The sequence below is a fragment of the Sarcophilus harrisii genome, chromosome 3 (assembly GCF_902635505.1).
Source record: "Sarcophilus harrisii chromosome 3, mSarHar1.11, whole genome shotgun sequence".
Lineage (NCBI taxonomy): Eukaryota > Metazoa > Chordata > Mammalia > Dasyuromorphia > Dasyuridae > Sarcophilus > Sarcophilus harrisii.
The window spans coordinates 554975762-555042653 of NC_045428.1; the positions used below are offsets into that span (position 1 = coordinate 554975762).

At 55.8% G+C, this 66892-nt stretch overlaps 1 protein-coding gene across 1 annotated transcript; it reads left to right on the forward strand.

Annotated features, from left to right (window-relative positions):
- Positions 1-27297: 27297 nt before the first annotated feature.
- Positions 27298-52573, forward strand: AHDC1 (AT-hook DNA binding motif containing 1). The gene is given in 13 exon segments (XM_031961524.1): positions 27298-28370; positions 28372-28628; positions 28631-29252; positions 29254-29341; positions 29584-29722; positions 29778-30166; positions 30168-30240; positions 30243-30287; positions 30290-30361; positions 30364-30576; positions 30579-31083; positions 31196-31485; positions 52093-52573. Coding segments are annotated over 12 exon segments (3705 nt in total). The 5' UTR covers positions 27298-27315; the 3' UTR covers positions 31443-31485; positions 52093-52573.
- Positions 52574-66892: the final 14319 nt, after the last annotated feature.

Genomic DNA, 66892 nt, shown 5'->3' on the forward strand with positions numbered 1-66892 from the left:
TGTGAAAGTGGGCAGCAGAGGTCTGCTGAGAGATGATGTGGTGGGTTCCATGAGAATGACAACCCCTTGTGTTTGTATCAGCAGGGCCCGGTACAGAGGTGTTTAATAAATGGTTGTTATTGGATTGATTGATTGACCCTAAAGTCAAGCAAAGAGCCTTTGGCTAGAGAGAGCACCAGACCCAGACGGTATGGCCAGACCCTCAGCTTTGTGAGACTGGGTCATGAGAAAAGGCAATCTTGATCGTATTCCATCTTGTCTCCCTGTGCTTAAAGTATTTGAAGGGTTCCACTCACAACAACCCTCTAAGGTGAATTTGAAAGGGATCATTTAAAGAGATGAATTTGATTAAAGTAGGATGAGATGCAATGTGGAGAGTGCTTAGCCCATAGTCGGGGTTTAAGAAATGCTTATTTCCACCCACTGTTTTACAGAAACTGAGGTCCAGAGACAGCAGTTGACCAGTAGACAGCTAGTAAGTGGCAGAATGGGACCCAGGTTCTACTCTTTGAACTCCATCTAGGGCTCTGTCCCCCACTGTTTGAGGCAGAGACCCCTTATTTGGGCACAATCACGGGGCCACCTGATGATGGAGACCCAGAAGGAAGGACTGGCGCGAGGAAGTGCATTTCCAAATGATGGCACGGACGGGGACCCCAGGAGACTGGCCATTAGTCCTGGGTATGAGAGCTGCTGGTAAGAAGGTTGGACAAGGTTAGGTGGGACCAGTCGGAAGTTCAGACTTGATTTACTAGGCAGTAGGGAGCCACTGAAAGTGTGATAAACGAGAAGCAGGAGAAACGACTGCCCCTAAGTTCAGGGTGGCTCAGAGCAGGGATAGAAGAGCCTAGGCAAGAGGTCTGGCCTAGGACGGGAACTGTGGCAGGGGAGAGAAGGGAGCAGAGATGACAGTGAAGGGTGAGGGAGAGTGGATGGCCCCGGAGGGAGAGTGAAGGGAGCAGGTCCTGAGGAAGGCGGGGGGTTGGAGCCTGGGGGACTGGGTGCTTGGGGCTGAGAGATGGGGAGCCTCAGAAAGGGAGCTGAGATTAGTTGAGTTGATGGGGAAAATGATCTTTCTCTTTGGGAGTAGGTTGGAAATGATGCTGAATAGTCCAAGGGAGATGGTAGGGGGAGGGAGTGGCTAGAAACATGGGATGAGAGCTTGGTGGAGAGGTCAGGGCTGTTGTCGGAGAGATATCTCCCTCGGCACTTCCTGTCGTGGGGGCCTTGGCCCCCCAAAGGACTCGCCGTTCCACGTGATCTCCCTGGCTCCCCTTCCCTTGCACTGTCCTTGTTTCTGGAGGTCAGGGGTGGGGGAGCCTGCGGGAGGAGGGCGAGACACCCTCCGATTCTTCTCGGCCGAGTGTGTTGGGGGGAGAGGGGCGGGGACTGAGCTTACCGGGACCCCTGGTCCCCGTCTCTGCTATCTGCTCACCTTCCCTTGGGCTCTGGGGTGGGGGCGGGGAAAGGGGGAACTTGCTCTTCCTAGGAGACTGAACTGGGCCTCCAGGCTTCTGGCTCAGGCTTGTGCTCTGGGACAGGAGCTGACAGGAAACTCCCACCCTGGCTTGTCCCTTTCATTCCTGTGGGGGATGGGGAGGGGGGGCATGGAATGAGGTTCCTCCGGAGGCCTTGGAAACCTGGGGAAGGGCAGTGGGAGGAGATGGGGCTCTTTCTCCTCGCCTCCGAAACCTGGGTGGGGGTCGCGGACCCGCCCTGGCCGCCGCACCTGAGCAGCGACAGGCAGTGCCCCGTGCCTGGTCAGTGGGATCGGCCCGGAGGGGTGGGGGCCCCTTGCCCAGGGTGAGTAGTGGGTGCTGTTGGAAGGGGCAGGGGCAGGTCACCAGAGGGGTTTAGGGCTCTCTCGGCAAGGCTCTTAGAAGCGGAGCAAGAGCCATCCTTCAGGCCCCCCCGGCTGCACTCCCTCCCTCCCCCTCCCATCCCATCCAATTGCTTCCTGACAACTTCTGGCTGTGGCACTACCAGGCAGGCGGCAGCTGGACCCTCCAGGGAGAGGGGGGGTCCCAGCCCCCCCCCCCCCCCAGCTGCTGCCAGCCTTCCCGGCCTGGTCTCTGCCGAGACAGAAATAAAACGCTGGGCCCGGGCCGGGGGCGGCGGCCGAGCCGGGGTTAGCCCTGCCCCTCCTCCCAAGGCCGGGCCCAGCCCCCGGCCCCGGGCCCTTGCTGCCGGCCGAGTGCTGGGGAAGCGGGAACCCAGGGGGAGGGGGCGCGCTGCTTTGTGGGCGGGAAGAGGAGCCGTGGCCTTGGGGCTCCCAGCACTTTGGGCGGGGGGGGGGGTGTCTGCTGCGCCCCAGAAGAAGGCTCCGCCCTGAAGCTGTGTCCTTAGCGGTGGGGCGGGGGGCGGCCGGGTATAGACTCCCCCTGTTTTAAACTGTCTTCCCTTGTGGCCGGAGAGAGTTGTGAGTTCCCTCCCGCCTCCCCCCTCCCCCGTTAGACAGAGGAGGAGACAGAGGCCCAAGCAGGACCGCGCGAGCCGGGCAGCGAAAGGAGGGGGACTGGAACCCAGGGCCCGGCCTCCCGGTGCGGGGCTTTCTTCCCGCCCCTCCTCCCTCCTGCCCGTCCCCGAGGGCGGGGCCCAGAGCCTCGCCGGAGCCAGCCGGGCCCCGCCCCCGGGCCCACGTGACCACAACACAGCGGGCCGCCTCGGGTCCGGGGAGGCCGCGTCCGGGCCGGGAGAGAGGCCGAAAGCCCCGACTCTGCCCGGATCCCCCCAAAACCACGCGCTGGGCCCCCGGCAGGGGCGGCCGCGGGAGAGGGCGGGGGTCGGGGAGCCGGGCCCCTTCCCCCCCGGCCGCGCGCCCAGGCGAGGGGCGGGGCGGGCCCTTAGCGCCCGGCATGTGGCTCTCCTTTAGGGGAGACTTGGCAGGGGCCGGCGCTGGGAGCAGCCTGGATGATGGAGAACATTAGGAATTTCCTGCAGCTGGAGCGCGCGGCCCGGGGAGCGGGCGGCCGGCGCGGGGGGGCCGGGAGGGTACTGCGGGGGAGAGGGGGCGCCCGGAGGGGGGGGGGGGGGGGGGGGGGGGGGGGGGGGGGAGGGGCAGGGGGGCAGAAGGGCCCAGAACAGCGGAGAGGAGGGCAGGGGCCAGGGGCCCGAGGCCAGAGCTGGGCAGGCGGGGTAAGGGGGGCGGGGGGCGGGGCCGGGCTCGGGAGCCAGGTTACTTTCCGCCTTCCCCCAGAAGTCCGGAGAAGGTTTGGGAGGGGGCGGATCCCTGCCCTCCGGGTCACCGGAGCCTTCTCCTCCGCAGCCCCTCCCCAGGCGCGGCCTGGCCGCCCAGCCCCGAGGGGGCGTTCCCCCGGAGACGGGGGCGTTCCCCCGGAGACGGGGGCGTTCCCTCGGGGGCGGGGGCGTTCCCCCGGAGGCGGGGGCGTTCCCCCGGAGACGGGGGCGTTCCCTCGGAGGCGGGGGCGTTCCCTCGGAGACGGGGGCGTTCCCCCGGAGACGGGGGCGTTCCCTCGGAGGCGGGGGCGTTCCCTCGGAGACGGGGGCGTTCCCTCGGAGACGGGGGCGGGGCGGTTCCCGAGGTCTGCGCCGGCCCCAGCCCTGTCTCGCCCCTCCCGCCGAGGGCTTTTTCGGGTTTGGCAGGTGTCCAGCCCTCCTCCTCCACGCTGCCCCCCCGGCCCTGGGCTGGGCCGAGAAGAGAGGGGGCCAGGTGCAGGCGGCCCCTCCCCCCAGTCAGATGCTCGGAGCCCTCCCCGGGGAGCGGGGGTGGGGGTGGGGAGGGGGGCAGGGATCAGGGGCAGCGCCGGGCTGCCAGGTAGCCGGAGAGCAGCGGCGAGAAAACCTGGGAGCGGACTTCTCCTCAGGCCCGGGGCTGGGCCTCTGCGGGCCCCGGTCCGGACCCCGTCAGCCGGCTCGGGAAGCTGGCGCCCCAGGTGTGAGTGTGCCAGGGGCCGGTGGGAGGGGCGCCGCCTCCCCGCGCGCGCCTCTTCGGCCTGGGCCAGGCCCTAATCTCCCCCCCCCCCCGCCCCCGGCGGTGGGCGCGGGGGAGACGGAGCCTTCACTCCCGAGCCCGGGCCCCCGGGCCAGAAGCGGGGCGGGGGAGCCCCAGATTAGCCGGAGGGGCTCGGGGAGGGTGGGCGAGTGGGGAGCCAGAGGAAGGGAGGGAGCCGGGAATCTGCCGTTTCCCCCTCCTCCCTAATTGAGGACCGAGGCACCCAGCAAACTGACTTGACAATTTGGCTAAGTGATAGCTAAGGGATCCGTCTGCTGCCCGTGGCCCCCACTGAATCCTGTCACTCTTTTTCTAAGCCTTTCTCCAAGCATCCTCCGTCCTGGGAAGAAACAGGGCTGGGGGTGGGGCAACTAGTATGTGAGCCTCTTCCTGGGAGCCCAGCGCCTCCATCCCGGGAGGGAGGGAGCTCTCTCTGGGAGACACTCCTCCACCCTAGACAGGCAGCCCTTTCCCGGTGCTGGGGGCAAGGGAGGGAGGAACCTGAAGGGACTGGGTCCCAGTGACCAGCGCCAAGCAACGGAGGTCAGAGCCCCCCCCCCCCCAGTCCCAGGGTGGCCTCTGAGACCTGCCCCTCCCTCAGGACCACGGCAGAAAAGGGACCCTTCACACCCAGTCTCGCAACTTCTCTGTGTGCTAAGTCTGGGATAATGGGCAAGGAGAACACACTCTACAGATTGGCTGATCTCAGAGAAGAGCTGGGTGGGATTCAGCAGTGGGAAAGGCAAGGGAGGAAAGATAACCACTGGGGACCCAACGTCCGCGGTTGGACAGTAAAATGCAGAATCCTCCACCTAAGGAGGAAAGACCTTGGAAATGAGAAAGCACCGGATGGGCCAGAGAGCCTTGCATTTTAGCTGGAGGATCTGGGTTCAGTGGTTTTGTCCCTGTTAGTCTGCAGAAATGACAAACCCCTTCTGGGTCTTAATGTTCCTTTCTGTAGAGTGAGATAGTGATATTTGTTCTGTCTCCTTCCCAGGGTTGTGAGGAGGATGCTTTGTAAATCTAAAGCATTGTAGAAGTGTGAACTGTTTTTATAACAGAATATCAGAGCTGGGAGGGCCCTTAGAACATGAACTGTTAGAGGTGGGAGGGGCCTTACAACCCAGAATGTCAGAGCTAAGAGGGGGTCTTAGAAACCAGAATGTCAGAACTGGGAGGGGCCTTAGGACAGAATGTCAGAGCTAGGAGGGGGCTTTAGAACATAGTGCAATATGGGAGGGCTCTTCAAGGTGAAATAGGTTTCTTTGAGAGATAGTCCACAAATGAGTCAAGAAGTATTGTTTCATGTTTCCTATGTGCAGATTAACCCCTCTCCCTCACTAAAGGGCTTCCAGCAGAGCCTGGTAAGGGTGTTGTCTGGGATAATGGGGCTCATATAGGGGTCAGCCTAGATGGCTATTGAGGTCTAATTCTGAATTTTTCTGATTATCTCTTTACTGAATGTTTATCCCTTTGTTAGTGGCTGAGGAAGGGAAACCTGTCTCCTTTTCTGGTTTCTTAGTGTCACTATTTAGAATTGTGTTTTAGGGAGAGATGGAGACACAATGACTTCCTGGGTTCTCTCAGTGCCCCCAAGACCCTGTGTTGAAGGAGAACTGAAAAGGAGGGAAGAGAGGTGGAGGCCCCTGTTCTCTTCCTGTGGCCTTCACTTGGTTTACTGTTAATTTTAAGTTGCTGGCTAGATTGTATATAGCCTTTTGTATCCCTAAGATTAAACACTCCCCCAGTCATATTTCTTCCCCCCCTTCATCTTTCACCCCTGGTCACCATCTTTCCCTGGATCAATCCTGAAAGGATCTTTGAAACTGACTAAACCTCAGGTAGATAGTTTAGGGCTAAGGAGACAAATTAAAAGTTCTCTTATTCAGCAGGTGTTTGGAGTAATTGTTTTCTCTGTGATTTACCCTTGTTGAGCCTCAGTTTCCTTGTTTGTAAAATAAGGGGGCTAAACTAGATGATTTCTAAGATTCCTTTCAGCTTTAATAACAACAATAGCTGTTGACATTTAGAGAGTGTTTGGGGGTTTACAAAACATTATTTCATGTGCTCCTTATCATACCCCTTTGGGGTAGACAGTACAAATGATATCACAGTCAGCTGGCAAAACCTGAGTTCAAATCCAGTCTCACATACTAGCAATGGGATCTTAGAACTGTGACTTCTGTTTGCCTCAGTTTCCTCAACTGTACAATGGGACTAGTAATAACACTCACCTTTAAGGTAGTTGAGGATAAAACAAGATAATGTTTGCTAAAACAAAACATTTACCACAATGATCAGGTATATAATGGGTGCTATATAAATGCATCTTCCCTTCACCTCCATTCTACAGATGAGTAAACTGAAGCTCAGAAAACTTGTCTGTGGCTTGGGGCGGGGTGGGGTGTGGGATTGAAGCCTCCTCCCTCTCTGTGGCACACTTTTAAGGTGGGCCAGGAACTTTTTTATAGTCTGGGGAAGAGTAGGTACTACTGATGCTATTTGACTTGACTAATGATGCTTGTTGACTTAATTTTTTTCTAAGGGGCTCTGGGAATGGAATAGTAAAGGCAAATCTCTCTTTCCTGCCCTTCTCTATGTAACTCCCCACACCCAGATCAGGGGCTTCCTAGGAAGTAGTCCTTGTGTCTTTGCTCTAGGCTCTGGGAACCCCAGGGTTCCCAACTCTGCCTACAGAGGGTGCTCCATGTGGTGCCTTCTGGAGCCCTGGCTAAGCCCACCAAAGACCAAGTGCTAGGTAGGTGCCACATGAGCTGGTGTGCTTCAGCCATGGAGCACAGTCATTATTGTAGTAAATGTCACAGTCATTACTGTATTATCCTTCACCCTACCACACCCCCTTCTTTGAGCAATAAACCCTTTCATTCTCCCCCCCCCCCCAGGTTCCTCCCTTTAGAAGCTATGAGATTTCTGGGGAGGCAGGGTTAAGGACAATAAATACAGCTCAGGAATCACAGGAAGCCTTGAAGATCACCTAGAGGCCATTTCCCCCCCCCCCAATATTTACAGATGAGTCAACTGAGGCTCAGCGAGATGAAGCTCAGGTTCAAGCAAGAATTAAATACAAGAGACAAGATTTGATTCCAGGTCCCCTGACTTGCAATTTAATGCCCTTTTCATGACACCATTGCGGGAAACTGTCAAGGCATGTGTTTGTGAAGGAGAGAGAGGGAGGAGAAGAGAGAAAGGGGAGACAGAAAGAGACAGGGAGAGAGATTGAGACAGAGACAGAGGGAAGGAGAGAGACAGGAAGAGAGACAAAGATGTGGAGAGAGGGAGACGGGAGAGAAGGAGGGAGAGACAAAGAGAGACAGAGACAAAGACATGGAGAGAGATAGAGACAAAGAGAGACACCCAGAGAGACCGTGTGACAGACTTTGTCAGAGGGAGACAGGCGCCTGTGAGACTGTAGCGGGTGTCTCTGGGAGGGTGTATTTGTGTGACAGACTGAGGGAGGGATGGGGGGGGGGATTTGAGTTGAATTGTATGTGTCAGAAGAGTGGCAAATAGTGGTGAGGTTGTCTGTGTGACAGAGGAAGCGATGGGGGGGGGGGGCGCGGGGCAGATGTTTGTGGAACGGAACAGAAGAAGGCTCTGGGAGGTATCAGGCTGTATCGGCGGCTGTGGGGAAGGGTGTCGGGCTGAGTGGGAGGGTGTCGGGCAGGAGGAGGAGGAGATCGGGCTCAGAGGGGGTGGTCCGAACGCGGGAGAGGGCCAGGATGTTTCTGCCTTGGGGGGGGGGGGGGGGGGGGGGGGGGGGGGGGTGTTGGCGGGCTGTAGAGGAGCGGCTAGGGTCGGACCTGTGGAATTAGCCCGGGAGGCACCGGGACTGTGGCCGGTTCACTCTCCTCGGGTCTGTCGACGGCGATGTCTCTGCCCCCAGCCCAGCCCCTCACCCCCCTCCCCAACCAGGTACACCCTGAAAGAAAGAACCAGCCAGCCCGGTTATTTTTATCCGTCCTCAGGCCCTGCCGCAGCCCCAGTAATTTCACCACGGTGCCTAAGTCAGGAACAGGAGTGAATTGACCTCTTAACCCTTTCCCTGCTGGGGATTAGACTCAGTTTCCTGTTCCTCCCCAGAACCGGTTCCATCCTGCTTTTGTGGGGGGGGGGGGCACTCTGGAGGAGGTGACCAGAGCCCCTCTCTCCTGGTGGGGGGATCTGGGGGAAGGGGCTTGGCAGGCAGGCGAGAGCCAGGCAGGGAGTGATAAATATTGAAGAGGAGGGATTTCGTCGCAGGCTTGGAACAGCTGTGGATGTCACACTATCTCTCCACAGGTTTACTGACCCATTTCCATTCTCGCGGCTGCCGGTCTCCTAGCAACGGCAACAGTCCCCCCAGAACAGGCGGAGAGTGAGTGTCTGCCATTAGCCATTGCCGCATCTGTGTCAAGGTTACCCCGCTCCCTGCAAACCCGGCTCGGCTTGTTTTCAGCTGGAGCCCAGCACACCCTGTTCCCCCTGCCCCCTTCCTGGCCCTGACCAGGGAAACTGAGGGGGAGGGCGGAGGCTCTGAGGAGGGAAACAGCTGGAAGGGGGAGCCAGCGGCGCCCCTCTGCTCTTCCCCCGCCCCATTCCGTTCCCTAGCTGGGGGGGCGGGGGAGCACAAAACCGTTCCTCTTGTTTGCTCGCCTAGATTCCCCCGACCTGAGTCCTGGCCCCACCTCCTCCAGGAAGCTGGCCCTGACTAACCCCACCCAGCTGCTGTCACTCAGTGACTTGGCACTCCCTGGTTCTGGGAGCCTTGGGTCTCCTGCAGGCTTCTCCCTTCCCTGGCCCCCACCTCCAGGCTCCCCGAGGGCGCACCCACATATCTTGCAGGCTCTGGGCTCTAGAGGGGACCTAAAGAGACCATCTGGTCTGGTCCCCTGGTCTTACCGACCAGGAAGAGGAGGTTCAGGGCAGTTAAGTGGGCTGCCCAAGGTCACACAGCCACCGCGTTGGCAGAGGTGGGCCCGGTTTCAGATCAGTGCCCTTCCTTTCATGCCCGGCTGCCTCAGGCTGGGGCTGTGACTTCTCGTGCCAGGGGCTCCTTGAGGGCGGGGAGGGGAGTCTAAGCCCTCCCTGGGTCTGTCTGGGAGCCTCTGAGCCTGAGGGGGTGCTTCCAGGGCCCTGCGGTGGAGTTGGAGGCCATGGGAGCGGGGCACCCTGGTAGCCAGTGATAGGCTTGGTGGGGACTGAATCTCACTTCTGGCCTAGCTCCCTTTGGGCTGCTCTGAAAGCACAACCACCCACCGCCTTCCCACTGCTCTGTCCTTCCCCTTCTCTGGGAGGTCCTAAAGCCTGGGCTCAAAAGAGTTAAGGGCGCCCCTTGGCTCAGTCCATTCTCTGCCTCCTGCCCCTCCTCCCCATGGTATGTGAGTCCCCTTGGGGGGAGGGCTTCAATGGCCTGGTAGCCATCATGTGGTCAGCCTAGACCTGACCAGTCACATTCCTGCCCAGGGGGCGGGCCCAGGGCCAGAGGGGATTGGGACTTGGTGGGGGCCAAGTTATGGAAGGGTCTGAAGCTGGAAGGAGTCAGGGCAGGAGGATCCTTGAGAAGGGATGTGGTCCTTAAGTTGGAAAACCCGGGGCGGCTCTGCTACTTCTCTCTTGTGCCTCAGTCTCCTCATTCTTCCTTTTTACCCCCACTCCCTTATTTCCCCCCTCAGTCTCAATGAATATAGCAGCAAAACAGAGAATCCCCTCGTCTTCCGTTCCCACCCCTCAGAGAACATGAGAATCGGGCCCCAAAGACAGGGAAATCGAGGCAGGGATAACTGTCTGGGGGAGCTGCATGGGAGGCAGAGGGGAGGTTTTGTCTCGGTCTGATTTTCATTAAGCCTGATACCCGATTTCTTTTTGGTGAGCGTGAAAACTATTGAGGAGCAGCTTGGTTCTTTGGAGAGGAAATAGCAGTGGTGGCAGAGGGGTCTTGTCCTGCTTTGCTCAGTCGCTGTATGGCCATTTAGAATAGGAAGGTACCTTAGAGGTCATTGGTCAAAGGGCAAAATTCTGCCCTCCCATTTCACAGATGAGGTACCTGAGGTCCAAAGATGCTAACAGGCTCTAAAAGGTATAAACAACAGAGGTGGGATCTGAACCCAGGGTTCCTAAGCCAGGGCTGTTTCCCTTAAGCTTTATTTTACAAATGAGTAAACTGAGGCTTAAAGTGAAATAAATTGCTGAGGGCCCCCTGGTGGTACCAGTGGCAGAGTGGGATGGACTTTGCTTTAGGGCCCTGATCTCCGGCCATAGGTGGGGGATAGAGAGCCAGGAAAGTCTGGGTTCGAGTCTCACTTTTAGCGCTTCCTGCCTGTGTGACACTAGGCCAGTCATTCTTGAGCCCCTCGGTGCTCTGGGCAACTCTCCCAAACTATGAACTCTAGAAAAAGCCGTTTCCTCATCTGGGAACGCCTTAAACCATAGAAGGCCCAGTGCCCGTCCCTGCCGCCGCCTTGTCAATCCCTCCCCGTGGCTGCAGCCTCAGTTTCCCCTTTTGTACGGAGGTTTCTTCCAGCTCTGATACTCTGCGGTTCCTCTGATTCTTTGAGTGTTTGGGGGGAGAGAGAGAGACAGAGACAAAGCGAGGGGATGAAGGGTGACCCTGCAGGGCTGGGGGAGGTGGGGTGGCTGCCAAGCCGAGGGGGAGTTTGCAATGTGATCCTGAATCTAAAATAGCCTGGGTCATTTTCAGCTGCTCCGGCCGAGGCATCTGATCCTGGGGAGGGCAGTGAGGTGGGAAGGGGGGAGGCGCAGAAGGCTCTCTGGGCTCCTGGGAAACCTGCCCCTGGGGGAGAGACGAGGGGGGAGGAGGGAGAGCGCCGAGTAAGGCCGACCGAGGGGCCGGCCAAAGGCAGGGTGCAAGGGGTTAAGGAGCCGCCAGCTCTCCCTCCTTCTGACAGCGCCCTTCAGCCAAGGTGAAAGGTTAGCTTTAAGGGGGCCAAGCCTGCTGGAGAGAATGCGAGGTCCTCGTTCCAGGCTGCAGAGCAGGGGCGGACGTCCCGGAGAAGGGCCCTCTGCGCTCCTCTGGAGCCAGCCCAGCTCTCAGCTGTCCTGAAGCGTGAGCCGCAGAGGGCCCGGCCGCAGCCGGGACTGAGGCCCACCTGAGTGGGCTTTCCACGTGGCCGACTGTGAGACCTTGGACACGGCACTTCCCAGACCTCGGGCATTGTGCGGGGCTGAGGCCCCTGGAGCCCCCGGCAGTCATGGGGTGCAGTCCTTTACCTTCCAGAAAGGAAGGCTCGGGCCGGACCTGACAATTGGGGGGTGGGTTCTGTAGGGTTCAGAATTTCTGGGGCTCCCAGAAGGGATCGGTGCTCACTGGCAGCCCGAGCCCATTGGGATCGCCTCTAAGGGAGGGCTGGCAATCCCCAAGGCCATCATGTCGCCATGTCCCTCCCTGCCCCAGCCCTTCGCAGCGTCCTGCAGAGGGACCAGAGAATCCCCTTCCTAACATTCGAGTGTGTGTCTGGGGGGGCAGGCTCTGCCCTCAGCTTTGCCTGTGTCTGAGGTGGGGGTGGTGGCCCCGGGAAGGGGACCCAAACACTTGGAGCCGGGATTGCCCCAACCAGTCAGAGAGTACTTATTAAGTCTGACCTACCCTGGACCAAACTCTGGGGAAGCAGGCAAAGGAAGCTGGCCAACCCTCAGGGGGCTTCCTGGGGGGGGAGCTGGGGCATGGCAGCCCTCGGGGTGAGCCCGGGTGGGCCCTGGGGTGGCTGTTCCAGTGGGCGTGCCCGGTGAGGCCCCTCCCAGGCGGCTGTAGTGGTCCTGGGAGTGGGGCAGTGGGTGTGAGAGAACAGGAGCCCTCCTGAGAGAGAACAAGTCCCCGTCTGTGCTCTCCCCAGGTCTGGGCCGGGCCAGGCTGGACGCGCAGCCTCCTGGGGATGCCCACGTGCCCGGGAGGCCTGTTGGGGAGCGGGACGGGGTGCGCGCTCAGCCTCTCCTGGTACCTTGTCCCTCACGAACCCCACATCCCAGGCACTGTCTCCGCACCGGCCTCTCCCACCATCAGTGGGAGCCCTTTCCAGGGATGCCCCGTCCCCTCTCCTGGGGCTTACGGAGGGAGGGCGCACGCCCCCAGATGGGCGGGCCCAGAGGAGAACTAGGGTCCGGCACCCAGAGAGCCGGGGGGGGGGGGGGCGGAGGGCCGGGCTGGGAGGAGGGAGCATTTGGCAGCCCTCGGGAAGTCTCCCCGGAGGAGGTGTCCCAGCTGCCCCATCCCCCTTCCCACCTCTGGCCTGACAGATGCTCCCCAGGGGTGGGAGAGTGTGTGTGTGTGTGTGTGTGTGTGTGTGTTGGGGGCTGGTCCCAGGGAGGGCCAGCAGGAGATTTCCAAGCACTTAACACCCAGGAAGGCTGGAGAACGTCCCCTGCCCAGCCTTAGCAGATGGCCCTGAAGTCTCCAAAGGCTGCTCTAGGCTTCCCGGACCCCAGGCCGGCTTCTCCCCTTCCCCCGAGGCCCTAGGACTCAGGGTGGGGGCAGGGCTGGCCGAGCTGGGGCCAGGGAAGTTGGGGGGATGCAGCCCCAGCGGCACTGAAGCAGTTAAGAGACGGCTCTGGTCCCTACGTTCCATCAGACAATTAGTGAGGCCGCCTGACAACATCACACTGAGCCAGGCAAACCTCTCCCCCCTCCCGCCCCCCCGCCCCCCCCACCGGTTCAGCTGTTTATTCTGAGCCTTTAACAATTGGGATTCTGACTTAGAGGAACGGGCGCCCCGCTCTGCCCTCTGACCTGCTGTTGCTGTGGCAACCGGAGCCCGGATAGGCCTTGGTGCTGTGTTAGGATTACAGATCTGAATTCACAATCTCCAGGCTCTCCACAGCCCGTCCGCTCAGTGCTCGGGTCCCCACTTGGGTTTGGGGGCGGGGCGGGAGCTTGGGGGTTTGGGTGCTGGCTCCCCCGGGCCGCCTCGGGGTCGGACTGCAGGCCCCAGAGAGAGAGAGCTCCTTCTCCCCTTCTCCCAGGAGAGCTTCCTTCCTGCCTTGTGCCCCTGCCTCCCTGGCTGAGCAGGGTGTAGCCCAGGCTGAGGCTCGGGGTTGGGGTTCGCCCTCGGGGCTGGGCTCTTTCTGTGATTCCTCCTCTCCCCCTCCAGTCTGGGGACCCCACGCCCCAGCTCCCAGTGCCAGGAGCCCGTGCCCCCGAGGTGCCGGCCTCCATGGGAACGGGGGCGCCCGGCCCGGCCCCTCCCGCCCGCGCTGCAGCAACTGCCCTGTGAAACCTGAGCCAAACGCATCTGGGAGCCTCATGTGCAGACACACATTCCATTTGTGGCCGGTCCCCCCCACTCCTGGCTCCCCCTTCCTCGCTGTTCCTCCTCCTGCCTCCACCCTGCGCCTCCGCACTGCCTCCGCCTCCCTCCCTGCCTCCCCCCCACTGTCACTTTTTGTCTCCCCCATCCCTCCTCCTCCTCCTCCTCTTCACACACTCTCTCTCTCAGTCTGTCTCCCTGTGTGTCTGATGTGTCTTCTCCGTCTCTGTCTCTGGAGCTCTCCTCTCCTCTGGGGCCTGCAGCCCATCTCCAGACACCGCCTTTGTCTCTGTCTCTGACTGTCTCTGTCTGAGTCTCTCCGGCTCTGCCTCTCTCTCTCTCTCTCTCTCTCTCTCTCTCTCTCTCTCCCTCCCTCTCTGTCTCTCAGCCCCCGGTCTCGTTTCTGTCTCTGACTGTCTCTGTGCCCGAGTCTCTCCGGGTCTCTGTCTCCCTCTCTGTGTCCTTGTCTCCAGGCCTGTCTCCTTCCCTACCTGCTCCCCGGGGATCTCCTTCAGAGCCAGGAGCCTCCATCACCACCTCTCCCCCTCCCCCAGCTCTGCCTGGCAGGGACTTGGCTGCCCTCCATTCTCAGGTCCCTGCTTTGGCCACTGCAGCCTCCGGGAGGGGGGTGGGGTGAGATCAGCTGCCCTAGAGCCGAGAGGAGAGGCAGTGGGGAGGGGGAAGGGGTGCTGAGGCAGAAATCAGGAGATGGGGGGAGGGGGAGGGCGAGCTTGTTGGCATCTCTGCCAGGCTGGGGACGGGGTAGGTGGGAGCTGCCGGCTGGTCAGTGTCTGGGCCGACTCCTCCCTTCCCTCTGACTCTCACCAGGAAAGCGGAGTCATAATCAAGTGAGATAATCTTTGTGAAACTCTTAGCTTGGTGCCCGGCGCGTAGTAGGTCCTCCCCAGTGTGATCTCGTGGTGGGGACCCTGGACTGGGATTCAGAAAACTGGGCTTCTAGTACCAGTTGTCCACCGACTATGGGACTTGAGTCAATACTCCTTCTTTGTAAGCCTTGTTTTCCTTCTATCAAATGAAGATATTGAAACTAGATGGCTTGTAAAGTCTCTGACCTCCTGGGTTCTAAGGGCCCTCCCAGCTCTGACCCCCTGGGTTCTAAGGGCCCTCCCAGCTCTGACCTCCTGGGTTCTAAGGGCCCTCCCAGCTCTGACCCCCTGGGTTCTAAGGGCCCTCCCAGGTCTGGAAGTCTGAGATTGTGTCTGATTCCCTGTCCCCATCACCACCTTCTCTTCAGGTGCCTCTGGCTCCTCCTTTGTGGTACCTGGGGAGCAAGGCAGGCCTTGGGCTTTGGGAGGCCATGATATCTTGATGTGTCCTTGGGGTGTCCAGGGATTCAGTCCTTCAGCCACTGTTCTTCCCTCCTACCTGTCAGGGAGGCCCCTGTGTGCCAGCCCCCCTCCCCCAGTGGGGGCATAGGCCCAGGGCCCAGGGAGCGGGTCCTAGCACTAAGCAGGAGGAGGCCCTGTGAGGCTGCTACTGGAGGCAGGAGGGTAGCTGGGAAGCAAGGGCCGAGGGCTCTGGACCCCCCTGAACCTTTGCACCTTCTGGTCTCAGGTTCCCGCCTTTTGGCTCACCAACCTTGAATTTAGCTGAATTGCCCCTCCCTCCCCCCCCCAAGCTGGGAGCCAGGGCTGTTGGGAAGAAGCCCTGCTGCTGCCCTGCCCACCTGGCTGCCATCCATCAGCACTGTGAGCTCGTTCAGCCCCCTGTGTGGCCTCGCCCCTCTTAGATTGTAAACTCCTTCAGGGCAAGCTTTGTTTTACCTTTCTTTGTCCTGCCTGCTTTCCACAGGGTCTCTGGTACATAGCAAGCCCTTGGGTTCTAACTTGACAATGGAGACCTGGAAACTCACTGCCCCCAGGTTCTACCGCCCTGGTCCTGGGTGGGCTCTCCAGAGCCTCATTGTTCCCATCTGTACAATAGGTCCACTCCTCCTCCTCCTCCTCCTCCTCCTCCTCCTCCTCCTCCTCCCTGACTTCTGCGCAGGGACCAGGGCCCAGGAGAACTCTGGAGCATAAAAGTGGAGCTTCAGGGAGCAGGAGAGCTCACTGGGAGCTGCCCATGAGTAAGGACCCCCCTTCATGGGCACCGCAGAACCCTGAACTTGTCCCCTTTCCCAAATTTGACCGAGCTCTGCCTGGGACCAGAGAAGGGTTTCCTCACAGGGAGAAGGGAGAGCCTGGGTCAGGAGCTTGCCTGAGATTCTGGGAAGCCTAACCTGGAAGGGGGCTTGAGGCCTGGAGAGAAAACACCCCTGTCCCACCTGCTGGCCACGCGCCCTTCCCCCTCCCAGGGGGCCTCTGGGCCTGGGGCTTTGCGATTAGCCCCCCCTGGCTCTGGGTGGGGAGCTGGGCCTGGGGGGCTGGAAGCACAGTCCCTCCCTGAGTCCCTCCCACCTTCCTCCAGAGAGACAGGCTCCTGTCCAGGCCCTCCCCAGCCCTTGTGGCCCTTCAGAGGCAACAGTCTCTGGGTTGCCAGGGCAACAGGGTCCCAGGCCAGGCCTCAGGGAGGGGCTGGGCAAGCTCTGACTCCTCAGCACTTTGTTTGGGCCCCCACGGCCAGGTTTGTGGCTCTGGACAGCTGGTCTCTCCCACAGGCCAAGGGAGGGCCTGGCCCGCCCCCGGAGAGCCGGAGCTGGGGGATGGGGAGGCTGGGCTGACTGGGCTGACTGGGCCCAGTGTCCGGGCCCGCAGGCCCCGCTTCCTCTCCCGCACCCCATCCCGTCCTGCTCAGGGGCGCCTGGCTCTGCTCCCCCCACGCATCTTCCCCTTTGACCAGTTTCTTGGTACAGTCCTCTGGAGAGCCGGGGGCGGGAGTGTCCGGATGGGGGAGAGGGGGTGTCCCTTGCTACTCCCCAGGCATGCTGCAGTGCATTCTGGGATGGGGAGCCTGGCGCCCCCCACACACACCCCCATTTCTCTGCGGGCGGGGGAACAAAGCTGGCACTGAGGCCGCAGCTAAAATTAGCCCGCTTCCCTGTGCGGGAGCGAGTGCTGAGCATGCCAGCCGGCCGGAGCGCTGCTGCCTCAGCAGGCCATCTGTCACTGGGTTTTGTGAGCCCCCCAGAAGCCCCCAGCCCCTCCTAGGGAGGCGTCCCGGTGAGGAGTCCGGGACAGGGGAACCCAGGAGCAGAGATGGGGAGCCCGACCCCCCCTTCCGTGGCCCGGTCAGAGCCCCCTCTCTCCCTGCTCTCCTGGAATGGCCCGGTCCGCGGCTGCTGCCATGGCGGAGCTGTGTGGTCTCGAGCGGGTCACCTGCCCTGCTTTGGACGTGTAAAATGCGGGGGTCCGGCAGGTGCCATCCCGTGGCACGTTGGAGGGAGCCCGGGCTGGCTCTGCCTCTTGTCTGTATGGCCTTGACTGAGTCACAGAATAACAGCCCTGACAGTTATCACCAGATAGTGCTCTGTGGGCGGGGATCATTGCCGGGAGGCAGACACTGCCTTCATCCCCATTTCACTGAGGGAGAAGCTGAGGCACTGAGCAACAAGGTCACACCCCCAGGGACACACAGCTAGTAAGACTCCTGAACTAAGGGCTTCCCTCTGTCCACTCTCAGCTTCCCTGCTCCCTCGAGGTCAGACACGGAAAAGCCTTCTCGCCCCCTCTGCCTTTGGTCTTTCTCCCGGCTAGGTATTGTTCCAGGGACGTTGCCCTCCTGGCTCTCCTGCAAACCCCACCCTCATCCTCTCCTCTGACTGCTGACCTCCCCGCTTCCTTTAAATCCCAGCTAAAATCCTCTTCTGCAGGGACCCCTCCCCAGCCCCTCAGTTCCAGGGCTTCCCTCCCATTAACTACATCCTGTTTATCCTGTAGGTTGTAGGCTTTGTATACAATGTTTGCATGGACCTTTCCCGGCAGATTGTAAGCTCCTTGAGGGCAGGGGCTACTTTTTGCCTCTTTATATCTCCCCATGCTTAACTCAGCGCCTGACACACAGTAGGCACTTGATAAATGGAGGTCGAAGGATTGACCACCTACAGTGCCACCTGATTGCTCTGGGCATTGGTTTTTCGTATGGAGAAAAGAGAGGGGGTGGGTGAGAGCAATGGTTCTTGACTTTTTTTGTGTGATGGAACCTTTGGCCCTCTTTAAAATATATAAAATAAAATGTATGACAAGGGAAACTAACTCTAGAAATACAGTTATCAGAAAAATTTGTTTTAAGTTCCTGGACCCCAGGTTAAGAAATGGGTCTCTAAGACCCCTTCCACCTCTAGACTATGGTCTTCCAACTTCTGACATCCTGGGTTCTAAGGGCCCTCCCAGCCCAAACAGCCTATGTCTTGTGTGGTTCTCAGCTGCCTGAGTGCCATTTCCTTTCATGAGGAGGGAAGGGGGGAGAACCTTTCCCGCCACCCATTCTTTCCCCTCCACCACCAGGTTGAAGAGGAGAATCAGGGAGTGCCTTTAGTCATCATTGTTCTTCTCTATTGTAATTTGGGGCTTGTGCCCACCAGTGTTGAATGCCCTGCCCCTCTGAGGTCCCAAATTTTCATGGAAGGAGTCTTGGATTTCTGAGACAGAATCCCAGTTCTCCTTACTAGTTGTCCGAGTGTGGGTCCTCAGTTTCCCCCCCTCTGTCAGTTGATCAGATGGGTCTGGAGATTGTCAGTTCTAATAAAGCAGAGGGAATTTTGCTCCAGTCAAAGGACTCGTGCCATTTCCCAGCTTTAGTCTGGACAGGTTAGTTCCCTTCTGAGCCTGGTTGAGCTGGGTTTTTCTCAGTAAAGTAGGGATAGTCATAAAGTTTGCAAAGAGCTACCTGTGAGGTAGATGTCATTAAGAGCCTTATAATAGAAGAAGCTCTTGAATTGCCCGAGATCATTCAGGCAAGTTTGGGGTGGAAACCGGGCCTTCTTGACTCCAACCTGGTGCCTTTTATGTTATCCTATGCCGGGGCCTTAAGGATCCCCTAAAAACCTTAAAGGACAATTGGAATAGGAATAATTTCTCTCTGATTTCCCCTCCGACCATATACTGAAAGCATATAGTGTCTACTGGAAATAGCTCCAGAAGGGTTGCATGTGTTTTCCAGAGTCACACAGCAGGCACAGAACAGGCTGGGCCTAGAACCCATTGCCTCTTGGCTCCCTGCCTTTCACACCAACCTCTGACCACTGTAGACTCAGCCTTTTCCCCTAAGTGACTCATCTGGCCTCCCTCCCTCTCCCTCCCTTAAAGGCCTAGCCCTGGGAGTTGAAATTGGGGAGCTGGGGGAGTCTCCTTGGCCCTCCACTTCCTGCCACACAGGCCTGCCCTCAGACTGTGGCCCAGACCTGGGGGGGGAGGGTTGGGCACCGGGTGCTCCCCTGTTTCCTCTCTGACTCCTCCCCTCCCCACCTCCTCCCCCAGGACAGGGACAGACAGACCCAGGCCGTCCCCCAGGTCCTGTTTATTCTTGCCCCACTGCCAGAATCCTTCCCAGCACTTTCTCCATTGCTGCCACCGGGGCCCCCAGACGCTCCAACTGAATTAAATAATAAATAACAGGGCAGAAGAGGGAGGGTGAAATTAAGAGTTATTGCAAGAGAAAGGAAGGGAGGGAGAGAATGTTTCCAGAGGAGGGCCGCAGCAAGCGGGGTTAGGGGGCTGAGTGCCCTGGAGAAACGCAGGCTGGGAGGGAAGGGTACGCACATTAGCTACAGCCCTCACTGGAGACCCAGGGAGTGGGAGCAGGAGGCCTGGGAGGGATCCGCGTCTGCTCCGGCTCCGGGAGGGGAAGGGTGGTGGCCGGACACCCACCCTCAGCCCCCAAATGCCCGGCTCCCCTGGAGAGAACGCTCCAGGGGAGGAGGGAGTGCGGGTGCCCCCAGCATCCGGGCCCCCGTTTCTGGCGGGGGCCCTCCTCCCTGCCTCCCACCACACTTGGCCCGGGGCGCTGTGCTTGTGTCCTCCCAGGGTCACAGTGCCAGGGCCTGTGCAACAGGTGGCCCGGGCCGGGCTCTGACCTCCCTCCCCGGGATCTTGCGGCCCGCCCTGTGGTTGGGGTATAAAGGGAGAAGAGCTGTTGCTACGGTGACCGTCTGGAAGGAATAAGGGGATGTTTGTTTGGGTCAGGTATGCCTGGTCTGCCGGGGGAGAGGAGCCCGTCCGACTCTTGGAATGAGGAACATGGCACCAGGATTCTAAATCTTAGAAAAAATTATTGATGTTTTCTGTCTTTGAATCAGTCGTTTATTAAAAAGAGAAAACAAAACAAAACAGTCTGGCCCCTTCCGGACTGAAACCAGTTCTGTGATCAAGGGGAACAACCAAGTGTCCTCAGGGACTGGATATACAGCGTACGCAACATTCTGCCCCCCTAGTCCCCCCTTCTCTGCCTGGAGGAGGGAGAGCTCGCTTGAGTTCTTATTTGGGGGCAATCAGCAACCTGCCTGACCGTGTTAGGGTGGAATTATAACAGGTTGTAGTCTTCTTGCCCCTGATTTTGGGACAGGAAGGGGCAGTTGTGTGCCCCCTGCTGGGGGGGGCAGTTGTGCGCCCCCTGCCTGGGGGCAGGGTAACGGCAGCTGTGTGTGGTTGTTACATTCTTGGGGGGGGGGGGGGGAGTGGGGGGGAGTGCACACACCTGCCCAGCACTTGGGGTGGTGACGGACGGAGTGTCACTGGGGATTTTGTGTGGCTCTCGGGTGTCCGGCTCAGCCTGGCGCGCCGTGCCCGGCGCCATAACCTGGGTGCCCTTCTCTCTCTGGCACGCTGGGTGAGGGAAGCTGGGGGGCCGAATGGGGAAGGCTGGGATCTCCCCGCCCCCCCTCTGGACCCCAGAGCCCCCAGCTTTGGAGAGCCGTGGAGGAGGAATGGGGTGGGGTTCCCCGCTGAAGGAAGGGCCGAGCAGACCAGGGTCGGGGGGTGTAGTCTGAGTGTGGAACACAGAAGTCAGGGTGCCCTAGCAGCAGTGGGGAGTGCGGATGGGTCCCTGTGAGATTTGGGGGCTCAGGGTTCTGCAGGCATGGGAGGGTAGGAGGGAGCAGTGAGACCCTGTGGTCCGGGGAGGCTGAAGAACCTGAGGGACTCAGGTCCTTGGATCAGGGGTGTCGGGATGACAAGTCCCGGCAAGGCCAGGGGGATTGGGATGGGGGTTGGCAGCTCAGATCGGGGAGGGCTCTGGATTGGGGGGGTTCTCTGCCAGGCCTGAGAGGAGACGTTGTCCTTGCAGGCCAGGAAGGAGAGCCTATGTTCTCTGCTTCTTTGCCCCCGAAACTGTTAAACTAATTAAGCCGGTAAAGCAGCAGGATTAATCGGGGCGAGCAGGCCAGGGGCTCAGGTAGTCGATTAGTTCACCGTTGAGGATATTGGATTTCTGAACCGCAAGTCAGCAGTATTCGGGCCTGTTATCTTTCCAAGGCTTGAGGGGTCAGGAGGTGGGAGGGGCGAGGGCCGAGCTGCTCCCCCTCCCCATGCCTCGGCTCATCCCTGCCCCCCTGCGTCCCGCGGCCGCTGCCCGCGGCCGCTGCCCGCAGCCTCGGCACATCTCCTGCTCTCTCCTCCGCCCCCATCTTTCATCCTTCCCTCCTCTTTCATCTCCTGTCTCTCCTTCTGTGGGTCTGTCTCTCTCTCTCTCCCTTTGTCCTTCCCCATGCCCTGCTACCCGTGCCCCCCCCCCCCATGTCTCTCTCTATCTCTCCCGCCTTTGTCTCTCTCCACATCTTTGGGCGAGCCTCCCGGCCCTTCGGCCTTGGCCCCTCTGGCCTCCGTCTCCCTGACCCGGCCGTCTCTGGTGTCTGATGCGTCTCTGCCTTTCTCTTGTGTGGTCCGGGCTCTTGTCTGAGAGCAGAAAAGCCTCTGGACCAACACCCCCCAAGCAAGGAGGCCGGAGCCGGCTAATGGAAAACATGTGATGGAGCCTGGGGCTGAGCATGCTGGGGAAAGTGAACCACCGCCCCCCCAGTCACCCCCGGCTCCCCTGCCTCATGCCCCTTCTCCAGGCCCTTTCCTCTCAGAGAAATCCCACCCCGCCCCCACACAGTGGGGGGATCCATTAGTGGGGGGGGGGCAGATGGGGCCGTCCAGGAGAATGGTCTTGCCAGACTGCACAGATGAAAGTCCTTAGCGATCCTTGGGGGACAGGTGCTGAGTGGGAGGGAGAGGAGGGAGGGTCAGGAGAGGCTGAGGGGACTGAGAGTGGGGAGGACCTCCCCCCACATGGGGAGGGGCCCATCTCCCCAGAACAGCCCGCTTCGCTGCCCAGCTTGGGTCGGCAGGTGGAGGGATGATGGGGATCATCCCCCACCTCCCCATCTCCAGGCTTGTTTCTCAATCCTCCCTTAGAATGGGGGGGGGGGGAGCAAGGAGAGCAGAAGCAGGCTTGCTGTGGGGGTGGGGGGAGCCTGGAGGGACTTTGAGTCTGGGCGCCTCCTCTTTCCAGATCTGGGGCCCACCCAGGCTTTCCAGCCCCCCCAAAGGGCTGGTGGGAGGGGGAGGCAGCGGGCCCAGGAGGGGGTCCCTGGCTCTGCAGCAGCGCCAGGGGCCAGAGGATGCAGGACTGCATTTCTGTGCTGGAGACCAAAGTGGGGGAGGGGAGGGAGGGAGTAACTGGCAGGTTGGAATTCTCCTCTGCCTGGTGGATAAATTGTCACTAATCCAGGCTTGGGAAGTCGTTAGATCCTACAGAGCACAGGAGATGGAGAGGGAGCCACAGGCCCGCTCCCCGGCACACACAAAGGCCCCAGCCCCGCGCAGACTCTCACACCGGGACACCCACCCGGCCCCGCCACCCTCACCCACACGGGCCGGGGGGCACTGGGGCCGGGGGGATGGGGGGCACATGGACTGAGGGGCACCGGGGCTGAGGGAATGGGGGGCACACAGACTGTGGGGCACTGAGGCCAGGGGGATGGGGGGCACATAGGCTGAGGGAATGGGGGGCACACAGAGTATGGGGCACTGAGGCCAGGGGGATGGGGAGCACACAGGCTGAGGGGATGGGGGGCACTGGGGCTGGGGTGATGGGGGGCACATGGGCTGAGGGGATGGAGAGCACCGGGGCTGGGGGGATGGGGACTGTAGACGGAGCTGGCCCAGCCCCCAGAACCCCCAATAGGCACACACATACACAGAGCCTGGCACAAGGCGCCAGGCTCTCCCAGAGTGAGACACGCAGGAGTGGGAGTGCTCGTGCACACTTCCCAGGCCTCTGCCACGCAGCCACATGCACCCTCACAGCCGTGACAGTCGGGGGGTGGGGGGGATGGCCCTGAGCTGGGGGCCCAGCCCCGGAGGCAAGTCCCCCTCCTGCCTCCGGGTCTGCTGAAGCAGGGCCCTGCAGGGCCCCCCAGGCCCAGGGCTCTGGGCCAGTCCTAGGAGCAAGGGGTAGTGCTGGGACTGGGACAGAGAGAAGGGGGGAGGGGGACCAAGGGGTGCTCCCTCCCAGCCCCTGGGGAGGCCAGCAGCTAAGGACCCCCTCCCCCCCTTGCACAGGGGTGTGCCCCCGAGCCTCGCTCAGGTACAATCCTCCCCTTCCCTCTGATCAACTATTAACAAAACAAAAATCAAAGGGACAGAAACCCCAGTGAGACACTGAGGGCCAGCGCAAGGGAGGTGTGAGGGCCGCGGCTGTGCTCTGTGTGCGCCGAAGTGCACGCGCTCATACCTGCGCACACCAGGCTGGGCCTGGGACACACACTCCCCCAGTGCTTCTGCTCCTCTCCCCCCCCGCCCTTCCCCCCCTCCTGCCTGCTTCTGCTCCCCTCCTCTCCCCCCTGTCTCCCATCTCTGCCTCCCCGGCCCCCGGGGGAGCAGGCAGCTGAGGTTCCCGGGCCAGCCTCGCACAGCGGGCCCCGGGCCAGGTGTACCTCTGGCGTAAACAGCCTCTCCCCTGCCCGGCTCTCGGCCCTCTCCTGTAGAGAGCGGCCTGCACCCCTCCTGGCTCCGATCCCCCGGATCTGGGTGGGCTCCCGCCCTTCCCCCACAGGTCTGTTCCCTGTGTTCATGGCTGGGGGGACTTGTGCTTGATTTTACAGATGGGAGTTTGCCTGACCACCAACCTGGTGGCCTGGAGACCAGCAACCGGAGTCCATCGCAAAGCACCTGAGGGGCCCCGGGCCGGGGGCGACGCAGGGCGGGCGTTGGCGAACACCCCGGGGACAGCGTCGGTGACGGGGGCTTCCTGCTGAGCCAGGACTGCCCAGCAGCCTGCTCAGGTAACCATGAATAGGAAGCTCTGTGCCAGCCTTTTGTCTGCCTCCCATCCCTGCTCCTCCTTCCTGGGCCCGGCTCCCTCCTTCCTGGGCCCAGCTCCCTCTTACCTGGGCCTGGCTCCCTCCTTCCTGGGCCCGCTCCCCTGCTGTCCCAGCCCCTTCTCTCCCTCCTTGGCTGCTGCCTCAGTCACTAGCTGTTATCTCCTTCCTTCTGCCATCTTTGCTTCCCCCTCCCAGAGGTGAGGGCTACAGCCTGAGTGGAGCTGGACCCCCAGACCGAGTGACTTACAGCAGCTTTATCATTTCCTGGGGAATCTCGCAGAGGGAGTGATTAATACCTGAGGGGTTTGGGGAGGTTTTTAGCTCAGCAGAGGGAGATTTGGGGGGGGGGTTGCCCAATGTCTGGTCTGTGAGGAAAAAAATCTCTTAGATGTCCATCTCTCAGACCCCGCCACCTCCCGCCCCAGGGAGGGTCTGGGGGGACAGCATCAGCAGGTGGCAAACCCTGGGAGCCCGGCCCGGGAACCACCTCCCGCCCTGTCTCCTGATGGGGGTCGGCCGCCCTTTTGTGCTCCCACCCCGGTTCGGGGCCCCTTTGGGCAGGGGCCCTTAAGGGGGAGGCCGGCCCCCCCGGCCAGGTGGGCTCCCGTTCTTGGGGCTGTGGGCACAAGTGTCGGTGGTCCCCGGGGGGGCAACCTGTAAGCTCCCAACAGTCCCACCTTTTCCAAAACTGGAAGTATTTCCGAGGGGTTTGGGGAGGCTCCGGGAAGTGGGGGTTGGGGTTTGGGGGGGGGGAAGGGGCCCCTAGGGGGAAAGAGGACGTTAAAGGGAGGGAGGGGAACTTCCCCTGTCTTGAGGGGGGTGGGGAGTTTGGGGAGGGGGGGAGGTTTCCCCAGGGGCCCGGGGTAAAGGAGGGGGGAGGGGACTGGAGGGGGGGGGCGTGGGGCTTGGGCCAAAGGGGGCGGGGCCCCGGGCGGGGGGGTTGGGTGAGAAGGGCACTGGGAAAGGGTTTCTTTCATGGGGCCCTTTGGACAGGGAGGGGGGGCCCAGGCCAGGGTGACCCAGGGAAACGCCCAGGGTGGAAATGGCCCCTTCCCAAAGGGGGCCCTTCTGTGGGAAAAGAGGTTAAAGTGGGCCGGGAACCAAGGGGAGGGGGGGGGGAGGGGGCTTTGGAGGAGGAGAGGTCCCTGGGCCAGGGAGTCGGGAGGCCACCCCCCTTTGGGTGAAGGGGAAGGGGCCATTTGGAAAGGGGAAGGCCAGGGACTTGATGGAAGGGGGGGGACAAGCGGGCAAATTTGCAGGGCCACCCCAAACCCAGCAGGAAGGGGGGAGGGGAGGGGGCTGGAGGGCCGAAAGGCCCCAAGAGGAGCTTCTGTGTGGGGGAGGGGGGACAAGTGGGAGGGGTGGGGGCGGCCCCATGGGTGCACCAACCCTAGGGGGTTGGGAGGGGGGGAAAGGGGGAGGGACAGAAACATCGGGAGGGTGGCCCAGGGGTAGGGGCTGGGGAAAGGGTGGGACAGCCAGGGGGAGAGGGGCCTGGGGGGGACGGGAAATCAGGGAGCAGGGGCCGGGGGAGGGGCTTGGACGGGGTCAGGAGGCAGGAAGCCCGGGACGGGGAAGGGAGGGGGGGGGTGGGGGGTTTAGGGGATCGGGCGAAGGAGGGCGGGGCCGGCGCGGGAGGGGCCCGGAGGGAGCTGGGGTGGCCACAGCTGGCTCCGAGGAGATGGGAGAGGCTCTCTGGGCACCAGGAAGAGCAGGTTGCAGCCTCTGAGCAGAGTCCCATTGGGGCTGCAAAGACTCCCCTCGGTGCTCCTGTCACCCAGGGAGCCGCAGCTACGGCCCTGAGTCAGGGAAGTTCTGAGTCCAGGCCCAGCTTCTGGGGTGACCCCTCCCGCCCCCCAAATCACTTCATCTGTGAAGCCCCTCCCTCCCGGGGCCCTGGGGAGGAGTGATGAGATCATATTTAGAAGGCGCTCAGCAAACCCCCAAATGCTGCCCAAACGCTCAGGGGAGAGAGAGGCTGCAGAAAGGCTCCGAAGACAGACACGCTGCCCCAGACTGACGTCCTTGTGTGACCAAACACAGTCAGAGACTTTGGGCATCCCCCTCCCAGAGCCCCAGACCGGCTTCTCGGGGAGCACCGTCTCCCTGAGGAGCACTGTCTCCCCGGGCCACCCTGTGAGCCCTGGGGGGCCTGGCTTTGGACCCACTTTCCTTCTGGGTCTGTGCATGGACCCACCAAAGTCCTCCCTCACCCATGAGCAAAGAGGCTTCTCTTCCCATGGACCTGGAACAGAGCCTCTGCTGTAAATTAGAGAAGAAACTGGAAGGTTTTCTTCTCGCTCCCCCCTTCCCGTCCCTTCCCTCAGCTCATTGTTCCAAATGCACTGGGCCGGGGGGAGGGGAGGGGGACTGAGGGCCAGGAGCAGGGATTTGGGGTCTGTGTCAGGGCCAAGCGCTGGGCTGGGAGCCGGGAGCGGGGCTGGGATCGGAGGCAGAGAGAGCAGGAGGCTCCTCTCTCCATGCTTGGAATTCCCTCCAACTGAGCACATCCAGAGCTCGGGCCAAGTGCCACCCTCTGCCCCCCCCCCCCGCCCCGGCCAGCTCTCTCGGCCTCCTTCAGCCCCTTCCTCCCCACTATCTGGGCCCGGGCCCTTTGTTAGCCAGGGACGGGCTGCAGAGAGGGATGACATCCCCCTAAGTCAGGGCAGCCGAGCTGCTGGTTCCCGGATTTGGCAGCAGCCTCCCGAGAAGCCGGGTATTGCGGTGGGGAGGGCGCGGGAGGGAGGCCCGAGACAGAAACAAAGGGAAGTGTTTGTGTTACCGGAGGTTTCCATTATCCTGTCCCCGTCCCCTGCATCCCCGTCAGCCCCCTAGGTGGGCGGTCTGGGCGAGAGGGAGCCTCGGGCCCCACTCCCTCGGGGGGTGAGAGGGCTCCTGGGGACCCCAGGCACTGAGGGCTCCTGCTCTGCTAGGTGCCGTCCGTCCCCTGGCCTGGGGCCCTCGCCGGGAGCTCCCCCTCCGAGGTGGCGAGACACACAACTCACACGCAGAGAATCCATCACTCTCCACTCTCTTCACTCCAGGGCATAATTGCTCTTTCAGGTCAGTTGGATATCTGGGGGGAGGGGGAGATGGAAGCAGGGAACATTAAGGGAGGTGGGGAGTGGAGGCGCTCGGATTCGGTGGGGGTGGGGGCGCGGGGAACTCAGGGTGTTTCCTTCCTTTCTCTCCAACAGAAAATTCCATTGTCAGAGCCCCGGCAGCACAGAAGGTGAGCCTTTTCTCCCCCGCGGGCCGCTACCCAGACCCGAGCCGGGGAGGGGCAGGGGGCGCGCACAGGCCGAGAGCCTGGCCCCGCTGGTGGGCTCCGAGACCCGGGCCGGGTGCTTTCGGACCTCCGACACGCGGGCCGTTCTCCCAGGCCCTTGCTCCTGGGGAGGTACCTGGGGGAGGCTTGGCCGGGGAGAGGGCAGTGCTGGGAAGTCCGACCCCTCTGCTCTCCCTCGGGGGAGCCGGGCCTGGGCCGGGGAGTGGTGAGTCCCAGGGATGGAGAAGGAGAGCGCGTCCTGGCCCTGGGAGTCAGGAAAGCGGGGGGTTCATCCCACCTGAGACAGGGCTTGGGGACACTGGGCAAGCATCCGGATCCGAACTCGGTGTCCCCCGTTACGTGCGGCTCGGGGCTGTGAAGGCGCCTTCCGGGGCCTGAGGATGATTCAGCGCTCTGGGCCGGGTGTCCAAGGACGGGGGTCGAGGGGGCCCGGGGCCGGTGGGAGGCGGGGGCCGAGGGGCTGCCTGGGTGGGCTGGGCCGGGCTCCGGGGAGGTGTGGGTGACTTTCCTGCCATCCTCTTGTCTCCCTCCGGCCCCTGCAGGTCTGTGTCGCGGCTTTCCTGACCCCCATGTCAGTCCCGGCCCCGCCCGGTGGCCCTCGGAGGACAAGTTCAGGATGCGTGTGAAGCCCCAGGGCCTGGTGGTGACCTCCAGTGCCGTGTGCAGCTCGCCCGACTACCTCCGGGAGCCCAAGTACTACCCCGGCGGCTCCCCCAGCCCCCGGCCCCTGCTCCCTGCTCGGTCCCCTGACTGCCCGCCCAACAAGGCCTTTCCCCGAACCTTCCCCGAGGATCCCCATCCACCGCCCCGAGGGGACCCCGGTCCTCGGCGCCCACCGCTCCTCTCCAAGGGGGACGACCTGCTGCCCCCCCGCCCCCCGGTGCCCCCCCGGCCTTTCCCTCACGCCCGCTGCCCTGTGCCTGGCGGGGGGGGCTCTAAGCGCCGCTGGGGCAACGGGCGGGTGAACCTGCACCCAGTGGTGCAGCTGATCGACATCATGAAGGACCTGACGCGACTGTCCCAGGACCTGCAGCACAGCGGGGTCCACCTGGACTGCGGGGGCCTGCGGCTGAGCCGGCCCCCGGCCCCACCCCCCGGCGATCTCCAATATAGTTTCTTCTCCTCACCCAGCCTGGCCAACAGCATCCGAAGCCCCGAGGAGCGGAGCGCCACCCATGGCAAGGCTGAGAGACCCGGGCGGGCCCTCTATGAGGCAGAGCCTGAGCAGCGGGGCAGCCCTGAGCCGGGCCAAGGCACCAGCCCCGGGGCCGCCACTGGCCTCCCCCAAGAACCGGAGCCCGACGCTCCCGACTACTCTGAGCTGGCCGACGCGGACATCCTCAGCGAGCTGGCCTCCCTCGCCTGCCCCGAGGCCCAGCTGCTGGAGGCCCAGGCCCTGGAGCCCCCATCCCCGGAGCCCGAGGCCCAGCTGCTGGACCAGCAGCCCCGCTTCCTGGACCCCCAGGTGCTGGAGCCTCTTGGGGAGGCGCTGGAGCTGCCGCCACTCCAGCCCCTGGCCGACCCCCTGGGCCTGCCCGGCCTGGCCCTCCAGGCCCTGGAGACGCTGCCTGATGCCCTGGAGTCCCAGCTGCTTGATCCCCAGGGCCTCGACCCTCTGCCCAAGCTGCTTGAGGCCCCGCCCCACCTGGGTCGCGCCCCAGGCCGGTGCCCGTGACGACCTTGCGGTGGACCGGCCCTCCCGAGGGCCCCTGGGGCCCGGCCACCTAAACGCCCTGGGACTGATAAGAAAATTCTGTGCCCCGCCTAAGGCAGGCCGGGGCAGGAAGGCAGACGCCTGTCCCGAGGGCGCCCACTTGGCCTGTGGACCGGCAGCCGCCCTGGAGGCCGCCCACCCCCAGCTTGTCCCGCTCCTGCCCGGGCCGGGGCTGGGGCCCCCCCCTGGGCCCGCCCGGAAGGGGGGGTCCCGGGGGCGGGATTGGTTAAGATGGCCGTCCCTTTGGCCGGGGGAACAAGACCGCAAGGTATCCTCCCGAAAGCAGCCAATGTGGAGGGCAAGGAGCTGGGGGTGCGCGTGTCGGCCGAGCCTACCCCTCTGCTGAAGATGAAGAACAACGGGCGCAATGTGGTCGTGGTGTTCCCACCCGGTGAGATGCCCATCATCCTGAAGCGCAAGAGGGGCCGCCCACCCAAGAACCTCCTGCTGGGCCCGGGCAAGCCCAAGGAGCCCACCCCCGAGGTGAAGAAGCGGCGGCGGCGGAAGCAGAAGCTGGCCTCGCCCCAGCCCTCCTACGCAGCCGATGCCAATGACAGCAAGGCCGACTACTCAGACGTGCTGGCCAAGCTGGCCTTCCTGAACCGCCAGAGCCAGTGCGCCGGCCGCTGCTCGCCGCCCCGCTGCTGGACCCCCAGCGAGCCCGAGTCCGTGCACCAGGCGCCCGACACCCAGAGCATCTCCCACTTCCTGCACCGCGTGCAGGGCTTCCGCCGGCGGGGGGGGAAGGCGGGGGGCTTTGGCGGGCGTGGCGGCGGGCACGCCGCCAAGGCTGCCCGCTGCTCCTTCAGCGACTTCTTTGAGGGCATCGGAAAGAAAAGGGGTGGCAGCCCCCGGGGTGGGGGCCATGGGCTACTGGGCCCCCCAAGAGGGGCGGGTGGAAGGGGGGAAACCCAAGAGGGGAAAAGCGGCAAGAATGGGGCGCTGTTGGAAAGGGGTAGAACTTTGGGGACGGGGCTGCCCAGGGCCCCGGGAGGGCATGGGCCCCCACCACGGGCCACCCGGGGAGCCAGGCGGGGCTCGCACCGGGCCGAGGCCGGGCCTTCCTGGGCTGGCCTGGAGCGGCCCCCCGGGCCTACGGGGCGGCCCCCCCAGGCAGAGCTCAGCCGGGGCCACAGCCCTTCAGGGCTACTTCCCGCCTGCTGGACTCAGGCACCCTGGACCGCTGGACTTTGCCCTTGGCTCCGGCCGAGCCCCAAGTGGGGCACCTGGGGGCCACCTGCCAGCGCCCTGCCCGCTCAGGGCAGGGGCCTGGCGGCCTTCCCCAGCCGGGGGGCCAAGGCCAGCCGGCGTGGGCGGGACGGGGCAGAGCCATCCTTAGCCAGTGCGCCTGGGCCCCCCCCCAGGGGGGCCACAGGCCCGGGGTGCCCGGCCGCCCCAGCGCCGGGCCCGGAGGGCCTTCCCAAAGCTGGCACCCCCCTGGCGGGCCCGCCGCCCCCACCGCCCACCCCCGGCGGGCCCTACCCCCTCCTTTCTTTGGGGGCCCTTCCCCCCGGCCAACTCCCAAACAGGTTCCTTTGCCCCGGGCAGCACCCTCCCGGCCCCCCCCAACCGCCCGGCAGGCCACCCCCGGGCCCCCGGCCTGCCTGGGCGGCCTCCTTCCAACAGCCTGGGGGCCCTTTTGGGCCCGGCCCCCCCCTCGTTGGCCGCGCCACACCGTCTCCCCGGCAGGTGCCCAAACAGGCCGCCCGCCGCCCCGCCTTCCCAGCCCTCCCGAAACGTCGGGGGCGGGGCTTGGGTGGCCTTTCCGGCGGGGCTCGGGGGCCGGACTGGACCCGGAGGCCTTCAGCCGCCCCGCCCGGCCCGACTGCCCATCAAGGCCCACGTGATCCTGGACATCTCCCAAACGCCCCGAAGGCCAAGCAGACGGCCGTGTCCCGGGACCTTCTCCGGTCCTCCCGCAGCACCCAGTTCCCCGCAGCCGGCGGGGCCCCGGGACCAACAGCGAGGCCTCCTCCAGCGAGGGCCAGTCCAGCCTCTCGAGCCTGGAGAAGCTGATGATGGACTGGGCAGGGCCCCAGCCCGGCTCAACTGGAACCAGCTTGCTCTTCCAGAGCAGTCGCCCGCCGGGGGAAGGGGACCTGTTAGGCCCACCTGGGCCCCTCCCGGCCTCCTGCCCCGCCCCCCTACCGTCCAAAGCGGCCGCCCGGCTTACGCCGGGGGCGGGGCCTGCTCGGGGAAGAAGGAGCGTGGCGGTGGGGCCAAGGCCAAGTTCATCCCCAAGCCGCAGCCCGTCAACCCCCTGTTCCAGGACAGCCCTGACCTGGGCCTGGACTACTACAGCGGGGACAGCAGCATGTCGCCCCTGCCCGCGTCCGGGGCCCCGGGGTGGGGGAGAGGGACCATCACACATGGGCCCTACTCCCATGAACCTCCACGCCCCCGGCACCCGGGGGGCCCTGCCCCGCCCAGCCTGGGCCCGCCCGGACCCCGGACAGCCCTTTGGCCTGGCCCACCCCGGCCGCGGGCCCCGGCTGCCTTCGGCGCGGGCCTGAAGGCCCTCCCCCAACTGCTTTACGCTGGCCCTTCGGGGCCCGGCCGGCCGCTGCCCGCCCTCGGCCCAAGCCGGCCTCCGGGGCCGGCCTCGCCCAGCGCCCCCCTGAGCTGCGACCGCCCTGCCAGGCCACGCCGCCCGCTGCAAGGGGGCCCCTGGTACCCCCGGGCCGGCGCGGGGCCCCATTTAAAGGCGGCTGGGGCTGTGGCGTTTCCTGGGCGGGGGCGGGGCCTGTGCCTCAAGCCCCGCCCTCCCGCCCCCCCGCCCAAGGCGCAGGGCCCTGGAGATGGTGCGGCCGCCCGGGCCCCCCCGCGCTGGCTACGGCTGCCCGCTCCTAAGTGACTTGACCCTGTCGCCTGTGCCAAGGGACTCCATGCTGCAGTTGCAGGACACATACAGGTACCCCGGCTTTGTGCCGCAGGGCCACCCGGGCCTGGGGGGTGCCCCGAAGAGCAGCTTCCTGGGGCCCATGGGGGAGCCGCACCCTGAGGACACTTTCACCGTCACCTCCCTGTAGTGCCAACTGAAGTGCCAACTGGACAATGAGGTTTTCTAACAGGGTGAGTTGGGGGTGGGGCCGGGCTCAGGGGAGGGAGGGGCCGTCCCAGAGGGCATGTGGGTGAGGGCGGGAGGGAATGGGGGCAAGTGGGCTGGGGCCCTCGAGGAGATCGGGGCAGGGAGGCCCCGGGGGGGAGAGTAGTTGGGGAGATGGCTCCCCCACTAACATTGGGCTGAGCACCTGAAAGGGCTTCCCGTAAATCGTCCGTCCCCAGGGCAAGTGAGGGTCCTCCTGAGAAGGTAGCTAATATGACGGGACACAGTGGGCGTGGAATGGGATGGCCAAGAGCTTTTTTAATGAAAGTGAGGATTTCCCATCAGCTCTTTGGGCTCCACAAAAGTACGGCCTGGGATGAGCCAAATAGTCAGGATTTCAGACTCAATGCTGATGTGGGGCTGAGGACCGGAGATGGGGGGATCAGTGCTAAGCAATACAGGCTAAGGAGAGGGATGTGGGTAAGTCCCAGAGAGGGGACTCAGAGGCAGAATGTAGGGGGAGACCCAGGGATCAGGACTCGGCGCTAAGGGGCTGCACAGTGGGCAGGCAGGAGCCTCCGCAGTCTCCTGGGCCTACCTCCCGCCCCAGACATTGCCCCAGAGAGACGGCATCGCGGGGGCACATCCTTGGAAGGCCCGGACTGGGGAGGGCTGGGTGAGCGGGTTCTCAGCCCTCAACCCAAAGTCATACAGAATGAGCAACGTTCTGCGTCGCTCAGTGGTTCTGAAGGCTTGCAAGCTCCCCTTTAACTGATATTGTGAACTGAAGTTTGGGCGAGTGAGGGTGTCATGTCTCCCCCTCCTTTTTTGTTGGGTTTTGTAAAGTTAGCCCCAAAGGTGTAAAATGTCCCATTTTGTAAAAATAAGACTGTACATAATAATGCTGCCCTGCAACCCCCAGAATGAAGTGTCTGAGCCCAAGATGCCCCGAACCATGAGAAAAGAAAGCCATCAACAGATATGTTCAGTAGCTTTGTCATGTGTGTGTGTGTGTGTGAGAGAGAGACAGAGAGACAGAGAGAGAGAGAGAGAGAGACAGAGAGAGAGAGACAGAGAGAGAGAGAGACAGAAAGGAAGAGGAAGGAAGGAATGAGAGAAAAATGTAGAGAATGAGAGAGGGAGAGAGAAAGGGGAGAGAATGAGAAATCCAATGAGAGAGGAAAGGAGGGAAAGAGAATTAGAAACAAACAGAATGAGAGAAAGAAAAAGAGGGAGAGAATGAGAGACAAAATGAGAGAGGGAGGGAGGAAGAGAGAGAATGAGAGAAAGAGGGAAGGAAGAAGAATGAGAGACAAACAGTGAATAAGAGAGGGAGAGAATGAGAAATAGAATGAAGGGAGAAAAGAGAGAATGAGAAACAATGAGAGAGGAAGGGAGAAAGAGGGAGAAAATGAGAGAAGAAGAAAGGGAAAGAATGAAAAATAGAAAGAAAAAGGGAAGGAGGGAGAGAGAATGAGAAATAGAGAGGGAAGGAGAGAGAATGAGAGAAGGAGGGAGGGAGAAAAAGAATGAGAAACAGAATGAGAGAGAATGAAAAGTAGAGGGAAACAGTTGACCAGGTGAATTGTCTAGTTGTACAAGGCCAGACAACCCCCAATAAGTGGGGGTCACTGGGTGACCATTAAGACCCAGTGAACCTCCAAATGGCTTCTCTTGGGGTTTTCTGTCATTCAGACCTCTCTCTGGATTTGGCGCCGAGGTGAGCCAGAACACGCCACCCTGGCCCTATCCCCCAGCCCCCTCCGCTGTCTTCTGCTTGGTCTCCTCCCTAGGTCGTTTGAGTTTTTCCTCCCTCGGGGACCTAGGTCTTGACCGCACTGGCCTGCTCAGTGAATCCCACATGGATTCTGACTCAGAGCGAGGGGCGAGAAGCCCGGGTGACCTGGGACTCATTGGCCCCAGTTAAGCCCTCTCAGCCTCCCCCCCAAACTCCCCCCCATTCTCCCCAGATTCCCAGATGCCCAAGAGGTGGAACTCACCAGCTGCCATTCCACCCACAGTCAGCTCATGGTTCAGACTAGTGGAGGAGGGACCATGGCACCGGCCATCCAGAATCAGACCTCCAACCTTCGGGTCCGTTTGGCCTGAGAATTATCACGGGGCTTTGGTGAGGCACAGAGGAGGTAGAGGGGGGACTGTTGCAGACCTATTGACTGGCAGTGGGCCCTTGGTACCAGAGGCAGGACCGGGCTGGGGAGCTTTGCATGCAAGGTGTTTTCACCCTTCTTTTGGAGAAAGGACTCCTAGATACTACAGAAGTGTCAAATTATCAGAAAGTCCTGTCTCTTAGGCCCTGGTTCTTCCATTGGAATATGGGGGTGTCTGATCTCATGGTAAGTCACAGCGTGTCAAACCAAATAAGGAAGTTGCCCAGGGAAGAGCCTGGCTCAGGGGCACCCGGGAAGGCATCCAGCTTCCCCATCCTGCTCCCTGTTCATCCTCTCCACCCCATCCTGGAAACAGGCGGCACTTATTGCTCAGCAGCCCGGCAGCCTCCCCATGTTTGCTCGGGTCTGGGAAATGGGGATAATTTAGTGTCTGGATTCATCAGGCTTTTCCCAGGAGCTGAGAGGGTGGGGAGAGCTTACAGATGTAAGAGAAGAGTGAGAATTAATTGAGGAAGTGAGAGTGCCAACAAAGGACTTAGGCTCAGTGGGCAGCAAGGAGTTGTCTGGACTAGGCCGGCCCTTGGGAAGCTGGGGTCCATTCTGCTCTGTCATTGGGTGACATTTAGCCAGGCTTTGGGTCTCAGTGTCCTTCCTGGTAAAATGAAAGGATAGGATTAGAAGATTCTATGGTTCCTTCCGCCTCTAATATGCTGTGTTTGGAGTCCCCTTTGGGCTCTGCCAGTCTGTGTTCCAAGGACCTTTCCAGTTCTAACATTCTGTATCCCAAGCTCCCTTTCAGCACTGACCTAGTTTCTCAGGTCCATGTCATTTGTGACATTCCATGCTCTAAAGTTTCTTCCAGCTTGAATGCTCTGAGGTTCTTTCCAGATCAAGCATTCTCTGCTCCAAAAAAGAAATTCATTTTTTGTTCTAAGACCCCTCCCTGATTCTGACATCCTGTATTCTAAACAACCCCCCAGCTCTGACCTCCTGAGTTCTAAGGGCCCTCCCAGCTCTGACCTCCTGGGTTCTAAGGGCCCTCCCAGCTCTGGCATCCTGGGTTTTAAGGGCCCTCCCAGCTCTGAGATCCCGGGTTCTAAGGGCCCTCCCAGCTCTGACCTCCTGGGTTCTAAGGGCCCTCCCAGCTCTGACATCCTGGGCTCTAAGGGCCCTCCCAGCTCTGACATCCTGGGTTCTAAGGGCCCTCCCAGCTCTGACCTCCTGGGTTCTAAGGGCCCTCCCAGCTCTGACATCCTGGGATCTAAGGGCCCTCCCAGCTCTGACCTCCTGGGTTCTAAGGGCCCTCCCAGCTCTGACATCCTGGGATCTAAGGGCCCTCCCAGCTCTGGCATCCTGGGTTTTAAGGGCCCTCCCAGCTCTGACCTCTGTTCCAAGGACCCTTTCAGTTTTAACATCCAGTGGGTCTAAGTTGAAAGGACTAGTTGCTTCAGAAAAATAAAACTTGGGAATTTCAAGTTGGCTGCAGCCTCCAAAAGCTCTGGCTGCTGGGATGAGTGCCAGCATTCAGTGAAAGGATGGAAAAGGGGCTTTCAGATCTTCCCTGGCCTCCAGCCTGAAAGCAGGGGCCAGAGACACCTTCTTTGCCTGAGATGGCTCCCAGACTGGAGTTTCGAGATTGAGCCTGGGTTGTATAGGTGGAAAACTGGGGAAGGGCCAGCCCTGAGAGACTTAATCAAAAGAAGGAAAAACCGTCCCTCTGGGTCACCTCCCCCCTCCCAACTCCCAAAGCAACTCCTGATCATTCTGGCCTTGGAAGGTGAGGTTGTTTCTGAACTCTTTGTTTCTGAATAAGAAAGTCCCATTCAGGGCCTTGTGTGTCGCTGGCCATGTTCTCATGGTGAGGAAATGGCTTCTTATGTCTGGTCTCCATCTCTGCTGCTGCTGGATTAAGCTGGCCTGGCAAACCCTGCTGATCCCTTCCCTTGTAGCCTCTCAGACGGAAAGCCCCTCACTCATGATCTTCTCGTAGCTGCTTACGTAGCCTGGTTCCCTATTACTGCCCGGCCCCTCCCGGCCTTTCCCTTTTTGGCCAGGGCACTGCATTTTGGGGTCAGATTTGTGAAATGTGGGGTCTCAATTTCACCTGACAAGAAACCGACGACTTGTATAACCAGAACCCAAGGACGATCTGGGGCCTCCGGTACGGATCTGTGCTGGGGCTTGTGGGGGGGGGGGGGTTATAAAGGCGTAGCTGCCATGTTCATGAAAGCAGTAGATAATCCTTAGCTGGGCAGGATGGCTAGAAGCACGCCGAATAAAAGAGTCAGGACCCCAGAAGTCTTTGATCCTGGCCCTAGTCTCATAAGATGAAATTTAATAGGAATAAATCTAAAGTCTTGTGTTTTAAACTATTAACTTACTAAATATGAGATGGGGGAAGTATGGCTAGGGAGCAGTGTACATGAAAAAAATCTGGGGGTTTCAGTGAACCACAAGCCCCAGATGAGTCAACAGCTGTGGTATGGCAACCAAAAAAAGCTCATGGGATCCTGGAACTCATTACAAGAGCCATCATTTCCAGGAACAAATAAGCTGCCCTACTATGTTCTGCCCTAGTTGGACCACATCTAATAATAACAGCAGCAGTAATGACTTGTGTTTATTTAGTGCCTTCTGTTTGCCGGGCATTGTTCTGAATCCTTTACAAATATTATCTCATTTGATCCTCACAACAACCTGGGAGGGTAGGTGCTATTTTTATCCCTTTTGACATTTGGGGAAATTGAGGCGAACAGAGGCCGAGTGATTTGCCCAATTAAATTTGCACCCATCTTCCTGACTCCAGGCTCAGCGCTCTGTCCTCCAAGCCATCCAGCCGGAATATTGCGTTCAGTTAGGGGAGGAGGTGCTAAAGGCAGGTGGTGGGGGGGGGGGGTGTTGAGAAGATGAGCCTTGAGTTCCCAGGTGAGCCCAGATGGAAAGCGCCACCTTAGCCTGGAGAAGAGAAGACCCCCATTAATTGCTGTCTTTAAGTTTTGGAAGAACAATGAAGTAGAAGATAGATTTGTCTGCTTTTGTTTGGCCCCGAAGGGAAGATGTAGGAGCAATAGGTGAATGTTTGTGTTTTAATCTGGTATACCTATTTGTACATATTTTATCCAGTATAGATTTTTATTATATATATATATATATATATATATATTTTTTTTATGGCAGTCAGGGTTAAGTGACTTACTCAGGTCACACAACTAGTAAGTATTTGAGGCTGGATTTGAACTCAGGACCTGTTGACTTCAGAATCATCATTCCATGTACTGTGTTACCCAGCTGCCCCCACACACAATTCTTTTAGGTTCTTGAGGGCCTGAATTATTTCTCTGCGTCCCCAACATCTAACCGTAGTGCTTGGCACAGAGTAGGAGCTTCATAAAAAGCCTGCTGATTGATCGAGTAGTTAATATGTGCACCCACCTACACACACACACATGAATGCAAACTCGAGAGCTTTTATTTGAAGGTTTGTGCCTTCACTTCCTGCCACAATGCCTGACAAATAATAATAATATTTTACATATATAATAGTATAACAAATTATACATATACATAATAATATAACAAATAATGATAGACTTAATAAATGCTGACGGGTTTAAGTTGCAATGGGTCAGATTTGAGTTGAAGTCAGGGAAAACTTCCCATATTTCCCAGCTTTCCAGAAGCAGATTGGACTCCCTCAGGAAGGAGCAGGAAGGTCGTGGGTAGGTGGAAGGCACTGAGGAGGGCCAAGGTCCTTGCAGATAAGGTTTTGGTGGAGACCTAAAGGAAGTGGGAAGCTCGGGAGGCCAGGATGAAGAGGCAAAGAATTCTAGGTGTGAGGGACTGTGGCCCAGAGCTGTGAGACATTGGGACGGCACGTGGCCAAGATTTCGGGGTCCCAGAGTAAGGGGGACGCCTGAGACAGGTAGACGTAGACCGGGAAGAGAGAAATGGATAAGGTTATGGTTTTCTGTTTGATCCTAGAAGCACAGGGAAGCTCCTGGGATTGATCTGTCCTTTAGGAGGATCACTTTGATAGCTGAGTAGAGAGACTTGAGGCAAGGAGACTGTGGCAGGCCATTACAGTGATATAGGTGCGAGAGGAGGATGGTCTGGGTCAGGGCAATGGTAGAGTCAAAGGGCTTACTGTTACTCTGACTAATCGTGTGGCTCTGGGCAAGTCATTTAACCCCGTTTGCCTCAGTTTCCTTATCTGTAAAATGAGCTGGAGAAGGAAATGGTAAACCACTCTAGTATCTCTGCTGAGAAAACCCCAATTGGGGTGTCATGGAAAATAAGACACAACTGAACAACCACAATAAAAACAAGTGTTAAGGACGTGGTGGTGGATTGGATGGATATGGGAGGAGATGAGTGAGAGTGAGGAAGTCAGAGATGACCCCTAGATAGTAAATCCCTGGGTGCCACCCAGTCTGTTGGTTTTGTTTGTACAAACCCCTTTTAATTTAATGTAATCAAAGTTATCCATTTTGCCTTTCATAATGTGCTGTACTTCTTCTTAGGTCTTAAATTCCTCCCTTCTCCAAGGATCAGATAGGTAAATTACCCCTTGTTCTCCTAATTTGTTTATGGCATCATCCTTTATGCCCAAATCATGTGCCCATTTTGACCTTATTTTGATAGGGGGTGTGAGATGTAGGTCTATGCCCATTTCCTGACATAGTATTTTCCAGTTATCCCAGCAATTTTTGTCAACTGGTGAGTTCTTATTCCAGAAGCTGGAGTTTGTAGCCCCCAGTCTGAGAGGAGACACAGGTGCCGGTGGACAAGGCCCTGCCCTCAAGAGTCCCTAGTACTGTCCTTCCCCCCATCCTAATTGTGGAGCTCCTGCTCTGGTGGAGAAGGGAACCCTGTGCCTAAATTAAGTGGGAGGAACAGGCCCAAGGATCCAGCCCCACCAGCATTCAAACTTTAAGAAAGCTTATCTGAAATCGCCGAGTTCAGGCCCAGAGACCCACACTCCCCCGGTCAGGAGCCAGGCCTCTGGAATGCAGTGGATTTGGGGTTGGATTCTTTTTCACCCCTCCAGTGGATTAACTTGTCCTATTTTACCTGACTCAGACAGATTAAAACCAGCTGAGTTCTTTGATCCCACTCCCTGTGATGGCTCAGGATAGAAGGGATGGAGAGTCGCTGAGGATTTAGGAAGCCTCCACTTTGCCCAACCCAGTGGGGGAGGAGGGGAGAGACCAGGGTAGAAACCAAGCCCTTGTCCGGAAACTGGATGGTCCGGTACAAGATACGACGAGTACTGAGCTGTGTGGGGACCCCCGAGGCCTGGACGGGCTTGAAACGGGGTGATTCAGGAAGGGGACCACCAGACTGAGTCAGGGACATGGAGTGGAATCCCTAACTCGCTATAGGTCATTTCTCTGGACCTCAGTTTATCAGTGAGAGAAGTGGACCAGATGATGTCTAAGGTTCCTAGAATCTCTAAAGACTTATAGGCCATAGAATATGAGAGGATTTCCTGGAGGAAATGTGTTTGGAAGTGGGCCTTGAAGGTTGGGGAAGATATGGCAGCAGCAGTGAGCCCTTTGTACTTGGTGGGCTCTGGAGGAGACCAGTCAGCCGGGAATATAGGTTGGATGAAGGGCTGGGCTGTGACCAGGCTGAAAAGTCAAGTCAATAAGCATTTATTAAGTTCCTACTATGTGCCAGGCACTGAACTAAACAATAGACAAAGGCAAAAAAATAGGTCTTGCCCTCAAGGAACTTCCAGTCTAACAAGGGAGATGGGATAAATTAGAGCTAGTCTAAGGGAAGACACTAAGATTAATGAGGAAAGGCAAAGTCTTGTAGGAGTGGGACTTCTGCTGAAAAGTTTAAGGTAATGGGGAGCCCTTGCAGATTGTAGAGCTGGAGGGGACTAGAGTGTGAGGACGTTGGGTTAGCAGTCCACAGAGCTTTGAGCATCTACTTTAGGATGTTGCCCTTACTTGAACCTACTAGATAAACTTCTGGCTTCTCATTGCTGGGAAAATAATTATCATAATAAATGGATATGATGCTTTACAGCTGCAGAGCATGTGACTTAAATTATCTCCTTTCCTTCAGATAGATGTAGGTCTGACCAGGCTCTGCCAGCATCAGGAACTTTCAGTGGATCCCTCCTCTGTTTGGCATTGAATTTAAGCCCTTCTCAGTCTTACCGAAATCTATATTCCAGGTTGATTCTTCCTGACTGGGTGGTGCAGTGGATAGGGCACTGGCCCCAGAGTCGGGAGAACCTGAGTCATTTACTCATGTACTTCAGACATTTACTATTATATGACTCCAGCTAAGTCACACCTCTGTCTGCCTCAGTTTCCTCGACTGTAAAATGATCTTTGTAAGGATCAGATGATCTTTGTCTCTCTGTCTCTTTGTCTCTCTCTCTGTCTCTGTCTCTGTGTCTCTGTATTTATACCTCATCTGATAAATATATAAAGGTATAAAGTGCTTATCATAGTGCTTGGTACATAGTAGAAGCTTAATAAATGCAGGCTCCCCTTTATCTGCATCCACACAACAGTCTAGCCAGACTGGCCTGCTTGCTAATTCTGAGTTGTTTTCCTGTCCAACTTGCCATGGCCCCATTTGGGGTTTTCTTGACAAAGGTACTAGAGTGTCTGTCATCTTCTTCCAGTTCATTTTACAGATGAGGAAACTGAGATAAATGGGGTGAAGGGATTTTCCCACGGTCACAAGCTAGTAAATGTCTGAGGCCAGATTGGAACCTGCCTCAGTGCTCTACCTCCTGCACCACCTTGTATTCAATATTACATTTCCTTCTTCAGTGTCTTTGTTCAGGGGTCCTCCATGCCTGGGATGCTGCCCCTTCCCACTCCTAGCTCCCGTCAAGGCTCAGCTCGAGCACTACCTCCTTCAAGGTCTTTCACTGCCAGCCTCAAATTACTTCATGCTTATTTTGAATATATCTTATATTTGTCTTTGTACAAGTCACATGTCCCTGATAGAATGTAAACTCCTCGAGTTCAGGACTGACTTGTTTTTGTCTCTTGTAGTCCCATCACTCAGCACAGTGCCTTTATAGAATGCTTTTAGGCTTGCAGAGGGCTTGACAAAAACTATCTCGTGTGATCTGGAAATTAGGTACTATTATGATCTCCATTTTACCAATGAAAAAGCAGACAGAAAGAGGTAAGTGAGCTAGTAAAGTAGGGTTTGAACTCTGATCTTTCTACCTCTATGACCAGTGCTCTATCTACTTGGCCTCTGATTATGTCTGTATGATAGGAGTTTAATAAATGCTTATTGAATTCAGTAGGTAAGGCCAGGATTATTCTATGCCAATTTATAGATGAGTAAACGAGGCTTAGGTCCACAAAAACACTTAGTGGCGGAACTGGGTTTTAACCAGGTTTTCTGATTACGGAGATCCAGTGGTACCCTTAGGCGATGTCTTTGGAGACTTTGGCAATGTGGCCCAAGCCAGTGAGAGCGAGAAGGTGTGATTATTTCCACTCTTTGTTTAAAGTCAGGATTCTGGAGAAGGAACCAATAACGACAGGCTTTGGGATCTCCCATTCTGACAACCAAACAAGTCTTCAGTCAGAAAAACTCAGTGTGCCTTTCTGGTAGCAATAGGGATGGGGGGGGAGATTAGCAAAAGAATAAATACAGGATCTCCTCAAAAAGGGGCAGTGGAGAAAGAGCTCAGAGTTAGGAGCTGGGAGAACTAGGCTTACCTACTAACTTGTTGTGTGGCCACAGGCATAGCACTTTCTTAACCCCATCCACCCTGAGTCTCAGTTTTCTTTTGGATAGAATGAAGAGATTGATCAGAGATGATTTCTAAGGACCCTCCCATCTCTGACATCCTGTGTTCTAAGACTCACCTCCTAACTGACATTCAGGGTTCTAAGAACTCTCCCAGCTATTGTGTTCCAAGACCCCTCCCAAGCTCTGATATCCCATGTTCTAAGGGCTCTGACATTCTGTGTCCCAAGGGTCCTCCCATCTCTGACATCCTAGGTTTTAAGATCCCTCCTAACTCTGACATTCTGGGTTCTAAGAATCTTCCCAGCTCTTGTGTTCTAAGACTCCTTCCAGCTCTGACATTCTGTATTCTAAGGACCTTCCCAGTTCTTAGGCCCTCTCTGCTCTAAGGTTTCCTCTTTCTCACCTTAAAATTCTATGTTCTAAGATATCTTCCAGTTTTCCTATTCTATGTTCTGAGGTCCTTCTCAGCTCTGTCTGACATTCCATGTTAATTTGAAGTCAGACTGGACAGTTTCTAAGGTCCTTTTCACTTCTACGTTTGTGTTTTCGCAAGAACCCCCCAACCACAATATTCCATGTTCTAAGATCTCACACAGCTCCAGTAGATGATATTTTAAGGCCTCTTCCAGTTCTGACATTCTCTGTTCTAAGGTCTCTCCTAGCTTCATTAGCTATGATTATTAATTTATGATCTAGTTGGGGAAACAGGTCTGATAAATCCAGTTTACCTCCTCCAGAAAACTTTCCTTGGTTGGATTCTGTTCTCTGATTACTCCGTTCCTCTCTTGGCTCATCCAACAATTATTTTGCTGTGCTGATATGTCCCTTTTTCAGCCTTTAACTCTGTGCATGTGTCCTGCCTTTCCTAAACAGGGAGTCCCCACGGACAGGGACTCACTCTTGTTCTCCTTTGTACATCCTCTGCCTGGTGCAAAATAAGAACTTTTAAAAATGCTCTTAATAACGTTGACTTGACTTGGAAAATTCCCCTTGATATTTGGGAGAGAGGAAATCTCTCCATTTCAGTCCAGAATCTAGGGTGTAACAAGGATTCAGTTTGGTGGCTAAGTCTGCACACAGCTAAAAGAGAAGACATTTCAGGGGTATGGTTACTAGATTCTTTTGGTATGGTTAGTCTAGACACAGTCACCATTGATGGAGAACTGGAAAGAGCCTCAAAGGCCATTTATTCCCATCTTCCACCTCCACCCCTTTGTTTCTGTCTGTAGTAGCCTGCCTTCCTCTTGTAAGAAAGAAGAAATGTTTTGTCTCCTAGAATCCTAGAGCTGAAAGGGATTTTAATCCACAGGACATTAGATCATAGAACATCAGAAAAACCTTAGAACATAGAATGTCCAAGCTGGGAGAAGCCTTAAAATATAGAATGTCAGAGCAGAGAGAGGCTTTAGACCAGGCTTCTTATACGTTTTCCACTTGAGATCCCTTTCCTGCCTGAGAAATTTTTGTGTGACCCCAGCTATATCGATATATAAAATAGGTATGTAAATCAAACATTTACTGATAATACTGATAATAAATCATAACTTCACAACCCTCACATTCATTTATGAGATCCCATATAGAGTTGAGAACCACAGTTTAAAAAGGTGGACTTCAGAACATAGAACATCAGAGCTGGGAGGGCCCTTAGAACTCAAGATGTCAGGGCTGGGAGGACCCTTAGAACATAAAATATCAGAGCTGGGAGGGTTCTTAGAACATAGAATATCAGGGCTGGGAGGGCCCTTAGAACATAGAATATCAGAGCAGAGAGGGGTCTTAGAATACAGAATATCAGGCATGGGCAGAACCTTAGAATCTGGAATTGTCAGAGAGGGGAGAACATCAATGCAGAGAGGGACCATAGAACATGGAATATGAGAGCTAGAAAAAAATCTTTGACCCTAGAGTGTCAGAACTGGGAAGGCCCTTAGAATACAAAATGTCAGAACAGAGTCCTTGGAACATAGAATATCGAGTTAGCATCCATTTTAGGACATAGTGCCAGAGCCAGGAGGGGCTTTAGGATACAGACTGTTCAATCTGAGTGGGCCTTGAAACAAAGAATTTAGAGCTGCAAGAACCCTTAAAATGTGGAATTTTAGAGCTAGGAAGACCCTTGGAATACAGAATTTCATGCCTACCTCCTGACAAGTCACGGACTCTGTGTGCAGACTGAGAGTTTTGGGGGGCATGGCTGGTAGAGGGAATTTGCTTTGCCTGATTACATTTAATTGTAATAAGGATGTGGTTTTTCTTACTTTCTCGTGGAGAAGAAGGGGAGGAAGAGAAGGAAGATCTTTGTAAAAATAAGACTTAATTTTTTAAAAGAATATGGCATGTCAGAGCTGAAAGGTACCTAGAAAATGGATTCTTGAGACTCCAAGAACATTAGAATATTGGACCTGAGAATTTCCTTAGAACACAAGAGGGATGGAGCTGAGAGGGTTCTTAAGGACTCATCTGGGTCTTACTGCTTCATTTTACATATTAAGTGAGTTCAGAAAGAACCAAAGACTGATGGGACCACAGATCTGAAGCTATAAGGGATGTGGGGTAGGGGAGGAAGGAAGGAATGAGAAGAGAATAAGCATTTGCTAAGCACCTATAAGGTACCAGGCATTGTGCTAAGCACTTTTTATGAGTATTATTTCATTTGATCTTCACAACAACTTGGGGTGGAGAGGGAGGGTTGGTACTATTATGATCTCCATTTTACATTTAGGGAAACTGAGGTAGGCAGAAGTAAAGTGACTTGCCTAGGTTCACACAGTTAGTGTCTGAAGCCAAATTTGAATTCAAGATGAGTTTGATTCCAAGTGTCCCTGGGCAATATCTTAGAGGCCAAATTGATTAGCCTAAAACAGCCATCATTAGGAAGATGAACCCAAATCACTAGGAGTACTTCCTGAACTCTAAACAGATGACTTTTGTATTTCCTGGTTGGGTGAGGTAAAGTCAGAAGCCTTCTGTTCAGATTCCAGCACCCGTTCCCACCACCTGTGTGAAGTTCTCTGAGACTCATGCTACTTCAGTTGTCAAATAGGTTTACTGGTACTTGCATGCAGTGAGAGCTTGTCAAGTCAATCAGCATTTATTAGGCGCTTACTGTGTACCAGACATGGTATTAAGCACTGGGAATACAAGATAAGCCCTGCCCTCAAGAAGCTTATATTCTAGTAGGAGATGACAAGCCATAAAATGGAGGAGGAAAAGGTACCCATGAGGGGCCATCTTGGAGAAAGATCAGAGATAGAGGAGAACAAGAGAGAAGCAGACATGACTGGTTACTTCCTCAAAATGGAGCTTCTGGGAATGAGAAGAAGGGACGAAGGAGCCAAGGGCTCTTCTAGGGAAAGAAGGCCACCAGGGGTAGTGGAGGGAGAAAGTTAGCAGAGCCAGGAGGGAGACGATAGACACCTCCACTGGCTATGGGGCGAGTGCCTGAGAATTCCCATCCCCTCCGAGAAGACAAGACTTGTGGGAAGGGCCTGCTGGTTACAAATATAAAGGGACAGTCCCTGACCTTCAGGGAGCTCCTAGTTCAGAGAGGGACACAGAGAAAGCTGGCCCTTGTCTGGAGGGTGGGAACGATGTTCTTGTTTGTTTTGGTAGCCCCCAATCCCTGGCTCGCGGGAGACACTCATGTTTTATTCACGTTTGTTGGATAGCATTGAATCAATAACCAATTGTGTGGGTCTGTCTGGCCTGAGAGGAGGGATGGAGAGTTAAGAGAGAGAAGTATGGGAAGAAAGGAGCTATCGCTACGGATGGGGGTTGTCATGGAAGACTTCCTGGAGGAGGGAGATTGGAGCCAGGCTTTGAAGCATATTAGATGAATGGCCAAGAATGCAAGTCATCCAGATAGTAAGCTGAAATACAGACGCAGGGAACAACTTTTTTTTGGAGGCATTTGGGATGAAGTGACTTAACTAGGCTCATGCAGCTAATGAGTGTAAAGTGTCTGAGGCTGGATTTGAACTCACATCCTCTTGACTCCAGGGCCGGTGTCGTTCTTTCCACCAGACCCAGAGGGCTCTGGAGGGAAAGTGAGGCTGGTGACCTTACGCAGCCCTCCCATACTTCAGTCCAGTCCATGACTTGCCTGTCATGGCATCCCCTCCCTGGCGTCAGGGTCCTCTTTGAGAACGAAGGGCAAACAACAACAGTCATCTGGCTGCCACTGAAAAGCAGAAGTAGGGAGGAATGTTTTCTGTTTACAGAACAATAAACCAGTTTGACCAGAGAAGAGAGGAGGGATATGGATGGGAGGGGATAAAACTGGGAAAGGCCGGTAGCAGGTCTTCAGTGCCAGGACACAGAAGCTTGACTTTATTCAATAGGAAATGGGGAACTACTGAAGGTTCTAGAGTAGTGACGTGATTAGAACTGCATAGAAGGAAGATCTGTCCATGGAGAAGATGAATCATATCAAGGAGAGATGAGGGAAAAGATAATGATGATCTGTACTGGGATGATATAGGCAGCTGGCTTTGGGGTCAGGAACCCTTGAATTCAAATGTGGCCTGAGTCACTCATGAGGGAAGTCACTTCCTCCCACCTGCCTCAGTTTCCTCATCCGTCAGATGAGCTGGAGAAGGAAGTGGCCAGCCACTCCTGTATTTTGGCCAAGAAAAGCCCAACTGGGGTGAGACATGACTGAATGGCAATACTAGGGTGGGGCAGATGGAGGAGAGATTACAGAAGACTTGGTGATCAACTGGATGGCAAGAGAAAAGAAAACGGGTTACTCTGAGAAGCTGTTAAATCTTAATAAGAGACAGTGGGATGTGGTGAGTCATAGAATGCTGAACTTGGGGTCTGGGAGTTCTAACTCAGATTCTTCCCCAGAGAGCTGAGTGATCTCAGGCAAACCCCTTTGCCTCTCCCCTGGAAAGCGGCTAGCAGGTTTCCTCTGCAAAATGATAATAGCCTCTACCTCATAGGGTTATTGTAAGGACCAAATGAGATAATGTATGGAAAGTGTTTTGTAGACATAAAATTGCCATATAAATGTCAATTTTTATTATTATCATCATCATTATTAATTTGACTCAAAGGAGGATGGTGTCAATCAATCCAGAAGCATTTTTAAAGTCTGTGCTACAACGCCAAGCACCGTGCTAGTTTTCTGGGGTCACAGAGACAGAAATCTAGACAGTGCCTGCCCTCGAGGGGCTTATGTTCTTATCCCGAAATATCCGGGGCCACATGAATAACAGAGTAAGGATGGCACTAACTACTTAGAAAATCAGGAGGGTCCCTTAAAAATATGTTGGCGCTCTCTCTCGGACCACAGTTTTACAAGGAAGTTAGCCCAGATGGGTCAGGAACTTCTCAGGTCTGGAACTCTTTAGACAAGGGACAAACAGTCCAGTGAGGAAGACAGATAGCCTGAGGAGAATGATTTGGATGCTCAGGAAACCCAACAGAAATGGGGAAGTTGAGAGGAGGAGAAGGCTGGGTGGGTGGGAGCTCAGTGAGTGGTTCCATTTGGGATAGAGATGGACCATCCAGGACTGAGATGTCCAGAAACAGTTGGCTGTGCGGGAGGAAAGTTTAGGATAGAAGTTTGGCCTGGGACAGAGATTTGAAGGTCATCCCCATGGTGGGAATGTACCGAACGCTGACAATACAAAGAAAGGCAAAAGCGTGGCCTTTTCTCTCAAGGAGCCCAATGTGAACAAGTAGGTACAGACTCCATGGAGGATGTATTAGAAAGGGTGGATGTGTTAGAAAGAATCCACAAAGGGAAGGCACTGGCTTTTCCAAGGTCCAGGAATAGTTTCCTGGTAGAATTTTACTTGGAGGAAGTCAGACAAGAGGAGGAGTTAGCCGTCTGCTGGGCTGGCAGGTCTGATCCACACAGAGATCCCAGTACAGAGCATCATTACCTTTTCCCTCGTCTCTTCTTGATACGGACGGATCTTACTTCTATACAGCTCTACTCATGTCAGTACTTTAGAACCTTCAATAGCTCCCCATTTCCTACAGAATAAAGTCCGAGTTTCTTTACCCCAGCTTTGAAGATCTGTTTCCCAGGCAGGCAGGTCTAATGGAGGCAGTTGTTGGGATAAGGTCAGTGGCTATCCTGAGCAGGAGAGCTCTGAAAGGGCACAAAGAGAGGAAAAAGGCTCAAGAGCCAGTCTTTGGGGGACAGGAGATTGAGAGAAGCTGATGGAGGACACTCATGAGAGCCCGGAGAACTGGGAGAAGAACCAGGCCATTGGAGCCATCATGGAAGACGAACGATGAGGGCCCAGTTTCTTAACTAGGGCAGGATTTCATCCCCAAGGTGCTGGCAGCCCAAGGGAGCCGAGCATCCAGAGGCCGGGGATAATGAGCCTCCCCCACCCCGCTGCACCCTTTTCTGCCCGGCCCTCCTTCCCCGGTCCCCCAGCGTGCTCCCCACCCCCACTCCCATGGGACTTCTCCTTCTGCTTGTGCCGAGCGCCCATATGGGGAGCTCGAGGGAGGGAGAGGGTACCAGCTACTGCCTGGGAGCTGAAAGGAGCAGGGAGACAGGGAGGATCACGGGGTGGGTGATTTAGAGCCGGCTGGCAGTCCTAGAGCCACTGAGGATGTTAATTGTGTCCTTGTTGCTGTGTGACCTGAGGAAATGGTGGATGACTCTGCGGGTGCGGACACAAAGCCATCCCCCAGCCCGGCAACTGGCACCAACCCCATCGTCCCCTTCCTAAGAGGGCGCCGCTCTAGGGGGCAGCCTGGCCTGGGGGACAGCCGGACTGTGTCGGGAAGCCTTTCTCCTTCCCCGGGGGCTGATCCACTCTCCCCCTCCAGCTCCTCCTTCCTGAGTTCTTCCCTCCCACACCCGATGGCGGATGCTGTACTGCAGGCTGACCCTGCCCAGCTGTGCCCAGCTGTGTGTGGAGGAGGGGGCTGGAGGGGGAGGGGGAGCCCCCCCGGGGCCTGGCGCTGCCGAGATGGGCTTTGGCGGAAGCTGCCTGCTGGGCACTGAGATCACCATGGAGACTGTTTGGAGAGGGACATTGGCAGTGACTACTAGTTGGGAGAAGCAGGGGGAGGCTCCAGGCGACCCCCTCCCTGTCAGGGGCCCGAGGACTGAGTCGGTCTCTGCAGCAGGGTGGGAGGCAGATGGGTTGGGGGATACTGACCCCCTTGGAGGGCTTCTCCCCAGCATCCTTTCCTGTCACACACACCCCCCACAGCTCCCCCTCCTCTTGTCACCTTAAGACCTTGGGACTGCCCTGCAGCCCCCACCCCAGAAGTGGTCCTTCCCTGGCTCCTCTAGCTCAGAGGGGTGGGCAACGCCCCCTGCCCCACAGCTTCTCTCCCATTTGTGGCCCCGGGGGGGACCTGTTGCCCGGACGCCCTTGTCCTGACCAGAGGCAGCGAGTGCCTCACCTGCCATCTCAGTAGCCCAGCCTTGTTCTCTCCCACCACCATCCCTCCAGGTCCCTGGCAGGCCTAATGGCCAAACAGCCATCCGCATTGCTGAGTGTCCTGGAGACAAAGAAGGGGATGCTGAGCTGAATTTGAATGTGGCTGGGCCGGAGAAGGTGGCGGGAGGAGAGAGGAGCAGACAGCGTGAGGAGAAGAGCTTCCCCCCCCCTCCCCCCCGTCCCATCCCTGCTCCCTGAGTGATGGCTCAGCCCCAGGCCATGCTGGGGCTTTGGCTCCTGTGGCCGCAGTCATGGGTTTAGTGCAGACATGTTCTGGCAGGGTGGGTGAGGCTCCTGGGAGAGGAGCTTCCCATTGTCTTCTGAGCTCTGCTGTCGGGAGAGGAGAGACAGGTTCTGGGCTTGGAGGTGCAGGGGAGAGCCAGGGACCCGAAGGGGACAGGGCCCGGGGGGGGGGGGCAGCAGGAGCTCGGGAAAGGGATCTGGGCCAAATGAGTGGGATGGGAGCTCAGGTGTGAAGGAGGAGTAAGGGGGTGGTGAATTGGAAATAGGGGTACAGGGATAAGGATGAGGGCTGAGTAGAGTGAGAGCTCAGAAAATAGACTGATGGGGGAGATGAATAAGAGTTCAGGGAAGGGGCCAGGGACTGAACGAGAGAGGTGGGCAAGTTCAGGGAAGAGAATACAGGTTCAGGAAGGAGGGCAAAGACCTAATGAGGTTGTGAGGGAAATGGGGGCTTACTAGAAGGGTGGGTTAGGACCCGGTGAGAAAGAAGTTCCGGCAATGCTCAGGCCCAGCCTCTCAGTGTCCACAGATTTGAAGAGTCAGCCCTTTTGTGAACCTGAGAAGAAGCTTTCCAAGTCTGGTAGTCAGAGATGAGATTCCCAGGGAACCCAAAAGAGACTTTGGGGGGGCATCTGGTGACATTCGGTTGTCCCAGGCCTCTACCACCCCCTCATTGGCTGTCAGATTGAAATATAAAGGCCAGAGCCCTAAAAATTTCAGATATTTAGGGCTAAGGAAAAACAAGTGATCAGATCATCTCCAAGGGCAGGAACTCTGTGGTTTTGAGATTTGCTATACCCACTTCCTCAGTTTCTCCTGCGTGTCCAGTTCAGAAAATGTTTATTGATCAGGATGGAATTGCTCTTCCCCCTTCAGCAAACATTAGGTGCCCACTGTGTACAGAGACTTGCATTCGCCTGGGAAAGATGTGAAATTTAGATGAGACCCAGTCCCCACTTTCACAGACCTTAAAGTCTAGTTAGATAATAAGGCATATATATGTGCAAACTTTTTTTAAAGCACATAAGAATTACAAACCAAATAAGGTCCAAGAAGGGGAGAATTATTGCCTTCTGAAGGGGTCCAGGAGAAGGAGACATCTGACCAAGATTTTATGAAGGACAGGGATGTTTTCTACCCAGGGAGGTTAGGGTGGGGAGGGAGAGAGGACGTTCCAGAATAGGAATGACAGGTATAGGAAAGGAACAGAGAGTCTGTGGTAGGTAGGGTCTGGGAATGGGGTGAGATGGGACAAGAAATAATAGTGCCTAATCATGGAGAGCCTAGAATGCCAGGTGAGAAAATTTGAATTTGATCTCCTAGGCAGCAGAGAGATTGAACAGAAAAAAAGGATAAGAAGGAAGGATGATAAGGGAACAATATAAGAGTGCAAGAACCTGGGTTCAAATCCCATCTCTTCTGGATACTTATCTGGGTAACATTGGACAAGTCTCTTTAGCTCCGTGAACCTCACTTTCCATATTGTAAAATGATCCTTAGCAATATAAGAGAAAAGAACACTGACTTTTGATTGAGTCCAAGAATCTGGATTCAAATTCCATCTCTTTTGGGCACTTATCTGGGTAACATTGGACAAGTCTCTTTAGCTCCATGAACCTCAATTTCCGTATTATAAAATGATCCTTAGCAATATAAGAGAAAAGAGAACTGACTCTTGAGTCCAAGAATCTGGGTTCAAATCCCGTCTCTTCTGGGTACTTATCTATATAACATTGGGCAAGTCTCTTTTTTTAATTTCAATTTTTTAAAATTTATTTTTAATACATATTGCTTTATGAATCATGTTGGGAGAGAAAAATCAGGGCAAAAAAGAAAAACCATGGGAGAGGGAAAAAAAAAAAACAGAAAAAAGAAGTGAACACAGCATGTGTTGATTTACATTCAATCTTTTTCCTGGATGCAGATGGCATTTTCTGTCCAAAGTCTATTGGAATTGTCTTAGATGGACAAGACTCTTTAGCTCTGTCAACCTTGAGTTTCCACATTATAAAATGAGTTGGACTTTATAGTCTTTGAGTCCCTTCCAACCACAGAGCAAGAAGCCGGCGATAATGCTGTGTGCTAAGGGGGAAATAAAGACAGGAGAAAGTCATTGGCTCTGGGGAAAGAGCGCTAGATCTGGAGCCAGAAAGAGCGTGTTCAAATCCTGCCTCAGCTATCTGTAAACATTTGGGGCTTAGCACAGAGTCTAGAAAATTGTAGGTACTTAATAAATGCTTGTTGACTGGCTGACCATCACCTCCTGGGGCAACTGGACATTCATCTATAAACTGAGGAGATGAGAGAAGTGGGTTTTCAAAGACCTCTCTGTTCTGGGATTTCCTGTTAAGATTTACCACACAGACAAGAGAATTGTGGGTGACCTGGAGGTCCTCTCTCTGGGCCTCTGTATTTTGAGCTATAAAATAGGGGAAATAATATTTGCTCCTTACATGTATTGGGACAATGCAAAGAAGTAAGATTTTAGTGTGATTTGTAAAGGGCCAAAAAAAACCCTAAACCTGGGGGATTACATTGTATTTATAACGACTAGATGAACGGTTTTTGGTAGTCTGTTTATGTCATCGGTGAGGGGATGGAGTGTGATCAGAGTGGGCGGGATGGCTGATCAGGTGGCTGCTTGAGGAGGGTTTAGAGCTAGGATGGATGAGGTTTGACTGTGGAACCTCAGAGTGTTAGAGCATGGAATATAGCGTTCTAAGGGACCCCGGAACATAGAATTTCAGGGCTGAAAGAGGCTGGATGATACGGAAGGTCTTCTCTGAGAATACAGGATGTCAAAGATGGTGAGATGGAGAATGTTGGAGTTGGAACATCGGCTAACCCAGCTCTCTTGTTTTAGAGAGGAGGCAAGGAGAGAGAGAGAGCACAGATCTAGGCGAGCTCACCTGGTTCCTTTTCTAGGGTTCTTCATTATTCCTTTCTAGGACAATTCCAGATTAAAAAGGAAAAAAGTAGTTTGATGTCGCCCAAACTTAGCATTTCCATGGTACTAGTGGGATATTGCTGTATGGCTGTTCTTAACCTCCAACAGGCCACGATTCTAACCTCCCATCTTGTGTTTCCTCCACAGCTTTCAGAAACCAACGCCAAGATCCCTCCCGTCATCCCCAACCTCCCGCAGGAGCAACTCACTTCCTCTGCCTCCTCTCCTGACTGCCCCCCATCTTGGAATCCCAAAGCCCCCTCCTCCTTTTCCATGGCCTACCCTGGACCCTGGGAACCCCCTCCCTCTCCCCCACCCCACCCCCCACGCAGAAGCGGAAGGTGAGCTCTTTCTGCACAAAACCAGCAATTGTAAATACTTTTTAAAAATGTACAAAACAAAACAGAACACAGTTTTAGACAAAAAAAAGACAAAAAAAAGAGCGAGCGAGAGATTGCGAGAACGAGCGAGAGATTGCGAGAGCGAGAGAGGCCGAGCAGTGCCCGAGCAGCTCCTCCAGTATGCACTGAGAAATTTATTTACAGGTCGTTAGAGAGAAAGGAACAATACCCTATTTATTGTATATACTGTTTTATTATAAATTGTGGATTGCATATTGCACCCTGTACATCTGCTGTGGTTCCGTGGTGTGCAAATACGCATGGTGGGGGGTGGGGGGGCGGTTCTCTAGGGACAGCTTTTCTTTCTGGTTTTTTCACTCCTTTTGGGTTGTTTTCTTTTTTCTGTTGTTGTTGTTGTTTTCTGTTGGCAGGACACACCCAAAGATCCAAATTTGTATTAAAAAAAATTAAATGGAAAAAGCAAAAAAAAAAAAAAAAAAAAAAAAAGTCAATAATTCTTGTGTTGGCCAAGTGGGGAATGGGGGGAAGTGGTGGGAGGGAGGGATCTGAGGAGTTTTCCTTGGTCACTGGTTCCCCAAAATGGTTGCCCCCACCCTGTCCCCCATCCCATCTTCCCGGACTCCCCACCTCCAGACCGTGTGCTAGATTCGCCCTCCCTCCAAGCTTCACCACATCCTCATTCCCCAAATACACTGATACCCTGCCCCAATGTTTCAGCCCAAGGCCTTTGGGGAAATCCAGGCCAGAAAGAAATGGGTTTTGGTCCCTTATCAAACCAACAGGGCCCCTGCCTTTGGAACCCAGCTGGGCCCCTTAAGTGGAAGCCTCCCCTTTCACTGGGACCCTTCCCCCCTTTTTCCTTTTTTTGGGACCCTTTTATTTCCCCAAGGCTTCCCAGGTGTTGGAAACTCCTGGCCTTTGGGAACTTCTTTCCAAAACAAGGGCCATCCCCTGGCCTCCCTCCCTTTCAACACAGAGCCCCTTCTCTCCCCCCTAACCTTTAGGGGAAGGGACAAACCCCAAAAACACCTGGATTTTGGGCCTCCCCTCAACTGAAAGGTTCCTTTTCCCCTGGGGGAGGTCCAGGAAAAGGAGGGAGAAGTTACGGGAAGCCTCTGGGTAAGAACCAGGGTCCTTGGGACCCCAAAGGAGCCTGAATTGGGTTTAAGGAAGAAATTAATCCAGTTTCCAAGTGGTCTGGGAACTTCCAAGGAAGAAATCCCGGCCCATTAAGCCCCCTTTCCAACCTGGGGAGGGATACACAAAGGGGATTTGGGCCCAGGGGAAAAAATTTCCCATAACTTGGAGGTTTCCTTTGGAGAAAATGGAAGGGAAGGCCTTAAAAGGAGGCAAGAAAGGGAGGGCTGGGCCAAAGCCTGCCCAGGCAAGGGCCCTCCTGGGGGCCAGCGAACCCCTTTTCCGTTTTGGACCATTTTAAACCCCAAGGGGAGAGGAAGCTTCCCTTTGGGAATTCTTGGAGCGGGACTTCCCCCACCATCCTTCCAAACCTGACAACCCTTCCCAGGGGCCAACCTTGGGAGGGAACCCAGGAACAAGGGCAGGGAATGGTTTTCCTTGGGGGACCCGGGCCGGGAAAGGAGGCGGGAGCCCCAGGGGGAAGCCCTTGGTTGGGCTTCTGGGATCCATCCCCTGGAACCAGGTGGGGGATTAAAGGAAAAAGAAGGAAATTGGGGTCCTGGGAAAGGTTCTGGGGGAGAAATTGGATGGGGAAGTCCCCCATGGGGGGAGGGATTGCAATGGGGAGGGTGGGCCAGGAAAGGAGGGGGAAATGGGAACCCAGGTGGGGGTTGGAAAGGAGGTGGGGTTTTAAAAGGAGGGTATGCAGGGGAAAGGCTGGGGGGGGACAGACAGAGGCCCAGGTAAGAAGCCGAACAGGGAAAACAGAAGAGACAAAGGAACCCGGGAGAGAGGACCAGGAAGGGAAACAGGCAAAGGAGAGACAAAGAGAGGAGACAAGAGAGAAGGAAAGGAAGGGCGAGAGGGGAAGGGAAAGGGAAAGGGGGGGAGGGGAAGGATGGAGGGCTCCATTGGTGGCCGGAATGGGGGAATTTATGTGGGGTTCAAAAGAGGAACACCAAAGGAAGGCTCGGGGAAAAATTAACTTGTTTGGAATTTGGGCCGTCCCAAATAGAAGGGAGGAGTAACTTGTCCAGGATGGGAAGGAGGGGTTTAAGGGGTGAAAGGGGGGGAATTCTAAGAATTAAAAGGGAATTTAAATTTTTTGGGCCACTCTGGTTGGAGGTTAAGGGGCTTTTTCCCCCCAAATTTCCACCTGGCCCAATCCGAAGGCCATGACAAAGGGGCCTTCCAAGTGGCCCTGCCCCAGCTTCAGGCCAGGGGATGAAGGGAAGGAAGGAGGGCAGCCCTCTGGCTGATGGGAACAGATTAGAGGACTCGGACTCGGTGTGAGGGAGCGCGGGTGTTTGAGCACGCACTTACGCTGCCTTGTGGGGGAGGGCCGCTGGGGCAGGGGTTTGCCGCTTAGAAGGGCTGCAAAAGCCCCTGGCGGGGGGGGGGGGGGGGGGGGTGGGCAATGGTGCACTCGTGGGTGTGCGGCGGTGCTCACAGGTCGTCACTTAGAGGACGGGGCCTTCAAAAACCCTCACCTGGGCTGTTTGTTCTGACCCGTGCGCGGGGCCAGACCCAGGGAGCTGACTGCCCAGAGGGGGCGGCGCTGCCCGGAGCCGAACCTCGGGCTCCAGGGCCTCCTCTCGCTGCCCCCCTTTCTCAGCCGGGCAATGAGAGGTGACCTTGACCAATCCCTTACCTGCTCTAAGGCCCCGCCGGCCCTAAACCCTACTCTCCTCCTGTGGCCGGGCGAAAATCCGGCTGGGGAGAGCTTGGGCTGGGGCGCGGAGCGGTAAAGGGGAGCGTTTGGAGCCACAAGGGTACCTGCGTCCGCGTGGCTGTTTCCGTGGCCACGCTGCCTGGGGCCACGTGGGTGTGGTACATGTGGTCACACGGGCATCACGTGTCCAGCACGCGGCCGTGTCGTGTATGACCACGTGGGCATGTATATGTGGTCACATGGGTTTCCGTGTCCACGTGGCTGTTGTGTGGCCTGTTGCACGTGGCCGCATGGGCGCGTCTCTGTGGCTGTGAGCACGGATCCAACCACAGGAGGGGTGTGGGGCGGCGCTGCTTGGGGATTGGGCCGCCCGCTGGGCGGGGGCGTGACTCCCTGCTGTGTGACGGGAGGGCCGGGGCGTGGGCACGAGGGCCACTTCGTGCTCCCGCGGGCCTGTGCGAAGGGCGCTGCCGGGGGCGGTGTCCGGCCGGGTGCCCGCGTGGCTGCGTGGGCTTGGGGGGGCTCGCTCTGGGGGGCGCCGGCACCAGGGAACGGGGGAGAGCCGGAGGCCTCGGCCCGCCCCCCTCCCCCCGCGCGCTGAGAAGAAACAGCAGCGCCGGAGCTGGGCTCGGGCTCCAGGCCCAAGGCCAAGGCCAGGGATCTGAGCTGGCTCTGCCGGCCCGGCTGGAGGAGGAGGAGGGAAGAGGGGGCGGCAGCTGGGGCTGGAAGCTCTGCAGCGCGAGGGGCCGGGTCTCCGTGTCCTTTCCTGTCCTTGCTGAGGGGGTGGGGAGCGCTGGGGTTCACTGCGGGAGGGAGGGTCAGGCTTATTCAGGCGGGCGGGGGGATGGGCCGGGGCAGGGCGGGCGGCCCAGCCCCAGGTGCCCGGAAAGCCCGGGCCCCCGGGCGGGGGGACGGCCCAAATTGTGTCCGGGACACCACCCTTGACACCCTGACCGCTATCCACCACATAACACATCACCGACACCCTGACCTATACCACTATCACCCTGACCACTAACACTCACTCACACCGACCTATCCCACATACCCTCATATCACCCAACAACCCTGACCACTATCCCACATGCACTGAACCTATCCACACCTCACACACCCCCGTGGGGCGACAAACAGGGTTGCGCCCACCTCCCCACCCCTGACACTCTGGGGCAGGGAGCCCAAGCCGGGGCCTCCCGCGAACCCAGGGGGGGACGTTGCCAAGGAGTCCCGCCCGGCGCAGCCGGACCCCACCGGCGCCCGGGGCCCAGGACGGGGCCCCGCGGCCGCCCGGGCGGCCCCCCGCACAGGTCCCCCGGCGCGGCCTGGGCGCGCACCGAGCCCACATCCTGTTCCCAGAACCAGCTCCTCCGGGCGGAGGGGGGGGGGGTGGGGACTGTGGGGGCCACGAGGCTGGCGAGGAGGGAGGGCGCGGAGCAGCGCTACCTGTGGGAGGAGAGGTGAGCTCTGCCTCTGGCTGGCTCTGCTCTGTGCTGTTTGGGGGGAGTGGTTGCCATGGAGAAGGGACACAGGACGAATACTAATGGGGTGGCCGTGGGCGCTGCCCCCACGTTGGCGAGTGGGGTGAGTGGCGGTGGGGGGTAGGAGGAGAGGGCAGAGACAACTTCCTGGTCTCCCTGCCCCCTTCCTCCTCCCCACTAGGAGCAAACCCTCCCAGAGTCTGGCTTCCTTCCCTCTCCCTTGGGTCACAGCCTGAGCCCCTTGCCTGACGGCCTCCCCTGGCACTCCGAGGGCACCACAACCCTGTGATGTTCCACTTAAAGGGCCTGCACCTGATTTCCTGGAGACCAGAAGGGGGGCACAAAAACAAGAGTATGGGGACGCAGATTTACTTCTTCTCCCTAGGAACTACCCCCAGGCCTCCTCAGGTCAGGGGAAAGGCAAGGAGGGGCACCGCCCACTGTGCCTGTGCCTGAAACCTGGAAGGGGCGGGGTGGGGGTGGGGAGCACTCAGAGCTCCAGGGAGAGGCCCACACTCCTTCCCTGCCCTTCCCACCGGGCTCTGAGCTGGAGCTGGCTGGGGATCCCCAGGGAGCCGGGCTCACCCAGGGAGTGGGCATGGAGTGGGCCCAGCAGCTGGGAGCACAGGTGCTCCCACTGAAAAAGTTGCTGCTTAGAAAGCGCCCTGAGGTAGGACTGGGGGTGGGGGTGGGGGTAGAAAGAACGGCAGGGAGCTTAACCCCTCCGTTGCTGGTCCCCACTCCCCCCCCCCCATCATCCATTCGTGATCCCTGAGCCCACAGGCTGGGGCCGGCCCACTTCTGGCCCAGGCGCAAGGCCTTCTGCTCAGAAATCCGGGGTGAGCTTGGGGACCCCTCTAAGCTCCAGAAGGTGGAGTTGGGGGGTGTTTTCCATCTCTCCTGAGCCCAGAAGACAGCTTTGAGCCTAGAGTTCCACCAAGAGACTCTTAGCCAATGACCAATGGGCAACCTGGGGGCAGGGGGACCAAAGGGGGTGCCGGGAGGCCGAGGAGAGAGCCGGCCGAGAGGGACACCTGACCAGGAGGGCGCCGGCACCGAAAGCGTTAACTCCCTCCCCAACCCCTTGAGCCCAGGTCCCCAGCAGCCTCCCTGTGCCCCCTGCCCCCCCTGCTGGGTTAATTGGCATCAGCGGGCGTTCCCATGCCCGCTGGGGGAGCCTCGGCTAAGGGTTTACAGGCTGCCAGGTAGAGGCAAGGGGAGGGGGAGGGCCCGGTGGGGGGGTGTTGAGGGGGGGAGAGCTGAGCCGTTGCCTGGCAACCCCACAGCTGTCTGTTGACCTAGAAGAAGCTGTACCGTCTTGACACAGCTGGTGTTTACATGTAGCAGAGGCTCTGCCTTCATGTTTGGATGGAGCTAAAGCTAAGACAGAGCCCCGGCTGTCTGTCGGCAGGGGCGCCTCTCCCCTCCCCTCCCCCGGCCATCTTTGTGCCCACGGCCCCTGCTCCCCACCCCCACTCCCAGAGGAGAAGGGAGGGGGTCCAGGTGGGGCCCGAGGATGGCCCTCAGCCATCTCGGCACAGGCCAGCCTGACTTTTCCTCTCTGGCTCTGGGCTCTGCAGTGTGGGAGGGGGAGGTTTGGAGAGGGGGAGGCTGGTGCCCGTGGTGGGCACAGAGTCCCACAGAGACCCAGATGTCCAGGGACCCGAGGCACACAAAGACATTCAGAGCAGCTCCAAGAGACGTCAACGCAGAGACTGCAGAACCCCCAACCCGGCAACCCACCCTGGCCCCGGAAGGGCCCCTGAACCCTGGATTCCAGTTCAGTGCCTTCACCATGGAAATGCTCAGACACAAAGCTACACACAGGTTCATGTGGACACACATGGGTACACACAGGCCCCCTAAACCATAAAATTCCTTTTTCCCAACAAAGGATTCCCAATTCTCCAAGCCCACATTTGCCCCTTCCCAATTTCCTTTCTTGGCCCCTTCCCCCCCCCCCCCGTGTCCCTCCTCCCTCCTCTTCCTTTCCCCTTCCCCACAGGACCCCCACATCGCCCTCCCCACACACAGGACCCCCACATGCCCCTCCCCACCATAAACATTCTCTCTCCTTCCCCACACACAGGATCCCCATACATTCAGTCCAGAGACTCACATTTGTATTCCTTCATATTCTCTTTCTGTGTCTCTCTGTCTTTCTCTGTCTGTCTCTCCCTCTCTCGCTGTCTCTCTCTCTCTCCTCCTCTGTCTCTTTCTCACTCTCTCTCTCACACACACACAATCCCCATACATACAAACATATGAGGTACAGAAATACACACAGACACAGGGAAAATATACTGATACAAATAGATACAAAGAAACCCAAGGAAATAAAGTTACCCAGAAACACAGATACATGTGGAAACATAGGAACACTGAAAAAAGAAACAGTCGCCTCAACTATCCCACACAATACAGTCTCCCTGGGAATCACACACACACTCTCAGATACAAGAACACAAGCACTGACACATAGACCCAGAGAGACAAAGAAACATGGACACACATGGAAACAAAGAGAGATGCAGAAATACACATACTGAGAAACTCAAAGAATTACAGCTGGAAGAAGCTTCAGAGGCCAGCTCGCCCAAATACTTGTCCCCAGTCAAGTATCCCCTTTCCAAAAGTGCCTCTGGCAGAGTCTTCCAGAAAAGGAAACACGACACGTTTGGAGAGACAGCATGGTGGAAGGGAGGGAGGGCTTGGAATTATGGTCTGGGTTCAAATGCAGCCTCCGATACTAGCTAGGCATGTTTCTGGGAAAGTCACCTTGTCTCTGTCAGCCTTAGTTCCTTTATCTGTAAAATGGGGATAATGATACCAGGAATACCTACCTCCTGCACACTGCCTTTGTTGTGGCTCAAAGGAGAGTGTGGAAGGGATGTTGGCCATTATCATTACATGAGCACATGGAAAGATAGAGACAGGCAAACAAAGGAGAGTGCCGCAGCCCTGCTCTCAGAGACCAGAGCCACAAGCACAACCCGCCCATCATCTACAGCGCAGGATGCAGCCGCCCTCCCTTGGTGACCAGGCTGAGGTGAGACCTGCAGCCACCCGGAGGTGAGTGCCAGGCAGGAGCACAGCAGCCTTGGGGCTAGTTCCGGGCCTGATCAGACCCAGCGGAAGGGAGAACTAGAAAAGCCTTTTCATTATCACCCCTATCTGCCCCCTCAGCTTCCACCCTGGCAGGATTTGGGGATGTCTGGGGGGTTTCCTCATCTCTGAATAAAAGAAGCTTAGAATTTGGAATTGGATGATAGAATCAGAGGGCCTGCATTCAAAAAACAGCTTTGTTATTGAGGCAGCTAGGTGATAAATGAAGAAAGGACCTGAAGTCAGGAAGAGAGATGAATTCAAATTCAACCTCAGACACTTTGGTAATTGGGTTACTTAATCTCTGCCTCAGTTATCTAAAGTGTAATAATAATAATAGCACTGACCTGAGGGAGTTATTGTGAGGCTCTTTGTAAAATGCTTAACCTGGCACACACTAGGCATGCAATAAATGCACATTCCCCCCTAACTTCCTCCTCCCACCTTAGGCAAGCCACTTCATTTCTCTAGACATTTTTCTCATTTGTAAAATGAAACAGTTCCTTCTAGGTTCCTTCTAGCCTTGAGTTGGGATTCCATCACGATGCTGATCTGTCTCTTCTTTCTTGAATATGTTCTCCCTTTGGGGAAAAATACTGGGATTGGGGCAGAAGGAGGGAAAGATGGAGCCTTCTCCTCAGGAAACCTTTAGGCTGGCGAGGAAGACAAAGAGAGACCAGAGTTCTTACTGTACCTCTGCTATAAGGAAGGAGACAGACCCTGCCTTCAGGGAACTCCCCTGAGGGTGTGTGCTGGTTGGTAGGGTAATGGAGTCAAAAGACCTGTGTTCAAATCCTACCTCAGATACTTACTAGTTGAGTGATCCTGAATAAGTCACTTAACATTTTTGGGCTTCAGTTTCCTTTTTTGTAAATGAGAAAGCTAGACTTAATGGCTTCTAAGGTCCTTTCAAGCTTTGAATCTATGATCCTGTGATTACCCGAAGTCAAAAACATAGTTTCTACCCTTAAAGAGCCTTTCATCATACATATATAGAGTACTATATATATAGCACCTACTCTGAGGTAGGACATTGAGAAAGGAATAACATACACACTTTTGGTACACAGATCAGTGGTGTGTTGGTATTTAACAACAGACTTAAAAAAAAAAAAAAAAAGATGCAAGACACACTTTTAAATTTAACCTCCATTATTTTCTCCATCAATTTAAGACCAGGCAATTAACAAAACAAGAAGTCAAGCCCTAATTCACAGCATTGCCCATTTCTAATGTGTTAAAATCACACATTGAAAATTTAACAATCAGCTCCAGTCCCTTTGTGCCAGCCCTGGTGAGCCCTTGGAACAGGTGGTATAAATCACACACTTAAATGCAAGGAGAACTGGTCAAAATATTTAACAGGGAAGGAAAGACTTATTGAAAGAATCGAGTTCCAGATCTTGGAAAATCTGATTATGTGATTCTAGGATTTAGAGTTGGAAATTGAGACCCAGAGAACTCACACAAGTGACACATGGTCAATAAGCTACAGAGGTTAAATTTGAATTCGGGTCTTCAATAGGTTTTCCACTGTCCTACCTTGGGCCTACTATACCAGGCTTTCTGGATTTCAATGGAGGAGTAGGGAGAGGAGAAGAATGAGGTGGAAATGAGGGATTAATTAACACAAGAGGAAGGAGGACAGAGGAATGAGGTGGAAGTGAGGGATTCATTAGCACAAGAGCAAAATGGCTGAGGAGAAAGGCTCCGGGCTCTTCCCCTGCTTCCCTATCCTTCCTGTGGCCAGCTGAAGGGGCCTGCGCTTTGTTGGGGTGTCAAATTCTAACCCCTCCCCACCCCTGCCTAGACTTCGCTGACCCCAGTACCAAGCTCTGGCTCCCAACCCCCTTCCCCACTGTGTCCCATCGGGTCACCGGGGGCCGGGGCAGGGCGAGCAGCCCTCATCAGGAGGACGGATTAAGGGGGATGGAGCAGGGGCCTCACAGACCCAACGTCCATCCCCTGGAGCAGGAGGAGAAGAGCAGATATTTTTAGCTTCTCTGCCACTGACATGTCACAGCAGGCGACCCAGGGTGAGGCTGAGTGAGCTGCACGAACTCTGTTCCTTCCTGGCTGCTGAAGAGACAGTCACTGGCCCCTTCCCTCTCCCTCCCTCCCTCCCAGCACACACGGGACACAGAGGCCGCACCCCATAGCCTGCTCTTCTCCTGCTGTACCCCCCAAGCACAATCTTCCAAATAAATCCCTCCTAGCACAACCTTCCTCACAGAAATATCCCTCCCCAGCACAGTCTTCCACATAAATCCCCCCCAGTACAGCCTTCCTCACAAAAATACCCCCTAGCACAGCCTTCTTCACAGAAATAGCCCCTAGGACAGCCTTTCTCACAGAAATATCCTCCCAACACAGTGTTCCACATAAATCCCCCCCAGAACAGCCTTCCACATTAATACCCCCAGCACAGCTTTGTCACAAAAGAACCCCTCCCAGCACAGCTTTCCAAATAAATCCCTCCAACACAGCCTTCCTCATAGAAATATCCCTCCCCAGCATAACCTTCCTCACAGAAATACTCTCCCAGCACACCCTTCCTCAGAAATATCCCTCCCCAGCAGTCTTCCACATAAATCCCCCCCAGCCCAACCTTCTACATTAATACCCCAGTACAGCTTCATCACAAAAGTACCCCTCCCAGCCTTCCAAATAAATCCCTCCAACCCACCCCTCCTCACAGACATATCCCTCCCCAGTACAGCCTTCCACAGAAATCCGCCCCAGCACAGCCTTCCTCACATCAATACCCCTCAGCACAGCTTCCTCACAAAAGTAGCCTTGCCAGCACAGCCTTCCACATAGGTACCCCTTCTCTAGCAAAGCCTTCCTCACTTCAATACCCCCACAGTCTCCATGTCCTCACATATAGCCAGCACCGAGCCTCCCCCCTCAGACACACAGCACCCCACTTGAATCTCCCCAGACTTATACTCTCCATTACTTCCCCCATCCCCCCAATATGGATATCCATGCATGAAAGCATGGGACAACCTCACTTTTGTGTTTGGCACAAAGCAGATTTGCATTCATTCATGCATTCATTCATTCATTCATTCATTCATGTATTTCAACACCCACAGAATCCCCATGCATATGAACAATCTCTACACAGACTCCTTCCCTCATTGCTTCCCATACTATACCCGGGCCATCCAAAAACTCATCACTGCTAATTACTAACTGGGACACTCCAGGCAAGTCACTTACTGCTTTCACTCATTTTTCTTATCTGCAAAATGGGAATACTGAGAGCACTTCCCTCCCAAGGTTGATGTGAGTATCAAAAATAACACATAAAGTGCTTTGCAGATCTTCGTGAGATATATATAATATATATATAAGCTCTTATTTTTATTAACGAATATATAAATATAACCCAGATTTCCATACATCACATATATTCAGCTTCACACTGCAATATGTACAAAGACCTTCACCTATGATACTCCCACAACCCCCCCCCAGATTCACAAATGCACATGTGCACACACACATACACACACACACACACACATACACACACAGAACAGCCCCTTGAACTAAGCTAGATGGGATCTCCTTGTCCCAGCCTCCCCACCCCCAAGCTTGCAGGCACTTTGCTAGCTTCCTTCCCATTGGTAAGGAGGTTTGTTTTCGAGGCAGGCTAACAGGCCCAGGGTAGGTGAGACCTGGGGCCAAGTGCCCCAGGGGAACCATGAGCATTCATGAGGGGCTTGAAGGGAACAGGCTCGTGCTGGAGTCCAGATGCTGAGATGCTTCCTGAGCAGGGGAGGGAGGGCAAAGACTAAGGGGCCCAGAAGGAGGGGGAGGGACCAATGATTCATTCCGAGGACATCAGATTTGAGAAAAAGAAGACAGAGGGGGCCCTGGAGCTTTCTCCCTTTCCCCTCTCTCCTCCTCTCCAAGGAGGGGCTCCCCACGCCCCAAATCCAAAAATCCAGAGAACATAGGATGTTAGAATTGGGAGAGATCTTAGAGCTATAGTTCAGCACATTGCAATTCAGCACAGCAAGTGGTACAGAACATTGCTGTTGTTCAGTCATGTCTGACTCTTTGTGACCCCGTTTGGGGTTTTCTTGGCCAAGATACTGCAGCGGTCTGCCGTTTCCTCCTCCAGCTCATTTTACACTGAGGAAACTGAGGCAAGCAGGGTGGAGTGCCTTGTCTAGGGTCACCCATCTTGTATGTGTCTGGGGAGGGGGGTTGAAGTCAGAGTTTCCTAATTCCAAGTTCAGTACGTATCCCACTGCACCATCTAGTTGCTTCTAAAGAAGACACAGACTCAAGTCCCACATTTACATTCTGGCTCTGAGACCCTGGGCAAATCCCCACCCCCTTCCCCTCTGGCTTTAGGCAGCTCTCTAATATAGTGCACTGGAAAACAGTTGCAGATATTCCTTGGTAAGGGAAGCTTGCTTGGTAGGGAGTTGCCTGCAACAATAAAATTGCAGACAAAGAGAAAAGAAAAGAGAAAAGGGAAGAGGAAGGTTGTTGACTAAAGTGCCAGATTATACAAGACCTTGAATGCCAGGAAAAGAAATGTGAATTTTTTTTGAAGGCAATAGGGAGCCAGTGATAATTTTTAAGCAGAAGAGGAACATAACAAGATCAGTATGGAAGAATTATTACTCTAGTTGCAGTCTGAATGGGGGATTAGAGGAGGGAGAGCTTGGTTCAGTTATAGTGCAGTGAATAGGTCATTGAGATCCTGGATTCAAATCCTGCCTCTAATGTTTACTGCCTGTGTGATCTCTGGCAGGTCACTAAACTTACCTGGCCCTCAGTATACTCACCCATAAAATAGGGAGATTGATCTAGATGGCCACAGAGGTTCCTAAGTCTGATAAGGAAGGCAGAGGGGAGAAGGACCCAGATCAGATTTGCTTTGATTTGGTCACTGATAAGATAGGATGGGCAAGGCAACAAGTGTTTATGGAATACTTACTAGGTGTTGGGGAAAGGAAAAGTCCAAGATAATCCCAGAGTTACAGGGGAGACAGGTTTAGAGATAGTGATAAAGTAAGCCTCAGACACATATTAGTTGTGTCATCCTGGGCAAGTCACTTCACCCAGCTTGCCTCAATTTCCTCATCTATAAAATGGGGATAATATCTCCCACAGGATCAAATGAAATAATGATAAAGCACTTAGCACAACCACTGCTATTTAAATCGTAGCCATTATTATGATTAGTGCCACAGGCAGTATAAAGTCAAAAGGAGCCCACTTTTATTTGTTTTCAGAGTGTGGAATGAGGAGAAAATATTTTTTTAACCTATTAAATGTGAAATAGTTGGCCTAGTAGATAGAGCAATGGACTAGTCAAGAAGGTGTGAATTCAAATCCAACCTCAGACACTTGCCAGCTGTGTGACTCTAGGCAAGTTTCATCCTACTTACCTCAGTTTCCCCATCTGTAAAATGATCTGAAGAAGAAAATGGCAAAGCACTCCAATATCTCTGTCAAGAAAATCCCAATCAAGGTTAGGAAGAGTGGAACACAACCAAAATGACTGAATGACCATGACAAAACGTGAAGCATAAGTGGGACACTCAGTAGGAAATGGCCAGAGAGCAGATGTGGAGAATGCTTACAAAGGTGGGCAGAACAGGACTGTTGAACTCATTGGAACACTGGGGAGAGCCAAGGCTCACAATAAATGGGGATGCCAAAGGAGACAGTCTAGAACGGGAAGAAAGGGACCAAACAAAGGAGGCGAGAACATTCCCAGTAAGGAGAAAAGAGGATGAGGAGATACTGAAGAAATCGGGGAAAGAGCACTTAGAGAAGATAATTATCTTGCTGCACACACACAAAAAAATCTGATCAAAAAAGAAGAAAAATGAGAAAAAAAATTCAAGCAAACAAAAGAAGTGAGAATGCTATGTTGTGGTCCACACTTGGTTCCCACAGTCCTCTCTCTGGGTGTATAGCTGATTCTCTTCATCACTGAACAAGGGGAACTGGCGTGAATCATCCCAATGTTGAAGAGAGCCATGTCCATCAGAACTGATCATCATATAGTCTTGTTGCCATGTACAATGATCTCCTGGTCCTGCTCATTCACTCAGCATTATTTCCTATAAGTCTCTCCAGGCCTCTCTGAAATCATCCTGCTGGTCATTTCTTACAGAACAATAATATTCCATAACATTCATATACCACAATTTATCCAGCCATTCACCAATTGATGGGCATCCATTCAGTTTCCAGATTCTGGCCACTACAAAAAGGGCTGCCACAAAACATTTGTGCACATACAGGTCCCTTTCCCTTCTTTAAAATCTCTTTGGGATATAAGCCAAGTAGAAACACTGCTGGATCAAAGGGTATGCACAGTTTGTTAGCCTTTTGAGCATAGTTCCAAACTGCTCTCCAGAATGGTTGGATCTGTTCACAGTTCTACCAACAATGTATCAGTGTCCCAGTTTTCCCACATTCCTTCTAACATTGGTCATTATCTTTTCCTGTTACCTTAGCCAATATGACAGATGTGTTGTGGTATCTCAGAGTTGTCTTAATTTACATTTCTCTGACCAATAGTGATTTGGAGCACCTTTTCATGTGACTACAAATAGTTTCAATTTCTTTGTCTGAGAATTGTCTGTTCATATTCTTTGACCATTTATCAATTGGAGAATGGCTTGAACTATTATAAATTTGAGTCAATTTTCTATAATTTTAGAAATGAGGCCTTTATCACATCCTTTGGATGTAAAAATGTTTTCCCAGTTTATTGCTTCCCTTATAATCTTGTCTGCATTAGTTTTGTTTGTACAAAAACTTTTTAACTTTAAAATAATCAAAATTATCTATTTTATGATTAATAATGATCTCCAGTTCTTCTTTGGTCACAAATTCCTTCCTCCTCCACAAATCTGAGAGGAAAACTGTCCTATGTTCTTCTAATTTGTTTATAATATCATTCTTTATGTCTATATCATGAAGCCATTTTGACCCTATCTTGGTGTATGGTGTTAGGTGTGGGTCTATGCCTTTCTGCCATACTAGATTCCAATTTTCCTAGCAGTTTTTGTCAAATAGTGAATTCTTACCCCCAAAACTGGGGCCTTTGGGGAGGAAGACTTTAGAACCCAGAGCTAATAGGACCTTAGAATAAAGAATGTCAGAGCTGGGGTGGAGGGGGCTTAGAACCTAGAATGTCAGAACTAGGA